Consider the following 72,089-nt stretch of genomic DNA (forward strand, 5'->3'; position numbering starts at 1 on the left):
AGTGGTAAGAATATTTTGAGGTTATTTTTTAGGTTAATTCGAAATTGACAGTTTTGTTTTGATTAGAATTGCAGAATATCATTTCTCAATAATGATATAAAGATGTTTATCACACTCATGAGAAATTCTTTGATTATTGGTAATATAATATTTTATACGGTTTAGATTTATTAGATACTATTATAAGCACGAGACAATAGTTTCTACAAAATAATTTGTACACATATAAATGTAGCTAACATCGCAATAAACAAATTAACTTAAATTTTCTAGTTATATTTGGTTTTGGATTTTTCTATTGTTAGGAAATGCAATACCAGAGAGATTATAATTTTGAAATCAAATCAATGTTATAAACCTATTAATTCTCTATTTATTTGATTTATTATAAATTCATAATCTACGCAAACAATTGTTTACTCTACAGAAACGAAAGTGTAATATCATCGGTTGTTGTAGCGACAACAATTTCTGATATATTATGTAATAGCTGTCATTTGCAAGAACTGTTACATAAATATAAGTTCAAATGGATAATTGTCGACAATATCTAACCCTAAGAATAGAATACCATAGCTGTTTTTGTCAACACCTTTCGGTATTTTGCCAATGGGTCCTCAATGCTCTTCAACTTTAAACTTTATTTGACTTTTTGAATTTTAGTTTATTCGAGCTTCACTGATGAGCCTTTTGTAGACGAAATGCTCGTCTGACGTTCAAAATGTAAAGCCTAGTATATAAAATGAGTTTATTTCTTCAAAAAATCTGTTTTTCATAGAAAAATAGAACCGGTTCAAAATAAAATAAGAAAACACAAGTTTAAAGTTCCTTTAAATTACTGTAACTTATGTTTTATTCCTATGTGTTGTTTATAACACTTTATATACGTTCTTATTATCTTGAATACTTTTTGCAAACATCCAGAGTGCATATTATGTTGCTAATTTACTAGTATGTGATGACTTTTTGTTAAAGGTTTTCAAAACCTATAATAAAAGAGAGAGAGAGAGAGATAGAGAGAGAGATGGGCATAGGTTTTACAATAAAGATTAATAATAAAAATTATGATGCGCATGAATCGTTTGAAGCAAACCGCAAATATTGTGTCGGTTTGTAAAACTAATTTGCAATAAACTGCATGTTTGTATGTGAGAAGTAGTAAATAAAAAAAGTAATTATTGCAAAATATTGGGGTTGATACATATATCGCTCACGCGAATTTGCAACAAAATTGGAAAGAAAGTAACGAAATAAATTGTTTATTACAACTTAAACACTGAACTGCTACAAACACAAACGCCAACATACATAGAAACGGACTATTTGATAACAACTGCCATATTCCTGACTTGGTACAGGACATTTTAAGAAAATATGGTGGGTTGAACCTGGTTTTATGGCTAGCCAAACCTCCTGCTTATATGGCAATGTTAAAAATACCGCTGAAATGACAACATTACGTGACAGGTATACATTACAACTAAACGCAAGAACACTCAGGACAGAGACAAACATAACACTAGGAGCGGTTAAAAAAATGTGAAAACACAATTATAAGTAAAAACATTAACGATACCATTTTTTATGCACCAGATGCGCATTTCGACAATATCCCTTCAGAGATGCTCGGGGCCGAAAAATATTTATTTTACAGGGAATTATTTTATATTCATTGGGTACCACTTTTTGTGGATTTCGTGGGTATAGGTAAACAACGAATCTAAAACTAATTTACAAAATTTAATGATTACTTTTATCATTGCCATCAAGTTTGATTTTTTTTTTAATTTGCAAGACATGATCTTTTAAATTTTGTGGCTATGCTTACTGAATCATTTTTGAACTCATATGATGCAGTATTCATTTAAATGTTTCTTAAAGACAAGAAAGAAAATCCCACAGTTTGATAAATTGACGACGACCCTTTTATTTTTTTGAATACTTCATTTTTATATCCCAAAGAACTTAAGATAAAGGATATAATGGAAACGAGTTCTTCCTTACTTATATACCATAACTTTTCTTGAAATATACTCTTATGGAAAACTTAAAATATTCTAAACTCTCCTTCCTTGATATGAGCAAATATACTTATATAATGTACAAATATCTTTATATGATGTGGAAATATACTTATATTATGTGCAAACATCTTTATATGATGTGGTTGTGGCATTATATAATGTGCTTGTAACAGTATATGATGTTGTTCGGATTACTTCATCATATGATGTCAAAACGTACTTATATGATGTGCTTTCATCGTTCTTATGGTCAAAAAACATAATCATGATTAGAACGATTACTCTCTACGTCATAAAAATTACATCTGATATTGTAGGAAAATTGTCAAAATATAAATTGCAAAGTTTATGTTTTATCGATGGGTTTATGAAATAATGAACCAACGGTCAAAGTGATTTTATCATGACAATCTAATTAAAATATAGACATTATTATTAGTTCTTTGATTACGTTATACACATATGTGTACGAGAACGTGAGTTAATATCTATACTACTAAAGGAAGAGATCGATTTCATTGAGCCGCAACTCTTCTGAAAGCATACAAAATCGGAAATATTTGTGATATGACGTATAAATATAGTGTTTTGTACTTCCTAAATTCGTCTTTGAAACAATATTTTTTCCACAGAAAACGTCAATTTTAGAGAAAATATCTAAACTCGGAGACCGTTATCGATCATGTCTTATACGCTTTCGCGCATGCTCAGTCAACGTACTGCCCGCGAAATTTAAAAACTCTTTATTTCAACACTTGCCTAATAGACCAGTTTCACATAAGCGACTTATCGACGCTAATCTCGAAATCTTATGCGCGTTTGAGTTTAAATCCCGCGATAATTAACGATATCATACGTGACAGGGGGCTACATCAAATTGACTCTGATAATTAGCAACACAATAATAAATCAACCGATAATACACATCTCTCTCTCGTGCTGTATGCTGGAGATTATTCAATTTTACGATTTATTAATAAATATTCAGAATAAATAGTTTGACCGTTTATACAGAGAATAACATAAATTTAAGATAAAAAAAAAATATCCACCAGAGCCAAATGACAGATGAAAGCAACCATATGTCAACATACAGCCCTCGACAATGAGAAACTCTTTACTGAATAGTAAGCTCAAAAAGGTCACGACACAATACAATTCAAACGAGAAAATAAGTCATCTTGTTGCTGTAAAGAGTTCCTAACAGTTGTGTTTATGGGTTTAAAAAGTATTAATCTTGTAATTGCTTTCTTTTGCTTACTGCGCTATGTACATTGCTGTATGTCAGTTTGATTTTGCGTGAAAAGAGAAAAATATTTTGATAAAAAGAAAACAACCTTAACATCAGAAATACATTTAATTTCAGTTCTGTTCCAGTATCAATTCCCAGTTTTTCTTAAATATGTTTTTACATCTTCTTGCGACATGCATGTAAAGGGTTGCGGCCTACATATAGGTTAAGTATCATAGACTCAAACTTTTAATTTTTTTTTAAACAAAAACAGGTTACTTTTATGGTGACTTTTGTGTGAATTTTTATGGGTACAAGGACATTGTCAAGTTACAAGCACTACTAAATAATCGAAATGTCCACTAATGGTAGTATGGAAGTATAAACGAAAATTGATAGAATTTGTCCTTATATCCTTTGTCGAAGATGTAGTATATATAGTGATATGTTAAAAATATGAAAAACACAATGATAGGTCACCGAGTTTGTTTCAAGCTACATGCTGTGAAAAAATGAAACATTTTGTATGGATTATACAGAGAAAATTTTTATGGTATCATTATATGAATATTTGAAGGAAAAATGAATGATAGAATTTCAAAATAAAATGTGAGAAGATAGCTCTTATTAAATGCTCTCAGAATACAAACAGAAAAAATTGAGTCACCATGCGTTTTATCCTGTTTAGCATACATGGCATATAACATAAAATAGAACACTTTTCTTTTAACTGTAATAGACATATAGTAGACAGGGCCCTGGCTCCGTGTTGAAGACCGTACTTTGACCTATAATTGTTAACTTTTTATACATTGTGACTTGGATTGAGAGTTTTCTCATTGGCACTCATACCACATCTTCTTATTTGTATGTACATTTGTTTCAAATATTTCTGCGTCAGTGATGTTAAAGACGGTCATGATAATAAAGTGAGATATAAGGCAGTTTTAAAATACGTATCAGAAATACAGGTTTATCTTCAATTTTCAAACATCACACTATAATACAATGCATTCAATACCATTTTAATTTCTAAGCTATTTTCATGATCGACCTCGTCTAAGCAGAGGTTCAGTGCCAGTGGCCAGAGTAATGTTCTACATATTTTCAACTTTATCAGTTTTCATGCCATTAAAAGTAATTGAATATCCTGTATTTACCACGCTTTACCATAAACTAATATCAAACTGCTGAATGACCCTCCTCCTAAATTATTAAAATATTCCCAGTGGCATTAACCGTACTGGCCATGATATCTCAGTGTAAATTAGGTACCAGAGTTAACATTTTAAACATCTGTATTCGGGGATGACCATTTGATTTTCAGGGGGGGTTAGAAAATTAATATTCTAGTAGGAGTTAAAAATAAATAATTATGACCCGAAGGCAGGATGGAAAAGAATAATCTACAACACAAAATGCAGGAAGTATTTGTGTACAAAAGTTGAATAATCAAATGGTCGCCCTTCTTCAGAAACTGTATATGTATAGAAAAGGATACGTTTTATCAATAGTCACCTGGTGAGATTGTACAAGGTAAAACGAGGATTCCACATGGCCAAGGTGTAAATTGACTTCTTAATTCATGACCTAATACTATGTATATGAAGTGAGCCCCGCTTATTTATCTAATTTATTCTTCCCGTTAAGTGAACGACCTCAGCGTGAATTCGTGACAATTAAAGGTACAATTAAACCAGGGGGCATATCAGATCGTATATTACAGCAACCAACAACACAGCAGTAGTCCGTTTTAAAATCTTTTAATGTGTCATTGTTAATACAGTTGTCTCGTCAATATATTTTTTTATATTTTGATTCAAATGATGCTCATGGACATGTAAACGCAAGCACTTAATAGTTTGATGTCTTTCGAGCCAAACTTTCTATTTTGTTTACTGTAGGGGAAAGTATATTATAAGTTTATTAATACATTTTTGAAAGTAGTATAATCATATCCCTGATATTGTCGTTCTTCGTGTCCAATAAACAAACTGAAGATGGTCATGACTTGCATGAAACAAATATGGAAATCAAGATTGGACCCAAAAATGATGACACAAGAGATACATGTATGACATATGAATCAAGTGTAAGATACTCCTGCTAAATAATCAGATACTGATTTAGTGTATTCATCACATAAGCTACGCTATTGGCATGTTTAATATACAGAGTTGCTTAAACTTTGTATACAAATTTCGATGCCCCCCCCCCCTTGAAGTATTAATAATATGCTCTGCGCAGGCGGGGCGCAGCTTGATACCACCGCAGAGGTCGAACCCTGAGCAGTATGGCCATAATATTCAAGCTTGATAAAGCTCTGAAATTTGGATTGTGATTAAATAAAGACACTTCATAGGTTTCTGACACAGAATGAATTTGGGCAAATATCTTAAAAATTTGAAATTGAACATTTACCTGTATTATGGTCCAATATCCAAAATCTAAATATACGGTTAGATTCAGCATATCCAAGTACACCAAGAATTCAATTTTTATTGAAATATAAAAAAAATATTTTGAACCCTTTGGACCTCAATGTGGACCAATTTGAAAACGGTGTCCAAATTCCAAAATCTAGATACACACGGTTAGATTTAACATATGTAAGAACCCTAAGAATCAAGACTGAATTAAACTCCATTGAAACCGGTCAAGAAATAAGCAAAGTATTGTTTTGGCCCCTTTTTGGTCCCTAATTCTTACACAGTTAGGTCGATAACCCCCAAAATCAATCCTTCCTTTTTTGGTATGGAACCGTGTGGTACAATTTCATAGAAATCTATATACTTATACACAAGTTATTGTCCTGAAACAAGAAAAATGCTTGCTTTTGCCCCTTATTCCTAAACAGTTAAGACAATAACCCCCAAAATCAATCCAAAACTTTATTTTATGGTATGGAACCTGGTGGAACGATTTTGATAAAGATCCATAACATTGAGACTTTACACCATTTTCTTTCCGACTGTTCTTTATAAACAGACCAGAGAGAAATTCTGATAAACAATCTAAGATGGCTTCCTGATGGCCTTATATTGAATTTTAAGTTACTAACATCTAGTAATCCGAACCTCTCGTATAAACAAAACGTCCATATATTTTAACATGTATTCGAGTTTATTAAAAGGTCTGAGAGATTTGTTGTCATATGATACTGAATAATGTATTTGCGGTACATTCAAGTCATCACCATCATTACCAATTTCCCGTCACCATTGTTTCATATTTTTTCTAAAGCTAGACTCGTAAAGGTTTTGTATATTTTGAAATATTGCATGCTCTTATTAATATTGTATTGTTATTTATTTTTATTCAGAGCGGACTTCATAAGTATGGTTTACTTGTGTCCAATCCTCAATGATAATGTGTCGTTCTCTAATTCTTTGGCAAGATAACCCTTTCTGCACCCATTCTTTAAAAAAAATAAATTTAATCAACGTGTGGTTGCCGATGATCTTAGTGGATGATTGGTTAAATTAAAAGGTCATAAACCCCATGGACAACTTTTCCGTTCGGATTTTTCGAAAATTGATTAATAACGACATAGCAACACAAAAAGCACAAAAGCTTAATAAATAGGTTTAAACAAATTAGGAAAATTCATGAAGAATATGGCAGTATTTGTAGATGAATTTTTCTTTCATACATGTATTAAACTGATGGATTTATACCATTATACTGAATTTACTTTTTGACTTATAAACATACGTTTATCGCTTCTTTTTATCTGTACATCTGAATATACAGATTCTACAACTGCATCGAGAGTGATACGATATTTCTCCACTCGAGAAAGTCAAATTTTCAAATTTTGAAATATACATAATTTAACAGTCAAGAGTGGAAAAATATAGTATTGCACGAAATTTGGTGGTAGAATCTGATTCTCTAATGATTCTTAGTCAATATGCAGACTAACTTAATCCTTCTTTTCCATTGATCTGCAAAACTATGTGTTCTTTCTATGTAATGTCATCAGACATGGACGCCTTTTTCGTGCTGTTACAATAGGAAATTCAGAGGAAAGCAAAAACATTTGACGTCATCATTGAATTTTGTCCAAGTAAGAACTGAGATAAAAAAAAACACACGTTGATTACATAAAAATAATAAACGGTTCAGAAAAAGTATAAATCGGCTAAGAATTAGAAAAAATACAGATTCTACCACTTTGTCAGTCTTGTATTATTTTTAATTTTAGTTTCTTGTGTACAATTTGGAGTTTAGTATGGCGTTCATTATCACTGAACTAGTATATATATTTGTTTAGGGGCCAGCTGAAGGACGCCTCCGGGTGCGGGAATTTCTCGCTGCATTGAAGACCTGTTGGTGACCTTCTGCTGTTGTCTGTTCTATGGTCGGGTTGTTGTCTCTTTGACACATTCCCCATTTCCATTCTCAATTTTGTCGATTCTACCACTGTATTCATTGTGATACGACATATCTCTACTCGAGGCAGTTAAATTTTCATATGTAAAACGCAAGCCATGGCGTTGTCAGTTTATTATCAACTTTTGAATGTCCCTTTGGTATCTTTCCTTTCTCTTTTAAGCTGTTTATCACACTCATGAGAAATCATTTGTTCATTTGTAAAATAAAATGAATACGCTATAGATTTATTAAATTCTATTATAACCATGTGATTGACAAAATAAATTGTACATATATAAATGCAGCTATAATCGCAGTAAACAAATTAACTTCTAGTAATATTTAGTTATCTTTTTTTATATTGTCAGGAAATGCAATACCAGAGAGGTAATAATTTTGGAATCCAACCAATGTTATAAATCTAGTATTTCTCCAGTTATTTGATTCATCATCAATTCGTATTATAAGCAAACCATTTCTAACACTTTAGAACATACTCACCCCTTCTCGTCCAATGAAAAGTCAGTTTTTTCCCTTCTAATTATCATAGTACATGACTTTCCATGCACTATAAAATGCTTTACATGAATGACTTTTCATTGTAGATTAATTATGAAAGTGAACTCTTAATAACTACACTAACGAAGTGTACAATCCCCTGAGGCATTTTCCTTTGGAAAATAGCCTACTGATTAAAGATGAAAGAGAATAGAATTATAAAAAAAAAAACATTTTAAATTTTGCAAATGTAAGTAAGTAAATTATTTATTATAGTGACATGTGTAAATATGTACAGATTATAAACATACAATATATGATAACTATTAATACACCCAGCCCAATGTACCTATAAGTCACCTCAAATGAAATTAAATAATTATAAAAACAATTATATCACGTTCTTGAAAATAACAAATTATTCATGAAATTATCTTTTTGTTGACGAATGTTAATTTAAAAAAATATAAAGAAATTAAGCTATTTGTAAACAGAATTGCCTCTTTTGAAATATGCCTGTACGATGTATTTGGCTAGTTTTCGAGTATGACTTATAATTTAAAAAATAAGCTTTTCATTATTGTCCATAGATATAAAGGAAGTAGTTGATAAAAGTTCACCAAACATATGTTCTCGTATATCAAAATAGAATGTACAGTCTAGTAAAAAATGAGTTTCAGTTTCGGTCACGTCTGCAGTGCAAAATTTGCAGAGTCTTTCTTCTGGTCTTTAACCTATATATCGTCCTGTTTCAATCCTCAGAGGTAATATTCCACATCTGAATTGTGCTAAATGCGAGCGTTCGACTTTGGTTAAATTGATTTTTACATACTGTTCTTGATTAAAGGCAGATTTGAAAGTTATATAAGTACGAAGTTTTGGCACTTGTTGTATATTATCATTCCATATGTTTGAATAAAGGCACTGAATGTTCATTTCTACAGTTTTCAAATTAATAGCGGTTTTTGAATCAAAATAATGTTCTAAATTAAGTTTACAGAGAATGTCTTTCAATTCGCTACACCAATTGTCGGTACAACGGTTATAGTCTGCATTAAAAGCGAGCTTCGTTATGCGATCATCTTCAAACTTGAGTAGTCCGTTCCAATACCTCACCATGTTTGTCCATCTTCGAAACTGGCTTGGCATCCATCCAACATCCCCATGTAGGGCGAGAGTAGGCGCAAAACGGTGAACACCAAGAAAATATCGTATTGTACGGTTTTGAATATTGTCTATTGTTTGAAATTTTCTGTATCCCCAAACACTTGAGGCATAATCTAAGATAGGAACTACACACGAGTAATACACTTTTTCGTAGGCATTAAATCTGAAGTCTTTATTGTTGTGAATTTTGGATATGATCGCCCCTAGTGCTCTCCCACCACCTTTCGACAAATTTTCCGCATTGGTTATGAAATTTCCGTTATGAAAATGTTTATCATGGTACATATATATAAAACAAAAAAAGAAATGGGGGCAAAGATGTAGGTAAAATAATCTTTTATTCAATTTTGATAGCAGACAATCGATTCAAATATTATTTTTTTTCTTTCAAGAAAACAATGTCAGACTGTTGATATATAAAGCAAAGGATTTTTTTCTAGAAAAAACCACAATACATGTACATCCATCATTAAAAGTAAGCATCTGATGTTGAATGGTTGTAATTCAAATATTTATAGAGTGAGTTTTATAATTATCAAAAAATATACAAATTTCAAAAAGCTGATTTATATAATAATGTGTGCTTTTTAAAATCAAGAAATTTAAGGTATATAAGTATTAAATTTTACCTGAACAATTTATCCATTTTGTCCTCACAAAACTATGTTAGTGCTATTTCATTCCATTCATTGAAATGATCATTACCTATGTTATACATTCCTTTTGTTAACCTAGTTAACACTTCATTATAAAAAGTGAATTATTATTAAGGTTTGAATATTACAATGGGAAAGGATAATTTTGTAAGGTCACTCGAAAGTGTGAATATGTTCTAAATTGGTCAGACAATACTTGGTCATGTTTTATGAACATTTAAAACCCTCGGCTACGCCTTGGGCTTTCAATCTTCATAAAACATGACCAAGTATTGTCTAACCTTTACATATAAACAAAAACGTATTAACATCAGTTGTTGTAGTGAGAATAATTTCTAACATATTAAGGAATATCTGTCATTTGCAATAATTTTAACATTATCAAGTTCAAATGGATAATTGTAGATAATTTATACCCTTAGGAATAGATTATCTAAGCTGTCTTTCTATATTCAAGCATCACTGATGAGTCTTTTGTTTACGAAACGCGCGTCTGGCGTACACAATGTAATAAGCCTGTTATGTTTGATGAGTTTATTCCTTCAAAGAATATGGTTTTCTTCATCATAGCATAGAAGCGGTACAAAAAAAAAAACGTGAAACACAAGTATAAAGTTTCTATGAAATACTGTCACTGTGTTTTCTTACGTGTTGTTAATTGTAAAATAAATTGGCAATACACTGTATGTTTATATGTAAGTAGTGGTAAATTAATAAGCAATGAGATAAATTGTTTCTTGCAACATGAATATCCATTTGGGGTACCAACTGTCTAGCACACACAAAACCAGATCTGCTATCAAAGACCCGATCTTTAAAAATAAAGAATAAATCTACTTTACAAAATGATTATTTGTATCATTGCGATGAAATTTGATTTTTTTAATTTGCAAAGCATGTTTTTTAGATTATGTATTTCTGCTTACTGGATGACTTTAGAGCTCATTATTAATTTATTTAAAAGTCTCTTAAAGTTAAGAAGGCAAACACCAGATCGACATCATTACATTTTAATACCCATTCTCTGTAACCACTTACACTTTTTTGGCACACATAGTCACCGATCTTTCTGAAAATGGGCTGAGATGTAGATCCTAGTAGCAAGATCAGAAAAATAATTCCAACCGGTATATATATTGGTTGATTACCATGGTAACAGGGGAGAAAATTGGGATTTTTTTTTAAAATACAATATTTGGTGTAGTGTTGTGAACTTCTGCGGCTACATCTATTAAAAAGAAACACAAAAACAATTAATTTCAGTCTTGTTTTTATAAAAAATCATAAAAAGTTACGGGGAATCTACCTAGAAGTGTGTGAAATCAATTTCTAAAAAAAATATCATTGTGCAATATTCCTCACTAAACGAATTATCTCCCTTAGAACTGTCTATTTAGAACTCTTCAGTGGAGAGGTACAAAAGTGTTCAGTGAAAATAATATGTGGTATGGAAGCCTCTGTAGAAAAAGATCTTGCTGAAAGGCACTCTGAATATCTGGATTTAACTCCAAAACTTGGTTTTCTAAAATACGTTGCTTACTGGCACAATACAACCTATCCTCAGCTCATGAACTTATACAGTCAGTAGATACCGATGGAAAGCAAATGTTAAGAAAGCAGTCGACAACGTCTGGCATGAACAACTAAGGACAAAAGTATCATTATAAAGTTCACAACAACAATCTTAGAACGTAAAACCACCGTTTGAAGCAGCAACAGGTCCAACATGTCTTCACGACAAGAAGCATTGCACTTTCCATTGACCCAGGTAAGTAATGCTCAAAATTACTATTTACATCATTTCTTTTCATTCTCACAAAAAATAACAAACTTTATATCTACATACTACATGTACTTCTTAAGTTCGATATGTTGAAGATTACAAAATAACAACATTATTTCTGAGGGGACAACCATTTGATATTTTGAGTTGAAAGGAAGGGAGCAGGAGGATTTTGAAAAGGAATAACTGCCTGGTAAGAACTGAAAATAAACATGACTTTGCAAAAGACAGGGTGACAATAAATATTCTTCAACATACATTTAAAGTGCAGGATAGTTCAGGATACATATGTGTACGAAAGTGAAAATTGATTTTCTCACGGCAAAGAAAAATAAGCATGCGTAGAAACACTAACAGATAAAAATAACTGATCAGTTCGGAAAGAAAAAAAATCAACCTGAAACCCACTCCCTCCTTCTGCAAATAAAACAAGAATATGTAGCAACCGATGAAAATAAATGATCAATTCGGTGTTATGTCTCGCCTGTCGGCATGAAATAAAATAAAAAAAAAACAATCTGATGGACACCAACATTGTTTATTAATTCAGCCGCTGAACCAGTGGGCAATTTGACGTGACTAGAAAAATAATTGTTTGGCGTAATTAGAATAATTGATTATACAATGGTGTTTGTTTCGTTTGTGTGTTGCGTTTTTGGTACATCCATTCCATCATAGATAAATAGCAGTGTTTTACAATCCAATAAACTTAGCCCAATTTCAGATGACAAAGGGTCCATACTGGAAAGTTGTTGTTAATCAATACACGAGACTGGATACATGAACGTTCACATTACTTTTTTTTTCCATCCAACATATATACAATCACAGTTCATGAAGTATATTTACAAAACAGTAATCATGGCAACATACATTAACCCGCCGCTACTCGCAGATCGAGAGCGGGGCGAACCGATGCGTCACATGGTTCTCTCTCTTTTCTTTCTCCACCTCATTGTTTTCGTTTCAAAATTAACCTTTATAAAACATCTGATCATAGAAACGTTTTGACCAATGAAAATAGAAAAAAGGTACTTATAAGCAAATAGTTTCCCAACAATGAAATATATCAAAAGCAGATTAAATTAAGACTTAGTGTTAATTGACATTATTCACTCTATATACAGTTTGGGTGTTGACAAATACATTACATTGATGACCATTGTTGTCAAAAAGTATTCTCACGACATAATCTTAATCTTAATCCATAAATATTTCCAAGTAACGCTAAAACGGCTTATAAATGTCTTTTATAAAATTATTTGAAAAAATAGTTCAAAATCTTTTTTCCCTAACAAAATGCACTTCTTCCGTAATAAAAATAATGAAACTTAACTACTCATAACACTACAAACCAGTAAAAGTCTGAAATGGCCTATATCTGTACTCGACTGTACTGATTTTCACTCGACCAGTCTGAATTGGTCTGAAATTTACTTGATAATACTCGACTGTAGTCTGAACCATACTTAACAGTCTGAACTTGTACTCGACCCTTACTCGACCAGTACTTAACCATTTTATACGCGTCTGAACCATGCTCGACCTAGTCTGAACCATGCTCGACCTAGTCTGAACCATACTCGACCTAGTCTGAACCATACTCGACCTAGTCTGAACCATACTCGACCAAGTCTTAACCAACCTAGACCTATTTTTTGTATCTATCTATTGTATTTCTTCAATTTAGGAACTGTTTTTAACAACAGCTATTTCCCCTGGCTAGAAATTTGAACAACAATTTGAAATTAAAAACGTATTCAATATACATGATATAGCATTGAAACCAAAATTTCACAATAAACATAATATAACTTCATCACCATATTCATCAACACTTATATACATACATATATATCACCTTTAAAATAAGAATAAAACAAGCTGATCAAATAATCTCAAAACTGAATTGTGACTAATATTTTCAATGTTATTCAAAATTTTTTGAATGTTTCAGATATATTTTATGGTTACTGGACAATTTTCACCATTAACTTAAGCCTCGTATAGATTTATGGTGTCAGTTGAGTTTAGTTAATAATGCAGTGAACATTTTTTTTATTAAAATATATATAAAATAGCATATAAAGCAACTTAATAAATTTAAAAAATGACACCTTTGTTTTGTTAAACCAAGAATTTAATATAATCATGATTATAGAATTTCTATAGTAATCCTGTGATAAACTTTTAAAAAAGGAAATGTGTTCCAAAGTTACAGTAAAAATTTATTTCAATTAGATTTAAATAATTTTTGTCAAAATTAAAGACATGGCATACAAGAAGCACTTTAATAAGGTTTAATTACCTCAGTACATGTGTGTTTTACAGGTAAAAAGAAAGCCCTATTTTTCCTTAAACTCGTGTATTACTTATCTAGTGAATTCAAAAGGCCTTGCGATTTAAGTTTCACAGGATGTTGCAATTTTGAATGAATGTTATTTAGAATTTAATACTCTCTGACCAGGTGTGATCTTTTTCATGAGTTTGCCCCAAGCAGGAGGTATTACTTTAATACTTCACCACTAATCAGAAGAACAATTTTATTAATTTCTTTAATTTTTATCCCTTTTTAATATATCCCAAATTATAATAATAGATATATTTCTAAAATAAGGTTAAACAATTTCAGTGATTTTGTTGGCTGTTGTTACCTCATTAAAAAGATAATTATTTAACTATTGTACATTTTTTGTATGTAACCATGAAACCTATGTAGTTTTTATTTAGGAATTTAGGAAAATTAATTTTAAAAAAAAACACATGCCAAACAAGAAGCACCTTAATAAGGTTTAATTACTCTCAGTATAGGTGTGGTTTTTAGGTAAAAGAAAATCTTTTTTTAACAAAACTCTAAAACTTTAAAATTAATATAATTAAATTATTATATAAGATAATTTGATTAAACCATCTCTATTTGATAAATCTGAGAATCATGTAAGAATGTAAAAATTTGTTTTTATAATATATCTTCATTTTATTGTGGCTGTTGTCATGTCAGTTAAAAAGAAATTTATTTTAACAGTTAAAATTTAGAAAAAGTAGAGGTTATTTGGTCAAGTATGGTTCAGACTGGTCGAGTTTTGTTCAGACCTTTGGTCGAGTATGGTTTAGACTGAAAAAAATAGGTCGAGTACAGGTCGAGAATGGGTTAAGACTGTTTCAGACTGGTCGAGTAATAGTTAAGACTATTTTCAATGGCAAAGATAAGGGTCAAGTACAAATCAGTACAGTCGAGTATGGTTAAGACTGGGGTCGAGTAATGTCGAGTAAAATTCAGACCAACTCAGACTGGTCGAGTAAAAATCAGTACAGTCGAGTACAGATATAGGCCATTTCAGACTTTTACTGGTTTTATAGTGTAAGAAATAATGACTTTTGATACCAAGCACGACATAAAAAGATGAAAATGCTAAAATTCACAATTTCACGCATTTTTACAACATGACAACTCTTCCAACATCCCTCTAGCTTCGGACCCCGAAGCTGTATAAATTTTGACATCAACATCTACATTTGACATAAACTTTTCTCAATTTTTATAATCTTGTATATTAATTTTGAAAAAAAAAATCTATCATGCGGACGAACCTCTTCTACGTAAACGTAATTGAGAACCATTTACATGAAAATAAAAACCAAGTAATATACAAAAATAAAACATCGTCTATTTAATGCTAGGTTTTGGTCCGTTGAGGTTCAAAATTCATCTAAGGCAGGCCCCCTATAACCTCCTTAAAATTTCAACCCGGACAAAATACCGTTCGCACTTTCAATAGAACAATATCTTGGTCAAAGTTATCAGAATGCCTTCCTTATAGCTTGGGATAACCTGTCAGTTGCCTTAATTAGCTTTGTGACAAATACCAACGATATCCAGTTTTCTGTTTTCGTAGATTACAAGGTGCGTGATCATGCGTTTTAAATCGCTCATCTTCATGAATTAAAATAAAAAATATGTTGCTTACACATTTATATTGATTTTGACTGAGCTTTAAAAAAATTTTGTAGTTGTACAGACTACGTTAAGCACTATAAATATCAAGAACCAACCCAGAACTTTTCTACCACAATTTGGATATTTTCGTTGAATCTATTCGAAGCACGGGGTCGTGCTTCAGTGGGAGAAGAGGCATGTTGTCGCAGTGGGAAAATGGACAAAAATTGATTTTGAGACTTTTCGGACATTTTGTAAAAGATCTTGTAAAATCCCTGTTATTGTTATATTTGCAATATTTCACTAAGGGATTTTGTTATTTTTATTGTGCAAGGTTTAAGTTAAGTTTAGAAGATTAAGCTAATCTTATTTCATGTTTTGATTTTCCATTAGCGACATTTTACTTCAATTGATCTATTATTCGTATATGCAAGCCAAGACTTTAATTCCATAAATAAGTCTGTATGTTCTATTGTTAATTATTATCTGTGTGCTAATTTTTCTGTAATCCCTTAATTGAAATTTCTCACTCATTTAGAGAAATATTTGTCAAGTCTATTCAAGTAGTTTTTGGTTTGTTATATAAACTATGTTATTATTTTGATGTGGCAGATTGGATTTAGTATTACACTGAGCAGTTCCAACTCTGTACAACTGTATTCCATGCTGAACTTATTAAATTATACATCGCGCTAACCAGATTCGTCTTTTGTTGCAAGAGTTAGTCCCAGAGTCAGAGTCCGTGCAGACTCGTCGTACTGTTTGTTGTGTGTGTGTGTGGTTCCAGGCCAACACATTACCCAGTCACAAGATACACCCAGTTTCTATTTGTGACATTTATATTAATAAAAAAACGTTACTTTTAAAATTTCTAATTAATGCAAAGGTACTGGACCATGACCTAGGGGGCAGGGTGTGGAAATAGTCATCAAACTGATATCTAATGATGTATGTTGTAATGTGACTTCATTTAAATATGATTGATCTATCACAAGTAGACCCTATCATAGTAACTTAAGCAGAAAACTTAACATTGAAAATTGCTAATCAGTTCAAAGTCACTAGACCATGCCATAGGGGCAGAGACTCGAAATAGTCGTCAAACGAATATGTACTGATAGTATAGCAACTTTCAAACTTTCAAAACATATCATTGGTCTATCACCATGATCATGATGATCACAAGTTGTTCTTATCAAACTGACTTAAGCAGAAAATTTTCATATTGAAAATAATCAAGAAAATTGCTAATTGATTCAAAGTCACTGGACCATGACCTAGGAATGTTTATACATGTAGGTGTAAATTAACTGTAAAAGGGCACTTACCAAGATATGTTTGTACACTGTCAAAATGTTTTAACTTGCTCTGGTTATACCAATTGATATATAACTAAGTGTACATTGTCCCCCCATCTTAATTGCTTGTAAATAGATTTTATGTATAAAATATGTTTAATATGATATATTTTAGTAAGGCCATTTTTCAGAGTTGATTGGTTGTTTCTTGAGCCATAATGTATGAACTGGTTAGATAGGTACGCAATTCTGTTTCTAAAATTTAAATTTCCTTAAAAGACACATTTTTACAACACTTTTACATCTAAAACACGAGGAAAGAGTAAAAAAAAAAATAAACCAATAACATATTCATATATTGTGTGGAAGTGCCAATTTTGTTTAGGTTGGTTAGGAAACTGTAAATAAACAATTTTGTATTTATTGCGTGGAATTTCTTAAAAAGGCATACATTCTTTATTTGAATTAATAAAATTGTCTTTTATACTTTTAGTAACAATTTATAACTGATACAAAAGCACCAGACCAATTAGATGATCCAAAAGATGATGTCATTCCAATGAAAAAGACTAGAAGATCAGCAAAAGAGGTAAAAAAAAATAATTTTTGTGAGTGCTCTACATTATAAGAGGTTGTTTATCTTTGAAAAAGATAATTCACTGATATTTATTTCATATACTAAGTACATGTAATAGTACATGTACATGAACATGTTGCATATCCACAAAATAAGGAGATGTGATATAATTGCAAATGAGACAACTATTTACCGGATTCCCTACGAAGTGGATATATATAACCAAAGGTCACCATTCTGCCTTCAACAATGAGCAAAACCCATACCATTTAGTTATCTATAAAATGCCCCGACATGACAATTGGAAACAATACACTGATTATATTTGTTGCTCACTGTTGAAATTTTAGACCAGAAGATAAAATAGATATATTTTTGGAATCCTTTGAAATGTTCATATTTTGTTCTTTTAAACAATATTATAGATGCTTGTTGCTTAACATCATGCAAATATCGCATGTCTGTGCAGGACAATTTTATGAATATAGAAACTATAGGAAAAAGGGTAGGCTCGGAAACAACTTTAAAAAATTGGAAACTTATGAAGAGTTGGGGAATAGATAGGCAGACTTAATTTCTCCTTTTTAAGTTTGTGACTAATTGGTAGTTTTTATTTGTTATAAGTTTCAAGTTTTCTGATTACATGTAATTCGATTATTAGCATTTTTTTTTTATTTGGATAAAAATCATATAGAATATTTAAATACAGCATAGAAATGAAAAATGCTATAAGCTTGTACTGTCAATTATATGTTATAAGTAAGGTCATGGAAAAATATGGTTTCTTTCAGAAAAAAATACTACTGTGGAATGCAAGATTCAATGTTTCAATTGAATTGAAATTTTTTCAGTTGTTTTGTAGGTAGCAACATATGCTTTGGATGTAGCAGGATGATATACAGGAAGTTAACATCATCTTAGTCACACATCAAAAGAATCTGTGTCGTAACAAGTTTATCATTCTTTCTGGTGTTAGTAGTACAGTGAAAGCATAGAACACATTAGCATTAATTAGCATTAGAGATTCAAGCAGTAGAACTGAACAACATTATATAAACATGGCTAAGCAATGCTTTTCAACAATTCTGGATTTTCATCTTACAGTTTACTTGAAATGGTCTCTCATGGCATTTGTGGACATTTCTGAACAAAACCTGCCAATGATTCTCATTTTTGTATATTATCAGTTCCAATGTAATACACTTTAGGATTTAGTCAAAATTTATCCAAATGTATGCAAACTATTATGTTGTTTTTATGGAATAATAATTTTGTTGCTGGCAAAAATCAGAACTTTTGAGAAATTTCTGTTTGTGATAGGATTTAGTGAAACTGCTACATATATCATGTATAATATGTTATCAAGATTGAGTCCTATATCTAAGTAAAATCTAAAGTTTTTTTATAAATCAATCCAATGTACTAATTTTGAGGAACATCTTTCTGTAATGGGCTTTCAGTGAAAATCAATTTATAGGTACATGTATATAATTCGTTTTAAAGTTACTCTGTGTAAAAATTTTCAGCCTGTTAACATTTTTTAATTGGCTGCTAAAAATCCATAAAAATAAATGTTATTCTCGAATTTCAATAATCCTATGCCTGAAGCTTATGTTAAGAAAGTGCTACGCCCTTTGTATGCAAAAGAACCCATGCAACAATTCTTTCAGGGGTCTCTAGTTGACCTGCTGAAATTTCTGTCCCTTTCCAATTGATCCTGTCATGATTTCCAGTGATGCTTCAAATTGTCTGCCTTCATCCCAGCCTACCCATATTACAGGACCTTTTTGAAATTGTCTATTTATTTTTCAACTTCACCTCAAAAATGATCTTTATGTACACACTCATCATCCAATAATACAATATTATTCAAAATTTATAGCTATACATGTTTTGCCAATTCAACATTCAGTTTAAGAATGCATAAGAAAATATAACAGCTCATAATATAGTATTATTTTTCCTTATAGAAAGAAAGGTTAGACGGTAGACTATTATTTATTTATAATCATTTAAAATAAATAGAGGATCAACGTCTGACTCGCTTTGTTCCATTTATTTATTTTGTTGAATTGCTTTAATTTTTTTTTGGTCAGTAGACTATCACAGGACCTACAAATGTACCTATTATATTAATCGATTTTGTTCTCTTCTGGAATATGTATGAGATGTTTGCCACTGGACATAAAGCAAACCACAACTAATCGACCATTTTTTTACAAAAACATACCCCCCCCCCCCCCCCTTTCCCCCACGTGATATTGATTGATTGCATTTGTAATAAGTATTTATTTCTGTGCCTCACACAAACAATTTTAAGCTTGGCCTTTCTTGACCTGTCAATTTTCTAATTGTGTATAAATAGTTTGGAGCTAGTGGCTATACTTCCAAACACCAAGTGGCACTTTGATCTTTAATCTTCACTACATCATTTTAATAATAGTTGATGGACCGACTGGTAAAAAATCATTATTCTTTGACACATGCATTAAATTGAAAACTTACAGAAGTGAGTTCTTTATGGGAGATTTAGTCTATGTTTTAGCCTTTTCCAAGTTTATGCATATTATTTGTTGTTTTTATGGCAACACTATCAGATAAATAATAAGACATAGTACCCCATTATATTTTCGCATCATTTATGAGATAAGAATATGGTATTTGTGAATTCATGGTTGACTTTAATTCAGGTGTCCGCAAAACATTATGGTGAGCGTTCAAAAATGTCCTCAAAAGGGTATTTTTACCTCATGCAAACCACATAAAAGGGGGGGGGAGGGGGGGGGGGGGGTATATGTGATTATGATTGAAAATTGATATAAAAAAATCAGTTGTTAAATTACATTATTAAAATGCATATATTTGTTAAAATCATAAAAATATTTCTTTCTCTGATTTATTTTATATGAAAAATTATATTGAAATTAGCATTTTTCAGCTAAAATTCATGGATATCCAGTAGGGGTAAAACTGGTCATCGGTTGCTATGGCAACGGATATGCATAGCAACCAAAATGTTGCCATTTTTTGTTTGTTTCATCATGTTTAGTAAGTGCGTGAGGTTTGAAGAAAATCCATGACCATGTGTGCCACACTCCCTATGTAAGAGTTTAAATAGTAACAGAGAACCAGTATTAATATGTTTGGACATATTAATGAAATCCTTTTTTCTATGAGTACTTTTTTTTCATATCCCAATGAACTAAATTTAAAAGATACCATGGACCATGGAGATAAGGTCTTCATATCTATTATACCATATATTTTATTGAAATTTGCTCTAATGGAAAACTCAAAATATTCTATGACACATTCAACAAATTTAGTTTTTAATAATTCAAACTTCCCTTATTTGATATGTCATATAAGTATTTCATTTAACATATTATACAAAATGTTCCGTCGATTTCACATCTTAACTCGCAAATTAAATTACTTCAGCAAATTAATGGTTAACAAAAACCCTAAACTGGCACGAGTTTGTTGGTCGTTAATATGTCTTAAACTATATTAGAGATATGTGAATATGTTATAGATCATACATTGCCAATAAGCTATAGTCTTGTATCATTTTTAATTTTAGTTTCTTGTGTATAATTTGGAGTTTAGTTTGACGTCCATTATCACTGAACTAGTATACATATTTGTTTAGGGGCCAGCTGAAGGACGCCTCCGGGTGCGGGAGTTTCTCGCTGCATTGAAGACCAATTAGTGGCCTTCGGCTGTTGTCTGCTCTATGGTCGAGTTGTTGTCTCTTTGACACATTCCCCATTTCCATTCTCAATTTTATAGACAACTAATCACTGAAGTTCAAATGACATGGAAGTAAGCAATTAAATATAGGTCAACTCAATGACTTCAACATTATGAAAGCTCATACCGTATAGTCAGTCAGCTACAAAGGCTCCAACAAGACAGATGTGAAACAATTCAAATGGGAAAACTAACGGCCTAGTTTATACTAATTCACTTTACGAAAAACAAATATGACAGACATAAACCAACGATATCAACCGAACGTTTATTCTTGCCTATCAGACAGTGTCGCTTATATCAATAATCTGGCTTTGAAATGTTTTATCCAATATCAAAAAAAGTCAGAAAGGAAGAATTAAAGGACCGATATAGGACTTTTTAATCTCGTCACGAGTGGTGCATCATACTGCATAGAATTAGATGCATTCTGTAGTTACACCTAGACTCCTTTTCGAATTCAACAGATTTTGATGTGAATTTGCATAGCGGGTGATGCATACATAGCTGAAAAACGCTTATCCTATCGACCCATCCGCTCTTGCACCTTTTTGAGTTCATGTGATTCCCTCGGTTTTTTTTTTACATTGATTTGGGTCTTCTAAAAGATTAATGAGATTTGAAAATTGACAAGACTTGGCTATAATCTGACTTAATGTTATGTTATTTATTTAGAAGGGAATCATTAGGAAAGTCTACACATATTACAATAAAAATCAATTACTGTTGAAAGATGAAAAATTACGTACATGGAAAACAGTTTTACGATGATGAAACAAAAATGAATGGCCATTTTAATCTCAAAAACTTTCTATATATGGATGTTTTAATATAAACATATGGCGATATGAACTTAAAAGACCTATAGCAGCTAAAAATACCTTTTATATAATGTAGTAATTACTAGCAATTTCTTCAATGTCAATAATTGAAGCTAACGATATCACTAGTTACACAACTGAACCTTCATAGCCAGTTGAAGGACACGGCATACATCAATACTTAGACGGCGGACCGCTTCCATCACACTTGAATGAAGTAGAATCGTCATTAAATAATAACAAATATAGCTGTTTATGTATTTAAGGTAACAGGTACGTAAATGCCTTGTGCAGCGATTTTTAAAAGAAATTGTATACACTTAGAACTTTAAAAAATACAATGTAAAGTTCAAATGACATGGAGTAAGGAATTAAATATAGGTCAACCCATGGACTTCAACAATGTGAAAGCCTCATACCGTATAGTCAGTCAGCTATAAAGGCTCCAACGAGACAAATGTGAAACAATTCAAAAAGGAAAACCAACGGCCTTAGGCTAGTTTATACTAATTCACTTTACGAAAAACAAATATGATAGACATCAACCAACGACATCAACCGAATTTATTTTTGCCTGTTAGACAGTATCGCTTGTATCAATTATATGGTTTTGAAATGTTTAATCTAATATTAGAAAAGTCAGTACATCTAATAAGAAAGAATTAAAGGACCGATATAGGACTTTTTAATCTCGTCACGAGTGGTGCATCATACTGCATAGAATTAGATGCATTCTGTCGTTACACCTAGACTCCTCTTCGAATTCACCAGATTTTGATGTGAATTTGCATAGCGGGTGATGCATACATAGCTGAAAAACGCTTATCCTATCGACCCATCCGCTCTTGCAACTTTTTGAATTCATGCGATTCCCTCGGATTTTGTTTTAACATTGATTAGGGTCTTCTAAAAGATTAATGTGATTTGAACATTAATAAGACTTGGTTATAATCTGACTTAATTTTATGTTATTTATTTAAAAAGGAATCATTAGGAAATTCTACTCATATAACAATAAATATGCCACAGCTATACGTTTGTAATTATCATATTACGATTTCATAATGGGGTTTGTGTTGCTCAATCTTTAGTATTCTATGGAATTCTTTTGATTTTTGTTTACGTTTTATTACATCCCTTTCTCGTTTCGACATGGTGTTGTCTAACTATACAGTGTGTATTTGTTAATGCATATTAGCTATTGAGACCAAAAGGAAAATCAATTACTATAGCCCTTATTTCAACTTGTTGAAAGATGAAAAATGACGTACATGGAAAACAGTTTTACGATGATGAAACAAAAATAAATGGCCATTTTAGTCTCAAAAACGTTATATGTATGGATGTTTTAATATTAACTTATGACGATATGATCTTAAAAGACCTATATCAGCTGAAATACATATTATATAATGTAGTAATTACTAGCAATTTCTTTCATGTCAATGATTGAAGATAACGACATCAATAGTTTCACAACTGAACCTTCATAGCCAGTTGAAGGTCACGGCATACATACATACTAAGACGGCGGACGGCTTCTATCAAACTTGAATGAAATTCAACTAGAATTGTCATTAAGTTATACAAAAATATAGCTGTTTTTGTACTTAAGGTAACAGGTACGTAACTGGCTTGTGCGGCGATTTTTAAAAGAAATTGTTTACACTTAGAACTTAAAACAATACAATAAAAAATCGAAAAATTTAAGTGAGTAACCGATCTACTGTTGGAGTTACAGCCATTTGAAAATTGGAGGAAACCACTATCAAGTACATAGACATAACGTCGAATGTATCTTAAAAATTTGAAATTTAATGGTTAATGTATTCTGCCGTAAAAACACCAATCCTACGGTTTTTCTATAAAAATTTAATATTGTTTTTATATCAAAATTCAAAAAGAAAGCATGAACAAGAAGACAAACATCAATATGCTCTGTAACATATTTAAAGAAAGCAGTACTAACCAGCATATACCTTCCAAAGTATGCAAGACTAAGGACAAAAACCCATGGATAACCCAGGAAATCAAAAAACTTATGAGGCGAAGAGACCGAGCCTATAAAAAGAAAAAGGTATCAAACTAAGCTACTGATGTTAAAAGATTTAAACAACTGAAACAAACCATCCAAAGAAAATCAAGACAAGCCTATTGGAAGTATATAGAAGACATAATAACTCCAGAAGATAACGAGGACAACCGTTCACCAACAAAAATATTCTGGACCTATATCAAACACAAGAAAAGTGATAAAAATGGAGAAGCACCACTTAGACAAAATGGGAAATTAGAAACTGACCCATTAATTTTGCAAATATTCTAAATGATCAATTTCCATCAGTCTTCTCTGCTGCATGTCTAATCAGTAAACGAGATTTTGAAAAGAAAGAACTCATGTCAGATCTACCAGAAAATTATCCAGACAACGAACAAATAATCATCACAAATAATGGAGTGGAAAAACAACTGAAAAATCTAAAACCACACACGGCTGCTGGACCAGACAACATCAAGCCAATGATTCTGAAAGAAGTAGCCAGTGAAATTGCTCCAATCTTAACCATCATATACAATTTTTCAATGGAGAAAGGAAAGATACCCGATGACTGGCGAACTGCAAATGTCACTCCGGCATATAAGAAAGGCCAGAAATACATAGCAGCTAACTATAGGCCAATATCCCTAACATGTATTTGCTGCAAAATAATAGAACACATAGTCACCAGTAACATCATGAAACATGCAGAGGTAAATAACATACTATACCCATTACAACACGGCTTCAGAAGTAAAAGATCATGCGAAACACAACTCCTTGAATGTATCGATGACATCACAAAAAACCTGGAAAACGGAAAACTATCAGATCTGCTAATACTTGACTTTTCAAAAGCTTTTGATAAGGTGTCCCACAGCTTACTCCTCCATAAATTACACCATTATGGCATCCGAAGTAAAACAAACAAATGGATAAAGGAATTTCTCACCAACAGAACCCAGGTAGTAGTTGTTGAAGGCGAAACATCTGACAAAGAAAAAGTAGAATCCGGAGAACCGCAAGGATCAGTATTAGGACCCAGTCTTTTTCTGTTTTACATCAACGACCTACCAGAAGGCTTACACTCCACAGTGAGACTGTTTGCGGACGATACTGTGGTCTCTTTGACAATTTCATCAGACAGCGACTGCCATACGCTCCAAGAAGGTCTGGACAAACTGGCAAAATGGGAAGAAATCTGGAAAATGAAGTTCCATCCTGAAAAATGCAGTGTCCTCACAGTCACAAAAAAGAAAAAGCCAATCAAGTGGGAGTATAAACTCCATGGCCATACTCTGGTGCATGAAACATCAACTTAATACTAAGCCTGCATCATTGCAAATGATCTATTTTGGGAAGAACATATAAACAACATCACAGGAAAAGCCAGCCGAAGCCTTGGTTTCCTACATCGAAACCTCTACATTAGCTCAAAATCCATCAAACAGCATGCCGATAAAATATTAGTAAGACCGCAAATGGAATACGCTACGACAGTATGGGACCCGTACCAGCAAAACCACATAGATAAAATTCAAAAGGTACAAAGACGAGCTGCACGATATGTAACCAGCAGACATAGAAATAAATCAAGTGTCAGCAACATGATAACTGAATTAGGATGGAAAAGCTTACAAACAAGACGAAAAGAAGCTCGACTCATCATGTGTTACAAAATAACAAACGACCTTGTAGCCATAGACAAGAATAAATATCTGCAAAAACCAACAAGAAGCTCAAACCGGGCAGGACAACATACCTACCTATTACAGCCAGCCACCAATGACTGTAGGAAATGGTCCTTCTTCATAAACACCGTCAATGATTGGAACACACTGCCACCAGACTGACCAGATACCGCAACAGCAAAGTTACTTGAGATATTCAAGTCTCAAGTGACCAAAACCACAAACTAAATCAACAGAACAATTTGTTTTTATCCTGTTTTCAACCTGTTTTTAATCATGCGCAACTTGCCAGAATATTCATCATGTTGAATGTAGGCAGTATTTTAAGAAGAAGAAAAAAAAGTTGTTAGGATGGAAATTTCCTTTCTATTGGTGTATTATTTCTATAGGGTTAGCGAACTCCTTTTTTATATACCAGCCGTCGAAAAAGTGTTGCTGACGTAAAAAATTATTGAAATTGCATGACTTCGCCACACATTTCAATTTATTGACAAATTTGTTATATAAATTTTACTTCAGAATTTTTTGCGATATTCTAATTACTGACAAAATTGCAAAGGAATAGATATTGCAAAAATAAAACCTCGAACATTTGATTTTGAAAGCAATATCTATTTACAGTTTTTACTGAAATCGCAATTGTTAATCACGAAATTTTGTCTTTATTGCAAAAATAAAACCTCGAATATTTGATTTTGATAGCAATATTTGTTAACAGGTTTTACTGAAATAGTAATAATTAGTCACGACATTTTGTCCATTCTTAAAACATACTATAATAAATGCAAGCAAAAATTTCTGAAGTTTACAGTACAATATATGAACTTTGCAATTTTTACTTCACATGTTTTCGTGCTTGATGTTTATTATTCACCATGTTTCGTATACATTGGTCAAAAGCAACTTGTAAGCTATTTTTTTTTCTAATTTTTCGTTCATCTTGAAAAAGTCGTTTTACTTCCCGTTAGACCATTTACAAGCCCCCTCTCCCCTTTTACGATTTGTATTCAAGTTTCCTTTCCTCTTCCCTCTCTTACACTAATCCAGTAATTTCCGACATTATATTAACAAAATACATGCCCAACCTGCAAAAACAATTTAATACTTTTGTTTCAATATTTACAATATAAATTAAATGTTACGTTTAAAACTTTCAACTTTTATTTATAGACCGCATTGCGGACGTGAAAGAAAACACTGTAAAACACGGTTTTGATAATCATGAACTTCCAAATGTTAGTTGAAAAGATGTTATCTAGCATGAATATCAAATCAAGAATATCAGTAATAAGCGTGACATAAAAATGTTTATCTCTTTAATGTCGAAAATTGAATAGTGTGTCAGTAGGTTTGCCAGACGAATTAATTTCTGTTTATGGAACTGTATGAATTTACTTTTGGAATTTCAATATTTGAAATGAAAAACAAATCCACCGTTACAGTATGAGCTTTAATTTATTATATTGCGTTTGTATGTGTTTATATGCGTGCGTTCAAATTTTACCTCATTTTGTGTTCAGGGCCCATATAAACATTGAATTTCCTTTTTTTTTTTTAAAGTCTCTGATCTGTGCTGTTTTTTAGTGATTATAAGTTAGTGTAGGGACAGTTCCAATAAGGTATATATAAGATACTTTCGAGACCGTATCTGTTTTCTGTTATAGAGTTGTGGAAAAACCAAAAATACTTAGTCGGCCAGTACACCAAGCTAAATTATTTATTTTCTTTGGAATGAAGATCTGTTTCATTCGGACAAAATATTACATTTACAATTACTACACTTTTTGATAAATGTTGATGAAGTGCATTGAATACAGTTCCACGTTATTTTTCCCGTTTTACGTTAAAAGCGCTGATTTACGTACCTCTCACCGTAAGAGTTATAAATATAATGTAATTTACCTTTCGATAATTGATTGTTATTATTATTGCAAAAGTTGCAACTGTATATTTACAGTAATTCAAGCTTTGGTTTTCATATATTTTGACCTCGAAATATTCTATGACACATGCAACGAATTCCGTTTTTAATAGTTCAAACTCCCCTTATTTGATATGTCATATAAGTATCTCATTTGACATATACAAAATATTCCGTCGATTTCACATCTGAATCGCAAATTAAATGACTTCAGCAAGGTAATGATGAATTGTTAAAATTATTACTATACACGTTAAACTGGCAAGAGTTCGTTAATCGTTACAATGTCTTAAACTATATCAGAGATATGTGAATATGTTATAGATCATACGTTGCCAACTAGCTATAGACAACTATTCACTGAAGTTAAAATGACATGGAAGTAAGAAATAAAATATAGGTCAACCCACGGACTTCAACAATGTGAAAGCCTCATACCGTATAGTCAGTCAGCTATAAAGGCTCCAACGAGACAAATGTGAAACAATTCAAATTGGAAAACTAACGGCCTAGTTTATACCAATTCACTTTACGAAAAACAAATATGACAGACATCAACCAACGACATCAACCGAATTTATTTTTGCCTGTTAGACAGTGTCGCTTGTTTCAATAATACGGTTTTGAAATGTTTAATCTAATATTAGAAAGATCAGTACATGTAATAAGAAAGAATTAAAGGGCCGATATAGGACTTTTTAATCTCGTCACGAGTGGTGCATCATACTGCATAGCAGTAGATGCGTTCTGTCGTTACACCTAGACTCCTTTTCGAATTCACCAGATTGTGATGTGAATTTGCATAGCGGGTGATGCATACATAGCTGACAACGCTTATTCTACCAATCCGCTTTTGCAACTTTACGACGATGAAACAAAAATAAATGGCCATTTTAATCTCATAAACTTTCTATATATGGATGTTTTAATATAAACATATGGCGATATGGTCTTAAAAGACCTCTAGCAGCTAAAAATACCTTTTATATAATGTAGTAATTACTAGCAATTTCTTCAATGTCAATAATTGAAGCTAACGATATCACTAGTTACACAACTGAACCTTCATAGCCAGTTGAAGGACACGGCATACATCAATACTTAGACGGCGGACCGCTTCAATCACACTCGAATGAAGTAGAATTGTCATTAAATAATAACAAATATAGCTGTTTATGTATTTAAGGTAACAGGTACGTAAATGCCTTGTGCAGCGATTTTTAAAAGAAACTGTATACACTTAGAACTTTAAAATATACAATGTAAAGTTCAAATGACATGGAAGTAAGGAATTAAATATAGGTCAACCCACGGACTTCAACAATGTGAAAGCCTCATACCGTATAGTCAGTCAGCTATAAAGGCTCCAACGAGACAAATGTGAAACAATTCAAATCGTAAAACTAACGGCCTAGTTTATACCAATTCACTTTACGAAAAACAAATATGACAGACATCAACCAACGACATCAACATAATTTATTCTTGCCTGTTAGACAGTATCGCTTGTATCAATAATCTGGCTTTGAAATGTTTAATCTGATATTAGAAAAAGTCAGTACATGTAAGAAAGAATTAAAGGACCGATATAGGACATTTTAATCTTGTCACGAGTGGTGCATCATACTGCATAGCAGAAGATGCATTCTGTCATTACTCCTAGACTCCTTTTCGAATTCACCAGATTTTGATGTGAATTTGCATAGCGGGTGATGCATACATAGCTGAAAACGCTTATCCTATCGACCCATTCGCTCTTGCACCTTTTTGAATTGATGCGATTCCCTCGGTTTTTGTTTTAACATTGATTTTGGTATTTTAAAAGATTAATGAGATTTGAACATTGATAAGACATGGTTATAATCTGACTTAATTTTATGTTATTTATTTAAAAAAGGAATCATTAGGAAAGTCTACTCATATAACAATAAATATGCCACAGCTATACGTTTATAATTATCATATTACGATTTCATGATGGGGTTTGTGTTGCTTAATCTTTAGTATTCTATGGAATTCTTTTGATTTTGGTTTACGTTTTATTACATCCCTTTCTCGTTTCGACATGGTGTTGTTTAACTATACAGTGTGTATTTCTTAATGCATATTAGCTATTGAGACCAAACGAAAAATCAATTACTGTAGCCCTTATTTCAACTTGTTGAAAGATGAAAAATGATGTACATGGAAAACAGTTTTACAATGATAGAACAAAAATAAATGGCCATTTTAATCTCAAAAACGTTCTATATATCGATGTTTTAATATTAACATATGACGATATGATCTTAAACGACCTATATCAGCTGAAATACCTATTGTATAATGTAGCAATTACTAGCAATTTCTTTCATGTCAATAATTGAAGATAACGACATCAATAGTTACACAACTGAACCTTCATAGCCAGTTGAAGGTCACGGCATATATCAATACTAAGACGGCGGACGGCTTCTATCAAACTTGAATGAAATTCAACTAGAATCGTCATTAAGTAATACAAAAATATAGCAATTTATGTACTTCAGAAAACAGGTACGTAAATAGCTTGTGGAGCAATTTTTAAAATAAATTGTATACACTTAGAACTTTAAAAAATACAATAAATAATAGAAAATTTAAGTGAGTAACCGATCTACTTTTGGAGTAACAGCCATTTGAAAATGAGAGGAAACCACTATCAAATATATAGACATAATCTCAAATGTATCTTAAAAATTAGAAATTTAATGGTTAATGTATTCTGCCGTGAAAACACTAATCCTACGGTTTTTCTATAACAAATAAATGTTGTTAGAATGGAAATTTCCTTTCTATTGGTGTATTATTTCTGTAGAGTTAGCAAACTCCATTTGTATATACCAGCCGTCGAAAAAGTGTTGCTGACGTAAAACAAATTTGAAATTGCATGTCGTCGCCACATGGACTTCGCGACGCCAATTAGTCTCCTTCAGCAGAATCGCCTACCAACTTACAATAATGTCAAATGCAAGAAACAATCAGAACGAATCAACGACCGCTTCAAAAAGTAGTCTCTTTGATTATAATTTATCTTTCTAAATCAATGTGCTAAAGAGCAATATGAAATCATTATCCCGTCTAAAAAGATTATTAACGGAATTTACCGATTATTATTTTCTACGGATTATATTTGAAATCCTTTGAATTTAGAACTTTTTTTTCAATCAGTGTGAGATGTACATCAATGAACAACTATTCAACGACAAAAGGGTTTTTATACAATATGTCAAGCTCTAAATAGTACAGAGTTTATAAAAGTTAGGAATAAATTTCTATTGTTTTGCAGATTTCTCTTTCTCTTTCTTTAAAATTCTTTACTCTACTGCAATTGGGGTAATTTCAAGCCAACAAGGAAATAAACTGTCTGATGTGGACCCATTCCTGCACCTAAATAGGCTAAACATATATTTTTTGAATCAATATAAGATTGTTGATGTACAATAATCGTATTTGTCAACATTTGTTTTATTCTTCCAATCCATTTATACGAAAAGCATGATCCTGTACTTGTGAAAAAGACGAGTGACATTAACCATAAACCATTAACCATAAACTCATATTTTTAATGCACCCACCTAACATACGGCTAAATGATATACCATTCGAAAGCATATCATCTGCCCTATCTTTTTTGCCCGGTTGTCAAATATTCGTACAGTGCAATTTCCGTGAAATCACGATGAAAGGTCGTGGTCGCATACTTTCTAATTATACAAGATGTCAGCATTTTTGCATACTTTGTCTTCTGAACAATAATATTTTGTATGGAAATATGAAAATCTGTTAGAACAGATGTTAACAGTCACGTATCAAACGCACTTTAAAATATTAGTGACGGATTTCTAATAAATAGCGCCGTTTTCCAGAAATTCGAGTAAAAATGATAAAATTGAATTGAAATCAAAACGTTTGTCGGTTATTCATTTTTAATTCACCATAGAACTAAATAACATATTCTATTAAGTGCTTAGGAAGTTTTTGACATCATCAAATTACTACAATTACCTTTCATGATAATTAAACAGCCAATTATAACAACTCGTGCAGTTGCCCAAAATACCACCATCTGCAAAAAGATAGCTTTTATATGTTAACAAAATTTGTATGTACCAATCTTTTAAAGCTAATTAATTTCTTGAAATACATGTAAATTGGCACATACTGCAAATCTTTTTTTTTTATTTGAAAATTCTAGCAGTTCATTATAAGTACACTTTCACTTCCTAAGTACTAGTAGTTAAAATATTACACTGTAGTGTAAAGATGAATGATTGATTGTTTAACTCCACTTTCGGCACAACTGGCTACTAAATCAAATTGAGAATAGAAATTAGGAATGTGTTAACGACAACAACCCGACAAAAAAGCAGAAAACAGACCAAGGCCACCAATGGGTCTCCAAAACAGCGAAAACATCATGTACCCGGAATTAGGCTTCAGCTGGCCCCTGAACAAAAATGTGTACTAGTTTAGTGAAAACGGACGCCACACTAAACTCCGAAACATATAAATGAACTAAAATTAAATATTAAGATTAACAAAGGACAGAGGCTCCTGACTTAGGACAGGCGCAAAAATGCGGAAGGGTTAAACATGTTTTGTGAGATCTTAACCATCCTCTTTACCTCTAGCAAATGAAGACTAAACAAACACACATCAATACGCACAGTAAAACTCAGTTAAAAAGAAATCCGAGTCCGATGTCAGAATAGGTAACTGATGAAATTAGCAAAATGACAGGGATACATAAATTAACAAAGGACTTCAGCAGTATTACTGACATGCAAGCTCCAGACCTCATATATCTTCATCATAATTACACAGTTTTTTGTGGCGATCAGTTTTTTTGGAGGCGGGAGCCGGAGTGCTCTGAGAGATCAACCGACCTTCAGCAGAAAGCTGACAATCCCCGTCAATTACACTTTAATTATATTTATTAGTATGAATGACGAAATGACAATGTAGGTGTCACACAAAAATTCAACCAATGATCATCAATGACCTTTTGTTAAAGTAGGCAACCTCTAATCAAACAAAGCAGTTTTGATGTAGATGTTGTAAATTACTACAACTACATGTTGCAAGTAAATTTTCTTAATAAAAACTGATATATAAATATGCATTTAAACAAATTTTATTCTAAATTCAATTGCCTATGGTTTTGCATTTAAATCTAATTGTAACTGTACCACATAATATTCTCATTTAAGACATCAGAAAACAAGAGCGCCGTTTCGTACAAGTGATAGGTTATGCTTGTTATAAAGCCAGGTTTAATGCACCATTTTATACGCAAGAAAATGTTGTATCAAGTCAGGAATATGGCGGTTGCTTTCCATTTTCGTTAAATGTGTTTGAGCTTTTAATTTTGCCATTTTATAAAGGACTTTTAGTTCTGAATTTCCCTTGAAGTACGGTATTTTTGTCATTTTACTTTTTAGTAGATCATCTGTCATGCATTGCTTATACATTGGCATATATAAGAATGAGGCAGTCTAAAACTATAGTCATAATTTTTCGTGCATAGGATTCATATCAATAATAAGTGATATTAGTTGACGTGAAAAAAAACATACCAACTGGTGTGCATAAGTGTAAATAACATAGGTTAAAACAATCTGTTTCAAATTCAGATCTGTTGCAACTCGCATGTTATCAAATGAGGATAACGAAATCAGAGATCCATATAGTAATTTGATTGTGTTAAGGTAAGATTATGAGATGTAATGGTACATTTGATTTGCTTACTATTTAACTATTTTTTTTTATCGTGATAAACATCCCTTCATGTACAATCTCCATATGTGCACTTTAAACGTCAAACCGACGTAGGGACGCAAGGTTTATGTCTTACATCAATATCTGATCTAGCTGGTTTTCAATTTAAAAAAACAGATAACACAGGAACAAAGCAAAAAAATCTCCGCACTTGCTCCTCGTTGTTTATATGTCGCGCGTGGGGGATCTAACAACAGCCGCTTGAGGGTCATGTCTAGGGTCAAATTTGGTGAACTTTGACCGACCAATCAGCGTGCAGAAAATCAATTTCGATTAACCAATCAGCGACGGGCTTGTATACCATTATCGGATCGTTAAAAAACATGGATACGCCCAGTTTGGACGACGTTTTGACAAAAGTTTTGCCAAAATTTGGTATAAATGATATAAAGAAGGAGCAAAAGGAAATTTTAGAGTGTTTAGTTAACAAGAAGAAGTGCGTGGCTGTACTCCCGACTGGTTTTGGCAAGTCACTGCCGTTTCAACTGTACCTTCCAGTTGTCCGGGAGATTATTGAAAACAGTTCTGACTGAAAAGTTTTAGTCTGTTGTCCCTTAGTAGCTCTGATGCAGGACCAGGTGGAAAAACTCGCGCACATTGGAAATATTACTGCTGCATACAAAGGTTAGTATAACTTTAAGCATGCAGTGGTAGTAAGGCTTCAATAAATGGAATAGTCTATACTATAGTATTTAATGCCATTAAACACCTAATTTATATTATAATTATTATGTTGGCAGTGTTGTATAATAAAGATGTGTATAACACATGAGAAATCAGTTAAGGGATGACATGTTATCCCCCTGTACAGTGGCGGATCTAGAACTTTTTGTAAGGGGGCCCACTGACTGACCTAAGAGGGGGCCCCGCTCCAGTCATGCTTCAGTGATTCCCTATATAATCAACTATTTTTCCCACAAAAGGGGGGCCCAGGCCCCCTGGATCCGCATATGCTGTTGGAGCTACTTATTTAATTAATGCAATGCCTCTATCTTACAAAAATGTATTAAGATGTTATTCCCACACCTTATGGTGTCTAGATGCAGGGCCCCCTTTTCCATAGTCCTGGATCCGCATCTGACCAGGCAAAGATGTACATGTATGCCTTATCAAATAAAATAAAATTTATTTGCAGGAACATACATTTAAACTTCAGTATATCAACACATACACATGACTAACAGTAACAAAGCAGTAATATGAAACTTAGATATACATGAGCAAAGTTAAAAAAACTGCAGAAGCAGTTGATCATAGCCATGGTAGCACATAAATTTGTCTCATTTCACTGAGATTGTATCGGTCATATTGCCAGTATTTTACAGTCGTTTTGGCCATAATGCTAGTTCTTCATACTTTGTATAAAGATATATACTACATGTTGTATTAATGAAGCACCAGAGTCCAAGGGAAATGTTGTTAATTACATGTACTAATAATCTATCTCAAAACAAATATACATGCATATAAGAATAAGAAGATGTCGTACATGTACAAGACTTGAAGTAAAATTGCCAACTCAACTCTCCACCAGACAACAAATGACAAAGTTTACAACTATAGGTCATCATCTGACCTTCAACAATGAGCAAAATGATACAGCATAATTAACTTTACATGGCTCAGAAACGTGCGGGAAACTTAATTTTTAAATTAGATTGTTATTTGTCATGTTTGTGTTCAGGTGTTAAACAATGAAAAATTAAAAAAAAAATATGAAAAAGTGCAGTCTAAAAGACCTTGTTGGATGGCCAAACAGATACATTGGCAGAAACATCTCAAAATCGAGAAAATATGCCATGCATTTATTGAAATCTCAGCTATATTCATTTCTGTATTGGACTTTACAACAATAAGAATTATTTCTTTATTCAAACGCAGTGAAATGGGGAAAGGGTATTTGTACAGTGTACATTTAAATTATAGAAGTTATCATAGAAATATGTCTTTTTGGAGACTGCACACCTACATTTTTTTTTTGCATTTTAGGATCATCTTCCCCAGAGTGACGATCAAATCAAAGAGGGGTGATAGATGTCATTTTTGAATCTCCAGAAACATTGGTTGGTGATCCCTATTGGAGAACTTGTTTAAAGAAGTTGAACATTAAGTTGGTTGTAATTGATGAGTTTCACACAATAGCAATTTGGTAAGTGGATACAATGTTTATTCCCCATGTTCATTTCTATTCGCACATTTACAGGACGTATTATGGTATACCGTTGTCTATATAAAAAAGAATAGTGGTAGGATTGCCAATGAGACAACTCTCCACAAGTGACCAAATGACACAGAAATAAACAACTATAAGTCACCGTACGGCCTTCAACAATGAGCAAAGCCCATACCGCATAGTCAGCTATCAAAGGCCCCGAAATGACAATGTAAAACAATGCAAACGAGAAAACAAACGGCCTAATTGATGCATAAAAAATGAACGAAAAACAAATACAAATGTATGTAACACATAAACAAATGACAACTACTGAATTACAGGCTCCTGACTTGGGACAGGCACTATACAGAATGTGGCAGGGTTAAACATGTAAGCGAGATCCCAACCCTCCCCTAACCTGTGACTGTCTGTCAATCGTCCACCTGTCAGACAGTAACTCAAAAACTATTCAACTAATTTGCATGAAACTTTGATGAATTGTTTCTATATATTGATGTGTACTCCCTTCCCATTTTTATGAATTTAGATTTTCAAAAATATAGAAGTAAAAAATTAAGACCACTGGTACAGAACTGTACAGCTTTCAAGAACGAGATAACCTAATACTAAAAAGTAAGCTCTTTTAAGACCACTACTTGCAAAATGATGAACCATTACAATGTAATTATAAGAATGTATGAAAAATAAAACCCTAAACAAATGTGATAGGCAGCAACCAACAACAACCACTGAATGATAGGCTGTTACATAACAATATGGACAAGCACATACATGTATTTAATTTTGTTTTGCCATAAGAATTAACAATCTAGGCAAGAGGTGCTGATATTTACCTTTTATAAAAGTTTTTATAGAAGTACTTATTTCTATTTTTCTTTCAGGGGCCAAGATGAAGGAGACAGAAAAAAAGGCTTTTCGAAAATGGTTTTCAAATGTAGGTGAACTAAGATCCCTCTTTTCCGATGCTACAGTATTGGCTTTAAGTGCAACTTGCACTGAAAGCTTTAGGAAAAAAGTCATGAAAATATTGCAGCTAGCGGAGGACACAACAGAAATTAATTTATCACCAAACAAGTCTAATATTAAACTAGTATCTTCCAAAATTAAAAATTAAATTGAAATGGGAATGACATGCTTAGTAGATGCATTAGAGGAAAAAAGTCAGGACTTCCCACGTACACTTTTGTATTGTTCATCGATAAATGACACTTCCAAACTTTATAAATACATTGTAACAGAATTGCCACATTGTGCCAAGTATATTGAGATGTTCCATTCTGAAACTCCAGATGTTAACAAAAACATCATTATTAATGCAATGAAGGAGGAAAGTAGTGTTTTGAGACTTATTTGGTCAACCAGTGCCCTGGGAATGGGTTAAGATGTAAAAAATGTAGTGGAGTGGTATTATTTGGACCTCCAAATAATCTGGTAGATTTAATGCAAGAAATAGGGCGAGTGGGGAGGGATGGAAATTCATCAGTTGCCATTATCCTATACAATGGATACCACTTGCAGAAGTTGAAACCGGAAGTTAAGGCAATTCTTAAAGCTAAAGATTGTAGGAGAAAGGATCTGATGTGTAATTTCCTCAGAAATTCAGACTTGGATGATTTGATGAAGAAAGAAAGCAGGAAACATTCATGCTGTGACTTGTGTACTAAGTCTTGTAATTGTGAATCCTGTGATATGTTACCTCTTGAGAAGTTATTTCTGTCAGAACAAGTTGTTGAGGAGTTAGAGGAGCAAGAAGATTTTGCTGTTTCAGATAGCGATACTGAAGACTACAATTTGTCGGCCTACAAATGTATGAATACTTCGAAGATCTTGATATGGCTTTATTAGAAATACAAGATGATTAAAACAGTTGATATTTATTTATTTAATTTTTCAGTATCTGGTTTCTGTAACTTATTCAACTTTAGACTCTTCAAATTTTTTTGACTTTTAACCCCCTTACAATTGCTGTATTGCCACTCTAGATCTGGGTTCATGTCATGCCTGCAGCTGTCAATGTGACTAAAAAGAGATGTAGCGTATAAAAACAAATGAGACAGTAACTGATTGACACACATCATAAGATATTTACTTGTTTTCATCTTAAAAATAAAGAGATTCGGTATGATTGCCAATCAGACAACTAGTACCCTCCATACTTTTCAATAACTTGATATAAGCAATTGTAGAACAACGAGAAAAACCCATGCCTTTAGTCGGCTACAAAAGGCCCCGACCAGAAAAATATGAAAAAATTCAAAAGAGAAAACCATGTCTGTCAGATATGGTTGCAGATTCGCCTAATCTTGACCTCATTTCATGAAACAAGCATATAATAATATTCGGGGTCAAGTCTGCATCTCGATTACTATAAACATGATAAACAAACAGAAAAATATATTTGGTGTGGAATTATTGTAAGATGTACATGTTATATAAAAAAGAAGATGTGGAATGATAGCCAATGAGCATGATTAGACAACTCTCCACAAGAGACCAAATGACACAGAAAGTAACAACTATAGGTCACTGTACGGCCTTCAACAATGAGCAAAGCCGATACCGCATAGTCAGCTATAAAAGGCCCTGAAATGACAAATGTAAAACAATTCAAACAAGAAAACTAACGGCCTAATTTATGTACAAAAAATGAACGAAAAACAAATATGTAACACACAAACAAACGACAACCACTGAATACCTAAGGCTCCTGATTTAGGACAGGCACATACATACAGAATGTGGCGGGGTTAAACATGTTAGCAGGATCCTAACCTGGGACAGTCGTGTAACAGTACAACACAGGAACGAACTATAAAAATCACTCTGGTTGGTTTCTGACCTTGACTTTTCATGGTTTATAGATCAACAAGTCAACTATCTCTGGTGTATAGAATTATTGCTATTGATGTATGTCCTTTTGTGCTAAGTTTTGGCATGGTTCATATGACATGTATGACTTTGACCTTTTTGTTCATTGTTCTTGATGATGTTATATTTGTTCTATATAGCAAACTCATTGTATTTAACTTGGTGTAGCCAACAGTATACATAGAGGATGATTATTTTTGCTCAAAATAAACATTCACAGGTTGATTGATTATTGATTTCTTCACTTGGGTTTCAGTGGCAAATATTTCATGCATATTCAAGACAATAACATGAAGTGGGACTATATCTTACTTACAACTTTGTTAAAGACCAATGTGTTCATCAAGAAAACAGTCAAATATAGACTTAATACCACATCTTCTTTTTTATACGACCACAAAATAATTTTGCGGTCGTATATTGGTATGACGTTGGCGTCGTCGTCCGAAGACACATTGGTTTTCGTACTCTTACTTTAGTTTAAGTGAATGGATCTCCATGAAATTTTACCATAAGGTTCAATACCACAAAAGTAAGGTGGGGATTGATTTTGGGGGCTATAGTACCAACAGTTCAGGAATTAGGGGCCAACAATAAGCATTTTTGTAACTTCCAGACATTACTTGTGTGTTAGTGTATGGATCTCTCTGACATTGTACCACAAGGTTCCATATCACAAAGGGAAGGCTGGGATTGATTATGGGGTAATTGCCTCAAAATTTTAGCAATTAAGGGCCAAAAAGTGGCAAAAAACAAGTATTTTTCTAGTTTCATGACAATAACTTATGTGTAAGTGTATGGATCTTTCTGAAATTGTACTACAAGGTTCCATATCACAAAGGGAAAGCTAGGTTTGAGTTTGGGGATAATTTCCCTAAATGTTTAGGAATTTTGAACCAAAAAGGGGCCAAAAAACAAGCATTTTTCTAGTTTTCAGTCAATAACTCGTGTTTGAATAAGTAAATTAAAAATTTATAAGTTCTTAGACCACATTTATTCTGTGTCAGAAACCTATGCTGTGTCATATATTTAATCACAATCCAAATTCAGTGCTGTATCAAGCTTGACTGTTGTGTCCATACTTGCCCCAACTGTTCAGGGTTCGACCTCTGCAGTCGTATCAAGCTGGGCCCAGCAGAGCATTTTATTATATTAAGTTACTCTGTTTATTTTGACTAAGATAGAAATTGAACCAAATAATGTGCACTAATAACTTCATCACTCAGGAAAGCACATTTAACCAACACCACCTTGTATAAGTTTTATCAACAGCTCTTTACCAGTACATATAGGGTAAATATCTGCATGCTGGTCGCCTTGTGAACAAATCTGTAAAACTTTGGTTTTTATCTCATTGTTGTTTTGTACAAACGTGCTTGATGTTTTCATAAAGTCATTTCGGGTCTTCGTACAGCTTGCTATAGGTTTTACTCAAAGTCAGAGGTGGAACTGTGAACTTTAATACAGAAAAATAAGTTGGTCCCTTTTGAATAGTTGTCTCATTAGAAATCAGGCCACATTTTTATAAACATGTTTTTGTAGGTAGTTATGCTGCCTCATCAAAATGACCATGATATTTTGCAACTAAACTGAAAGTATTTCATTACTTTGTTTGTTGGGTTGATGTATCATTGACTTATGACACTTTAATATCAGCAACAAACTACTAAAAAAGTACCAGCTAATTAAGGTTATGACTTAAGAGAAAATTAAACCTGCACACTTTATTCACAATAATTTAATTCCAAGCAATATTTTTCAAATATGTGGATTTGAAGGCGATGGAAGGGGACTGTTGGTTGATGTCACGGCGATGAATCAATGTACGAAGTCCTATAAATGCACTGTCAAATGGGTTTTTGTCTTTTTTTAGCTCCTTGCACTTAATTGTTATTATTCTTGAAGTTTTATATGTTACATGTAGTACATTTTCTTGTAGTAGGTCTTTTGCAATTTTCTGAACATCAGCTTGGTATGACCGTATATGGTGGAACCCCTTCTTTCCTGTTAAATTGGTAATGTTATCAAAATGGCTTGCAAAATTAACTAGGTGAGGATACTCTTTAGAGTGTTGAAGGATACTTTCCTTTGTCTGATGTCCTGAACATGTTACTTTTGTATCCTTGTTCAACATCTCTCAAGTATTCATCTAAGCTTATATTATTGTTTGTTCCACCTTGCAGATTAACAAATCGATTAGCAATTAATCTTTCTGATTGGTCAGGTGGTAAGACACCCGAAGTTAGTCACTTAGTTCTTCTTGAATTTTTAATGCATCTTTCTTTAATTTGATTGACTGTTGGACTTTTCTAAAACATTTAATACAGACGCCATTGTCATTGTCTACTTCGGCGTTTACTTCAAAACCAGTAACAACACTAGAAATTATTGCGATTCTCTCTGAGTTCTGCTGAAGTTTCAGTTTAAACAGTTTTTTTTTTCAACACGTTCTCCCGTTGAAGAGATTTCTATCTGGATGAAAGAAAAACCGCATAAAACACAAATGTTTGTTCATACTGATATTTTCCTTGGGGTGCATACTTCACTTGATGCCATTTTAACCTCGGAAGGCAATAATACAAACTATTATTACAGTTGTATGTTACGAAACGTTTTTCGCATGGGGGCTGCCATTTTTGTTTATATACATTCGGAAGACCTCTAGACGCTACTAAGACTCCTATGCCAGTCCAATACCCTAACACTTTGTAGCACCTTCGCTGATTGGCTACAGCAAATTTGACCCTAGACATGACCCTCAAGCGGCTGTTGTTAGATCTCCCACGCGCGACATATAAACAACGAGGAGCAAGTGCGGAGATTAAATTTTAATTAGATTGATTTGCTCAGTAAGAGAATATATTCAATCTTCCACAATATTAATTTTCTGTCATATTTAGTAAAACAACTAATAACATATGTAATATTGAGCTATCATTTGAAAGAATCACCCGGATTTGTGATTGAAAAGGCGCATTGTGTAAACAGTATTCGTTTGAATATTGATTGAGAATAAACTTCGTCTTTCGACATCGGAAACACATTTTAACTATAGATACCTTGTTTATTCATTAAAGCACTTTCATTACCCCTATTCAAATATGGTTAATCATTTTCTTCCGATATTTACTATATTATCTAGCCAAAGAAAAGCCAAATGATCCATATTTGAAGATGGTGTTTTTATAGGGCAACTGCAAATGTTTCATTAGAATCTGCATCTAGACCTATATCATATTTATTAAATTTACAATGATGCAAAAATTCTCTCGGGCTATAAGCGACAAATTAGTTATATTTTTGACATATAAATATTTTTACCTGAAGAAGTATTTAGCTTTTAGTGCAATTTTATCATTTTTGGAAGTTTTTTTAAGAAATGCAATTTTATGTAAAAATTGCGCAATTAACATTTTAGTTTGCATTTGATTTCGAATTATGGTATTTTGTTTTATAAGATTCAGACAATGTTTAGATGAAATATATCATACAGGTACCAGAAAAGGGCATTTTGTTTAATTCTAGCAAAATTTTAGAATATTCATATTTGACCTTTAACCTTGATTTAACGAAAATTGCACCGTACGAATTATTGACGACCGGGCAAAATAGAAAGTACAGGTAATAAGCTTTCGAATGGTATACAATATAGCCGTATGTTAGGTGGGTGCATTAAAGTCGTTAACTAAGCGTCTTTTTGAAAAATGTCACTCGCCTAAAACTGCTTACAAAATTTTAACGAAATATTTTCATTTTCAATTTATTGAAAAATTTGTAACATAAATTTGACTTCAGAAATTGTTGCGATATTCTAATTACTGACAAAATTGCAAAGGAATAGATATTGCAAAAATAAAACCTCGAATATTTGATTTTGATAGCAATATTTGTTTACAGTTTTAATGAAATAGTTATAATTAGTCACGAAATTTTGTCCATTCTTAAAAAATACAATAATAAATGCAAGCAAAAATTTCTGAAGTTTACAGTATAATATGTAAACTTTGATGTTTATTTTTCAAAATGACGGTAAATGGTAATTTTCGTGCAACGGTTTTGCAATTTTTACTTCACAAGTTTTCGTGCTTGATGTTTATTATTCACCATGTTTAGTATACATTGGTCAAAAGCAACTTGTAAGCTTTTTTTTTTTTTCGTTCATCTTGAAATAGTCGTTTTACTTCCCGTTAGACCATTTACAAGCCCCCTCTCCCCTTTTACGATTTGTGTTAAAGTTTCTTTTCCTCTTCCCTCTCTTACACTAATCCAGTAATTTCCGACATTATATAAACAAACTACCTGCCCAACCTGCAAAAACAATTTAATACTTTTGTTTCAATACTTACAATATTAATTAAATGTTACGCTTAGAACTTTCAACTTTTATTTATAGACCGCATTGCGGACGTGAAAGAAAACACTGTAAACAACGGTGTTGATAATCATGAACTTCCAAATGTTAGTTTAAAAGATGTGATCTAGCATGAATATCAAATCAAGAATATCAGTAATAAGCTTGCCTGACATAAAAATGTTTATCTCTTTAATGTCGAAAATTGAATAGAGTGTGAGTAGGTTTGCCAGACGAATTGGTTTCTTTTTATGGAACTGTATGAATTTATTTAGGAATTTCAATATTTGAAATGAAAATAAAAAAAATCCAACGTTACAGTATGAGCTTTAATTTATTATATTGCGTGTGTATTTGTGTATATGCGTGCGTTCAAATTTTACGTCATTTTGTGTTCAGGGCCCATATAAACATTGAATTTCCTGTTTTTAGTGTCTCTGATCTGTGCTGTTTTTTAGTGATAATAAGTTAGTGTAGGGACAGTTCCAATAAGGCATATATAAGATACTTTCGAGACCCTATCTGTTTTTAAGTTATAGTATTGGAGAAAAACATAAATACTTAATCGGCAAGTAAACCCAACTAAATCACTCTCCGACCATTACGCAAAGCTAAATTATTTATTTTCTTTGGAATGAAGATCTGTTTCACTCGGACAAAAACATTCATTTACAATTACTACACTTTTTGATAAATGTTGATGAAGTGCATTGAGTACAGTTCCATTGTAATTGTCAAATTTTCCGACAAGGCGGAATCTTCCAACATCTTGAAAATATTTTTTTCTGGTGTAAGGGAGACAACTCTCTTAATAACGAACGTAATTTTTTCCGTTTTACGTTAGAAGCGCTGATTTACGTACCTCTTACCGTAAGAGTTATAAATATAATGTAAATTACCTTTCGATAATTGATTGTTATTATTGTAAAAGTTGCAACTGTATATTTACAGTTATTCAAGCTTTGGATTTTCATATATTTTGGCCTCGAGCATCACTAAAGAGACATTTATTTTGGAAATGCGCATCTGCTGCAGAAAAATTGAAACCGTTAATGTTATTACAGAAAACTCTTTTGAATACTTGAAAAATTGATTAAATATACAAGTGAATAGCAAAAACCTTAACAATAACGGCATGTTTTATTACATGAAAAATTCGAATTTCATAAATTTCTATCAGAAACTAATGCATACTTATCAGTCAACAGTCATTAAGAAGCAACAGAAGTTTACCGATGTTCAACATACAATCCGATTAAAATTTTCACACAAGTAGAAAGCGCCATAACTCATGTGTCTATCCGTAATGCAACTTTTAAGATCATTTTTTTTTTTTTTTTTTTTTTTTGAAGACTAACAACCTAAGTTTTGTATTAAAAAATACAGTTTATGAAGTGTAAGGGCCAATTTTACCTGAAATTATTTCACACAACGACCATTTTCACAACGTATGTTAATCTTAACTACAATTTACAGTATAACCATTTTATTTTTAACAAAATATGCCGTTATCTGTGAACGAATAGCCAAATTTTAAAGGTATAAATACATCTACATTGTCAGTATTTATCAAAACAATGAACGAGAAGGATAGTCTTAGCCTAAACTAAAAGTTCTAAAAGTGAACCTATGTATCGTCAACAAGATATAAATAAACTCATCATAGATGCTAGGATAACAAATTATTCATTTCCTTCGATGGTTCATTTTATAAAAACAAATGTATGGAAAATTCATGCAGTTCCTTTAAATTGTGTAATAAAGCATATAAAAATATGAAATTCATAAGCTTTGTAGTGCAAAAAAACCCCAAATATTTTATTTTAGATAAAAACAAATGTCAATGGTTCTTTCAATTAAGTTGACAGCTATGACTTTAAGACGTTCTATATTATATTTCGGAATCCACACTATTATATCGAACAGAAATTTTTCTTGCAAGTATTTAAGGGAGTTCGCTTGTCATGTTTTGAAATTTTTGTCAGATTTTCGGAATCCTCTGGTTTTATCTATTTGAATGCCTTAAACAATTTTGCCCAGTGATCCCCATTTTTCTTTTTAAAAATCTTTAACATGCATAATAATAAGCCATCTGTAAAAGTCTTATAAAATCTTAATTATTCTTTAATAGTTTTGGAGAACTTTAACTTGTCAATGATAAAGCTATGAAAAATCAAGAGAGAATATTTTCCCGCAAAAATTTCAATGGCTAATATCTCGAAAAGCACATTGACCTATATTTTTTTTTTTTGCTCTTTTTGTTCATTTATTAATTCCCTATCAATATATACTAGTGTTATGAAAAGCTTGTTATTTTGAAACTGAGTAGCGAACATCCTTAATGAAATGGTTCTTAAAAAAATCTGTTTGCAGACATATAAGCTGCACCTGAAATAAAGCATTACTCTGTAATGAAACAGACGATGTTTTGTTCCCTATTGTAACTTTTCTTTTTTTACGTGGAATGTTCTTTTGTCCTTTCTAACGGGGACATTTTTGGATTTCAATAAACGTAATGTATAAATTATCGAGTCAGGTATTCCGTTACCAAAATTACTTAAAACCTTTAATAGGTTCTTACAAAAATGCAAAAGATTCAGTTAGAAAGGTCATGTGTAGTAAGCATATTACAAGCGGGATATACAATCCTTATTGTTTTGGTAATGTTTATATTGCCCGAAAGATCTTTGAAAAATGTCTTAAAGAACATTGATTATTTAACGCGTCCACATTATTTGCGTTCTAGTAGTAAACGTTTCTCTAACGAAAACGTAAAGTAGCCTCATCATAAAACAGTTTTATCATATTCACATAATTGAATTTATTGTGTGCTGGTTCATATTCTGGACGCCAGTCTTTGCTCCTTTCTAATAAAAACCACATAAAAAAAAACAAATATGAAGCTTAGAAATGGAAAAATATTAAATACTAAACTCGTTCAAAGGGTATCTACACGTCTCAATCTTCAAAATCGCTTATCTAAAAATACTACCATCGCAATATTTTTAACAATAAAAATCGTGGTTACCCTTCTATCGATAAGTGTCATGCCAAAAAATGACTTACATGTCCCCATCTTTCCACCAACAATACGGTAAGGTCTAAGTTTAATGGTCGCACATTTTCTTTAAATTTTGAAACTGATATTACTTGAAAAACAAACAGTATTATTTATTTACTCGCATGAAACACACCGGGATGCGGTATTCAGTACGTAGGTGAAACTGGACGATATTTATCTAAACGCACGCAAGAACACCTGTATCGTTTTAAAAGACCCAATAAATTCAAAAGTATCATTTATCAACATCTTAAAAAGCACAATCATCCTATTAAATATTTAACAGTTCAACCTTTAGAAGTAGTAAATAAGCAGCCTGGTGAATCTCATTCAAAATTTGTACGATCACGGAAAATAATTAAATTAAATTGGATTAAAACATTACAGACAGTCTACCCTCTCGGTCTTAATGATAATATCATGGGAATTGGTAATATATCAAGAACCTATTCTGTTAATAATTTGGATATAGCTTCTAAAACTGTTCGTAAAAACCGTTCTCATGGGCGTAGAAAAAATCGCAATCAAAGAAAATTTCGGACCAACCATACAAATATTTCGGACCTAATTTCTATTTCAAAAAACAACGGCAGACATTATCTATTAACCAAGCTCTGTTCTTTACCTATAAATAAATTAAATAACATTTTAGAGGATTGCAACACAATTTCATATTGCAGTCCTAAGTATGAAATCGTTCAAATTATAATGGCATATTGTTATTCTAAACTGTTTCCCAAAATTGATCGCCCTGAAGATCATAAAAAAACATTTTATTAAATTAAGTATGTCAATAAAGGTTTTGATTTTGTAAATATTGCCGGTATTTTTAACAACCATTCTGTTAAAGAACAAATTCCTGGATATTTTGATAATACTAAACTCCCTCTTATTTGTTATATTTACAAGAAATCTACCCGAAAAGAGGTAGGGCCAATTTCCCCTGAATTTTGTTCACAGAAGGGCCAATTTCAAAAAGTGCTGAAAGAATAAAATTTACGATAAAAACATGAAATAAAAATGTTTTTTGGTCAATATCTCGATTTTTATGTGTTATATTATATCTGGAAAATAGTTAATTTAACCTCCAAAAAAGGATGAAAGTCAAATATGCGGAATTTACTGTGTTTTTAGGTTGGAAAAACAGGGAATCCCCCTAGAAGGACACTTCAAACCAAAACAAAGTTATGTTTTTTGTTGTTGTTGTAATTTATACAACTTTTCCCCTCAAAAATGAAATTGGTTTAGTGTGTCCTTAATACCTAAAAAACAACTTTTTTAAAAAAAAGTGGAACATCACTTAATTTTACCTATATAGTTGCTTAATATCAAATTTGTTTTCAAGAGTCGCCGTGGCTCCATCGGTAGAGCTTCAAACTGTAAATAATTGATTGTTTTTAAGATGGGGTTCAAATCTCACGCTAATTTTTCTCATTTTTTATGTTGAAATATTAAATTGTTATGTTTCTATCACATTTTTTCGGATGTTTGTTTAATCCAAAGAGTCACACTGAAGTAGGTGCTTGTACATAACCAATAACACGAGAATTGATTATATAGCAATGAAGCCCAAATGTTGTGTGTGTTTTACACATAACAAAAAAAAAGGCCATAGCAGAAAAATTTCAAAACAACAAAAATATTTTTTCTAGATCTTGAACAAGAACGTTTTAGAAAATGATATGATATGTAACAAATGCAGACAGTAATTTTATCGCAAATCCACCAACTGTGTAGATACTAGTACTGGCATTGTTACATTGTACCACCATCCCTACACCGGAACCTAAGTCATCAGAAAACGAAACAACACCACAGAAAAAATCAATTACACTAGCAATCGTGACTGTAGGTAAAACATCAAGAAATCTGTATCACAACATAGGGTCGATCCATTTGGTACAATGCCATGCTGAAAAGACCAGATTACATGTGTTTGTTACGCAAGCCGTTCTAGTACCAACTGGTGTAAGCTGTTGTCTGGTTCATATAGACGGTAAACCTTAAAAGCTGGAACAGTTTATAGATATGGATACATCCAGATTGAGGAAAACAACATCCCAGTTAAATGCGTCCGATATGTTTGGCTTCTTGGCATTAAAACAGAGACCGATCTTGAATTAGATTAGCTGATTTGTATCAGATAGTTAGATTATTAAATGTTTCGTGTATTTATATTTAACCCCCTTTTTTAGGCACCACTTCGGGGAATTCAATTTTTCGGTCTGTGCGTCCGTTCGTTCGTTTGTCCGTCCGTCCGTCCCTTCGTTCGTCCGTCTGTCCCGTTTCAGGTTAAAGTTTTTGGTCAAGGAAATATTTGATGAATTGTAAGTCCAACCAACTTGAAACTTAGTACACATGATCCCTATGATATGATCTTTCTCGTTGAAATGCTAAATTACAGTTTATATCCCAATTTCATAGTTTTCTGAACATAGAAACTGATAGTACGAGCGGGGCATCCGTGTACTATGGACACATTCTTGTTTAATGTTTTGTTAGTTTTAAGTTAAACAAAGTTGTGAAATACATGTACGCTACAAATCACCTACCAACATTAACACGCTAACTGAAGCACCATGTTTTTTAAAACAAAACTAATTTTGAATATCTATTAGTTGATAATTCATATTTTAATGCTCCTCAGGGGCATTTAAAAACAAAATCAATATTGATTTTGATAACAAAAAACAAATAATTGTCTTGGCCTTGATTATTGTAGGATTACCTGTTCAAGGTATGAAAATAGATGATGTGACGTGTTTTCATATACTATAATTAGTATCTATCGGGCTATTTAAAAACATGATTTACCTAGCTAATCAAATGAAAAAAACTCACGGGAAAATGGCCCTACCTCTTTGTGTTTAATTATAGCCAAGTCTGTAAAGTTGTAAATATCAGTGAAAATACACCTCCGTCATGTAATTGTAGTAATTTCGAATACTCTTATGGCCCCATTTTTCATGTTATTACAGGAGACCTTAACATCGTTCGCGACCGAGAGTTAAAATCATTTCTCAGTAAAGGACCTAAATATCGTCCCCCGTTAATTATTAATTGGAATGAGTGTCGTAATATCATCCACGACTCACTTCGTGCTTACTGTTTGAAATGGATAAAACGGGAAAAAGCTGACAAAAAAACTTTAAACTCTTTTTTTAATTCAGTAATGAAGATAGTTGATATACGTACACAACATTTTAAAGAACATTTTACTCTTAACAACAACCATAAGAATCCTATTTCTTGTATCAAACATAAACTAAAAGAACTAGCCAAGGAATTTGTTTTTGTCCCGGCTGATAAAGCTGCTAATAATATCATTTTAGTTTGACGTAAATTTTACATTGAGGTTCTGCTAAAGGAAATCACGAATTCACCAACATTCCAACTGACTTCATTTTCAGAAAACGATATCTGTAACAAACATAAACTATTAGCTACTTCTTTACAAGCAGAACCAAATACAATGAAAGTCCCAACTATGTACTGGCTTCCGAAGCTACACAAATCACCTTACAAATATAGATTTATTTCGTCTTCAAGTCATTATTCCACTACTAAATTGTCTATTCTACTTACTAGTACACTTGGTACAATCAAAAACCTGATAATAAATTCTTCAAATAAGGCCTTTGAAAATAGTGGAATTGACTACTTTTGGAGTGTCAAAAACTCGTTCGAAGTACTTGATAAATTGCATGCATATATTGGTGATTTTGAATCTGTTCAAAGTTTTGATTTTTCTACCCTATATACCACTTTGCCTCATATTCTTATTCAGGAAAAATTCACACATCTAATTAAATGGGCATTTAAAAAGTCGGAATGCGAATACATATGTTCAAACTCTTTTAGGTCAGTTTTTAGTAGCAACAAACAAAAAAGCTATGTCAATTGGACATGCTTTGATACTATATCTGCCCTTGAATTTTTACTTGATAACATTTTTGTTCGCTTTGGAGATTCCGTATATCGTCAAGTTATCGGAATTCCAATGGGGACTAACTGTGCACCACTTATTGCGGACCTGTTTTTGTATTGTTATGAGTTACAATTTATGACTAAAATCAGCAAAGACCCATCGAAACAACATCTGATACAAAAATTTAACAATACTTTTAGATATTTGGATGATATACTGGCTCTCAATAATGACGACTTCAGTGTGTATACTAAAGAAATTTATCCTGTTGAACTTACTTTCAATAAAGCTAATACTAACAATGACCACTGTCCTTCTCGATCTTGATATCTATATCATAAACGGGAAACTTAATACAAAAACTTATGATAAAAGAGATGATCTTTCATTTCCTATCGTTAATTATCCATTTTTAGATGGTGACGTTCCCTTGTCACCATCTTATGGTGTTTATATATCTCAACTTGTACGATTCGCTCGTGTATGTAACAACGTATTACATTTTAGCGAGAGAAATTTATGTATTATTGAAAAATTATTACACCAGGGTTTTCGATATCATAAACTAGTCAAAACAGTTACTAAATTTTATCATCGGTATAGGGACATATTCGTAAATATAACTCAACATGCAGACATCTTATACGTTCGGGTATTTCACATCCAATCTTTTATGGTAATATTCTTTACAAAGCACAAAAATGTCAGTATTCACCTCAAAAGCTAACAAAACCTTTAAACAGACTTATTTAGAAGGGATATAGTTACGATACTGTTGTCAGGTCATTAAAGATTGCATATTTTGGCTGTAATATTGATTCACTTATAGGGTCTTTGCATCGGAATTGAACATATTTATTCTAAAACCAGTTGTTGGCATGACACGGGTTATGTTCTTCTCATATATTTTATGATGGTATAATACTAAACCCCTAACAGGAGGGATTGTGCCTGATATTCATATGATGAAGACATAATCTTTCAATCAGTTTAATTGAGGTCTGGAGCTGGCATGTCAGTAACTGCTAGTAGTCTGTTGTTATTTATGTATTATTGTCATTTTGTTTATTTTCTTTTGTTTCCTATTCTGACATCGGACTCGGACTTCTCTTAAACTGAGTTTTACTGTGCATACTGTTGTACGTTTGTTTGTTTTTCTACATTGGCTAGAGGTAAAGGGGAGGGTTGAGATCTCAAAAAACATGTATAATCCCGCCGCATTTTTGCGCCTGTTCCAAGTCAGGAGCCTCTGGCATTTGTTAGTCTTGTATCATTTTTAATTTTAGTTTCTTGTGTATAATTTAGAGTTTAGTATGACGTCCATTATCACTGAACTAGTTTAGGGGCCAGCTGAAGGACGCCTCCGGGTGCGGGAGTTTCTCGCAGCATTGAAGACCCATTGGTGGCCTCCGGCTGTTGTCTGCTCTATGGTCGGGTTGTTGTTTCTTTGACACATTCCCCGTTTCCATTTTCAATTTTATCTTTCATTTGAATTGTCAACAACGGCAGGTAAATTGTACTGGTGAAAACATTGAACAGACGAGTTCATCAGAAATGTTCTTGATAAATCGTTTATTCCTACAGAACAACGTAAACAGTTTCAAAAGTATGATATATGCAACACGCTGCTCGATCGAACACGAACCACACCATAAAACACCGCACAGAAAACTAAAGATTGAACAACCGAACCCAACCATAAAATACCACAAAAAACTAGGATTGAGCAACACAACTGTCTTCAACTTCCAGATATTCTTTAATATTCAACAACCAATTCAATACAAGTTCTTGAAATCAAATTTTGGACTAGTGTTGTATCTACATTCATAGTTGAACCACGCGACTCTACAAATATGCAAATATGAATAATGTTTAGAATGAGAAATTTACTCAAAACAATGATATAATTAGGCAAATTGCTAACAACTGAATGTTCAATCAAATATTCCTTACGAATCTGCTTATCTATCCGGAGCGTCTGAGATCACCCCTGGTTTTAGTTGGCATTAGTGTTGTTCAGTGCTTAGTTTCCTATGTTGTGTTCGTTTTTTGCTAAGGCGTTGTCAGTTTGTTTTCGACTTAATATGAATATGAATGTCCCTTTGGCATCTTCTGTGTCTCTTTTTTACGCTTAATGTATGAAATTTTCTAAGGATTTGATAGACATATCGAAATCATTTTTTATTTCCTCTTATGAATATATATATATGACGATGGATAAGATGATTAAAAGTACTAGTCAGTTTATGATCATTATCAACTTATTAGTAAAATTTTGGTTTGATCATCGAGTTAAGTCGTATAACAAAGAAACGACATTATATTATATGTTTGTGACTACATAAAAAAATATAACATTCAATTTGATAATATAATCATGGGTATGAATGCGGATCTTCGTACGTGTATTGTATCTGTTAAAGGAGGAGGTATGGTAATTGCAAACGTTTTATTTTGTCAATGTTTATGAACTTCTTCTTTTTGAATTTACCTTGGAGTGTTTGGTTATTTTGTGAATATTTCTTTTTTATATACTTCACAACAATAGCAATATCAGCACAGTGGTATTATTAGATGAACAAATTCACAATAAAAAACCAGTTATAGCAATATCTATTTTTAGAAAATGAAAGTAACACTTTATAGATTCAGGAGTTCAAAGCGATTTTCTGAATTACTTCTATCATGAGCGGTCAAGGCCAAACATTTGAATGTCAAGGATGTATAAGTATACACAAACCCGTGAGGTGCTGTATAACCAAAACAAATGTAATGATAAATTCATATAAGGTCAACTTAGACTAAGAAAGTCTTAATAATTGAAAGGATTGGTTGTGTAGCGATATCATTCACGTATACCCTACATCTATATTCATTAGCATCATTACATACCCGCCATCAAATGTCTTAAATCCGGTAATTACTTTGCCTTTGTCTACTCTGTAGATTCGTCCAACTGCAACATCTTTATTGAAATGGCTTCTGCAATCTTTGTGGCTGTATTTCATACCTGAAAAGGTTATTGGTTTCAGTGCATATAATATGTGTTTTTAGTGCATATAATATGTGTATCTGGGATCATTATTATTAGATACGCTATAGACAATATTAAACATATTAATTATGCCCGTACCAATCCTTGTGCACATTGCACATTTTTTGCATCACGCTATAAGATTTTTACAAGTTTTTAACTTCTCACAAGGATAATGATAAATTAAAAGATTAGTGTGTATCTCTCAATAGAAATATATATAAAATTGGTATAAATCGATAGTTTATATGTATTCTTTATTTGTTTTTAAGTTTAAACCCTTTTATTTTATTTATTTGAATAATATTAAACACCATGTCTAGGTTAGTCTATGGAAAGGTATATACTATGAAATTTCATAGTATATACCTTTTTATAGACTATCCAATTTAGCACATATTTACAACTCGAGTAATCTTTTAATTGCACTATTGATAGTTTATTTTGGGTGACTACTTGTATCACAGATGTTTGTAAAACAGAGCTCATTAACGAATTTTATGTTTTGTTAATCTACTCACTAGTATCATTGTAAAATATGTGATTTCAAAAGGCTCTAGATTGAAAAGATGATAGCTGCTGGTGTAAGTATGTATATTGATATAAAGCGGTGTTTTACTATACATGTACTTCTTAACATGGTAAGATGACAAAATGAATTGACCAAAAGCAGACAATAATTAAATTGCAGCGGAAGCTTTACATGTTTTGAAAATACTTTTCAATTTCACAGTAAAACTAAAGCTATAATAAATTGAAATTATTTGAAAGATATAGATAGTTTGTCCCCATAGATAGTCTAGCGGATAGCATTAAAAGCAACTACCAATAGATCTGAGATTATAGGTTTTGTGTTTTTTTGTTGTTTTTTTTTTCAAAGTAAAAACTAAAAGATTTATCAGAATATGTATATATCTATATATGTATATAGGTGGCACATTCTCTTCAGACATTATCATGGTTTTTCAATTCAAGACATGCATGAAATATTTGCCACTGGACATTAAGCAACCAATTATCAATCAATTCATGACGAAATAGCTCAATTTCCCCAAGAAAGTTAATAAAATCACCAAGTTGCCTTAATTTCCCTTCACAATAAATCATAGTACACACTTTTTTTGTGTGTGCAAAGTAATTGCATGGACGATAAATTATTACAATTTTAAGATAGCGCTGTACTCTAATCAAGGTATAAAGAACCATATTTGTTACTCTTTATTTAAAGGAAAAAAAACTTGCAATTGTCAAAAACATTTTTTAGATCCAAAGATTTTAATAGCAGAATATTTAAAAATCAATGTGAAAACTAATTACAAACTATTTAATTTAATTTGGATCACAGCATTTTATTTCAAAATAGCCAGAGGCAATTTTTGTTTTCATATCTTGATTACGATACAATGAAATCTTACCCTTGTGGTCATTCATGCGTAGTTACTTAGTACACGGAAAAGTATGTACTATGAAAATTAGAAGGCAAATTCAAGCAATATGATTGGACGAGAAGTTGTAAGTATGTGCTAACAATCAACACTTATCATTGTATTGAATTGCATGTAATCATTGTGCGCTGCGGGCGCCTTTAATTGACATATTGCATTATATTGTATTGTATTGTAATTGAATCAAAATAACAAAATAATGGAAAAAGCATGCCCAAGCTCACTCAGAGAGAGAGAGAGAGGACAATGAGAAATAAGTTCGACAAAATGGAACATGATATCCTTTCTACGATGGTTTGTCATTAGCGATCACCAATCTTTTTCGAGTTTCCTTTATTAACGGCGTTGAGAACCGAGACATAACACGGATGTTGAAGGCAAGTCAGGACATGTATAGTTTTTAGAAGCTTTTAATACCCTCGAGAAATTTATTGTCCAAAAAATGTTCGTTTTAAGTACTTTTTGGAATATAAGATTAATCACCTGGTTCCATACAGCATCGCACTTTGATCTTAAAACCAACCAGGTCCCAACCTGAGACATAGCCGTACCCAGGACATTGAAAAGGCTTTTTTATGGATGTATCTGGAAAAAAGTATTCACAAGATATCGTGACATAAAACATATGGTAAACTCTGATGACGGCATATGAAGTAACAAGCTATCAAAATATAAAATGCATAGCATTTTAGCTTAAATAATTGATTTGTTAAGGAGCTTTTATCTTTTAATTACATGAACAAACATTATTTTTGGTTTCGAAAAGCAATTGTAACAGCAAATATAATTTCCATTATAACACTTGAATTTGAAATTTTAATTAACCATGACCAGCATGAATGGTTCAATATATGGAGCAGAATCTGCGCACACCTGGGATCTCCCAAAATATTTGATGGGGTTCATGTTGCTCAGTCTAGTTTTTATGTAAATTGCTGTAGCCTTGTTTGACTTTTCATCGTTTATTACGTCTTTATACTATATCTGGTGGATGTGTACTGATTGCTACTTAAGTCTGGGAGAATATGATTTGTTTATTAGTTTTAATTGGCTTTAAAATAGCTTTCAGTAACTGCGTGTACTCTTATTATCAGTGATTTTTATCTATTGGATTTATGATCTATTGAGGTAAGCTTTTTGCAACTGATATTTGCAGTGTGTTCTTATGTGCTGTTACACCACTGTTGAAGGGTTAGATAGGGGGGGATATGACCATATTCTGTATGTGCCTATTCCAAGTCAGGAGCCTGTAACTCAGTGGAGGTCGTTGGTTCTTGTCCGTTATATTTGTTTTTTTGTAATTTGTATTATTATAAATTAGGCTGTTAGTTTTTTTTATTGGATTATGTACATTTTTCATGTCGGGGACTTTTTTGGCTGACTATACGGTGGGATATTTCTCATTGTTTAAGTTCGTACGGTGACTTGACTTATAATTGCTTATATTTTCGTCATTAGAACTCTGGTGGATATTTGCCACATCGGCAAATATACCCCTTTCCTTATATTTTTCAATAGTTACTTTGAACGTGATTCTTTTATCTAAGTGATGTTTAAAAAAGAGATTTAATGTAATAGTGAATCTAAAATAGTTGCAAAACATATGCTTTTCAATATTCAATACTGTTGTTCAGCAGTTTTCTCCTGAAAATGGTTTAAGTCAAGTTGAATGTGATAAAAATGATATCCCTCCTTTTATAAATATGATTCTATAAGAGTTTTATTCCATTGTGGGCCTGAGTGAATCTATGTTTTTTTAAGTAAACGCTTTAAGCTACTTTAGTTTGTTTTCAGTTTGCCCAAATAGGCAATCACATTCCAAAATGTGTAATGACATTTTCATTATATATCAATATTAGCAGTAAAAGAGACAAAACATTTCTTTACTTTACAAAATAGACCAAAACATTGCAATCATTATGATTATAGAAACAGAATACTTACAACAGTCTTTACAATGAACGAACTTGCCAGGTCCTGGTTTACATGTGAAATGAATCTCATCAGGCGAAAGTGTATCGTGAGCATTTCCATCTCCACACATCATCAATTTCTTATATGGCCTCGAAAAAACTTTAGTTGTTTTTGCAACAACTGGCATTAGTATCCAAAAGATGAGAAGGCTTATTCCTGCAAATATGAATAAAAAAATGAAGCATAATTAGAACTTGTGTGTAGGGTAATGTATCAAACTTATTTCTATCTTTAATATTACTTTATAAATAGTTGTTTGTAAATTTAAAACAATGTACAAAGCAAGGACCGCTATATTATATATTGGTTTTTCTGTTATATGTAAAGTTCGTTTCCTGACATTGAGTTTAAAACAAAATACGCTATTCGTTCTCCAGGAATGTAGTCTTGCAAATTTGTACTGAATCATTTATCTTTACCCATATTTTGAAGTCTTATGGTTACTAAATATATTCCCGCCTTATTAAAATAATAAGTGATCGTGCTCTGTTTTCTTTTATATTCACCAAAAGTTGAAAAAACGCAGCCAATCATGCGATCATAGAAGATCTCCAGTTGTTTAAAATTAGACTTTCATAAGAACTTAATATTCTTACAAAAAGCCTGACCAGTGCAAACAAGAATACGATTGGCTTATTTACTCAATAACTTGGAATAACCGAATTAAGTGCTCCGACAAAGATTGAATCTACGGTATGGATTTTAGAATGTATTCAATTGAGTATTAATTTAAAAAGTGTATGGAATATATAAAAAGATAAAATCGTTCATGTTTTCTTTATTGATTTTCGTTTTTTTCTTAAAAATCAACTTGACAAAACCGTAAAACATTGTAAACTAGACAAAATAAATGTACATTTTACACGTAAAATGCGGAGAAAGGAGTATTACGAGGAACCTTATTTAACACTCAACAGTATGAAAACAAGTTAAAAATTATACCATTCTCAAAATTAAGAGCATCGACCAAACAATTTTACTGGTACACAGAATTAAATAAAACCAACTGGTAAACATAATTAACCTTGGGCAACATTGAAAGGGGTATATACGAATAAGAACAAAAACGAACAAAATATTTCCCGACAATGTTAATAATTTTAATTTTCGAATATGATTTTTTAACCTCAATACCACGGGGAAACTTGTTTAATTTTAACCACATGACCGAATCTGTTTTCTTTACTTTACAATTTTTTCATATATCCTGACGCGTATTTGTGAATCAAAATAAAAGCGATTAAGACAGATTTCTAAGTTCCCTTAGGTATCTTTTGTCTCATTAAAAAAAAAGATATCTGTTTATAATCAATCCTGCGCATGCACTGGTACTATCTGGTACCATTTTTGTTTTAACTCAGATCACGACTGGTAGATATAGTGATTCAATTTGAAAAGCAAAAGTACATTATCAATATCAAATTCTTGTTGATAAATATGCGTCACGTGTGTAATTGTTATCTAAGATGAATAAAAAAAAACCTCAATGTATTTCAAATTCTAATTGTGCGTGGGATGATTATACAGAGAGAAGATAAAGCCCGCATTTGACAACACTATGAAGTGTTTCAAAATGGATTTATAATATTTTTTTCTTTTTAAAAAACTGGCAAGAAATTGCGTATATACGAGGTGGAGAACAGGTGTAGGGAGAAAAAAAGAAACGGATGATAGTAAGTAGAGAGGGATAGGAGAAAAGAGAGGCAAAGTAGGAGGAATGAGGAAATGGTTGGGAGAAAGGAGAACATTAGGAAACAGATAAAAATCGATTTTTCAAAACATGAAGACAGTTGAGATGCTTCGAGAAATGTTTTTGTCATAACAAATATCTAGTATAAACCCAAATTACTTGAAAAAAGAAAGATATTCCAACTTTAGTTCAAACTGTAGTGAATGCAGAATTATGTAGTGTGTTGAGATTACGAACGGAAACGCCAGTATTTTTTTTATTGTGATAGGGATGTCCTCATGGGTGTTAATGAGTGTGTAAGAGGGTTTCGATGTGTAATTTGCATTTTTTACATCAATGAAAACGTATGAATATCAAATACCATAGGGGTACTTGTTCAATGAACGATCTTCGATTATGAAACATGACTAATCATCTAATATTATAAGAGGGGACATGAAAACTATGTACGAGTACAGAGAGGAATTTGGCAAAGGTGTAAGACAACGAAGTACAAAACATGACACTACCATTCGACTTGTGTATCAAAAAAAATATTCCACCCAAATGTTCATCGGTTGATTTCATTATTACTGACAAACACAATGATGGCAAAATGTAGAAGTGCGAGCAGAAAATTTGTAACCTTCTGATAATTAGTTATAGCAACTGGAGATTGTATTCATGACAGCAAAGATGTGTTGGCAGTTACTATTGGTGATCATTTGTGTCTAGGTAAAGTAATAGTCCTAAAAATCTTGCAAAATACTGCTATATAAAGACAAATAACCTAATTTCATTTCTAAAACGAAAGAGCATAGCAGGGCAATTTTGTTTTGAACGATTTTATTAAAATCAAAGCATCGTCGGTGCTATAATCCAGCCAATGCTTTTGCCAGTCAGACATTATTCTTATCTCATTTAAAATATACAACTGCTTTAAGACATTTCATTGACAGACATCAAACTTATTTATTTTATTTAGGGGCCAGCTGAGGACCACCTCCGGGTGCGGGATTTTCTCGCTGCGTTGAAGACCCATTGGTGGCCTTCGGCTGTTGTCTGCTCTTTGGTCGGGTTGTTGTCGCTTTGACATATTCCCCATTTCCATTCTCAATTCTATTAAGACATAAGTCTAAACAAATAGACAACACGAGGATTGAAATGTAGAACTAATATAACGTCATTTTCATTGTTATTTCACTAAAGATGATGGAAAGCCCAGAAGAGTTGTATGTATAATTTCAAATCATATTCTCATGTATCGTGATGAACAATAAAACCTGATATATGAATATATCACTATTTCATAAGGTTCAGAAAGAAGGTTCCTTTTTTCTCAGTTGGTAAAGAAAGCTAGACTCCCTAAATTTACTTGGAAATTGTTACTACAAGTATACGTATGGAAGTGTTTTTATGTTCAAACAAACTTAACGTTTACTTTTTTTTTCTTTCTAACTGATATAAGGGTCATTCCTTGATGATCGATAAAAAATATATAATATAATACACTTAAGATGAATGGTTCATATGATTGTTTTCATATATTTGCATAATCTCGAGCTCAGTGCTGTAAAATTTGAATCCTATTGCAAAGAGATGGACAGTTACTCAAATTCTCTTGATATTTCAATTTTGGAAGGTGCACTGATTTTTTACGTCTTATTTTTTAATAAATAGTTTAATCAAATGATTTTGACATGAATTGACAAAGAAATTTTCAAAGAAAGGTGAAGTATATTTTTTTATTGAAATTTGACATTATAATTTCAAGAAAGAGGCATTGAAAATGCAATTTTGCAACAACAAAAGAATATTAGATAACATATTTTCAGAGTTTAAACAATCAACTAGCCCGGCGCCTTGGACTAGAACACTTACGCCTCGGCCATCAAAACATAACTCAATATGCCAGACGGTCAAGTTAAAAAAATTTCTTGTTGTTACCATAAATAGAAAGTGGAAAACCAAATCCTCACTTTTTTCATCTTAGCCAATCATATTCAATTACTTCATACAGGAATCCAGGAATTTGAACTGATAATGTACATGTTAACAGCCAGATGGAGCGGTTTTATGTATTGATCGCAATTCCCGTACTTTCAATATCGATTTCTCAGTAATGGGCCCGGGGGGTGGGGTGGGGGGATTATATATTGTACATTATTCATACCGAGAATTTCAATTAACGGTAATTGGGGTATGATGCATTTATCGATATGACCTGTCATGGCGAACAGCACGAAACTATGCAACAAAGTATAATAATTGCTAAATATTTTAGAATGGGCACCCAAGGAACAGTGTTAGTTTTGAAACGATGAACTGTAGATGCAGGAGGAAATGAGCCTGATACGTCATCAAAAAGTAAAAATGCTAACCGGAAGAGAATATTTATTTTATCGTGGACAGAAAGATTCCGATGGGCAACGTTGAGTGTTACTGATGATAAACCAGATACGATGTTTTGTGAATATTGCCGTTATTTTCCCGTTCACGCTAATAAAAAGTCTGCTTTGTATATGGGAACGACGAACATACATGTACGAAATGAACAACTAGTTTCATATGACAAGACTAATGAACATATTTTCTGTGCCCGAAGATATTTGACAACCGACAGTAGAACAGATAACCGCGGGAAAAAATAGTCATGCGTAGCAACAGATGAAAATAAGTGATCAATCCAAAGAAAAAAAACATCCTCTTTCCTTGTTACAATGAAACGTATTTATTCATTTGATTTATTTTATTAAATGTCATGGCCTTCAAAACAAGCCACTTTACATTATGCAGAAAACTCTGATCTTGTAAAGCACACTCGGGTTAGCAGGTCTGTTTTGCTGGGCTAGCTTGATGATGATTTTGTTCAACTTTTTTAATGAACTTTATCCATTTTATCATGAATTGAAAAACCGTGATAATGTCTGAAGAAAATATGCAACCGATATCTATATTCTGATAAAGCTTTTAGTTTTTACTTTGAAATAAAAACAAAATATAATCTTTGATTTAGTTTATATAACTGTGAAATTGAAAAATGTTTTCAAAGCATGTAAAGCTCCCACTGCTATTTAATTTTTATAATATATGCCTATTTTTTGGTAAATTTATTTTGTCATCTTGCCAGGTAAAGAAGTACATGTAGTAAGACACTGCTTTATATCAATATACTAGTACATACTTACACCAGCAGCTACCATTTTTTCATTCTGGAGTCAATGGCCTTTTAAAATGACACATTTTAATGTGAGATTGACTTATAAACCGCTATTTTTCCAATTCGTGTTTGCTGCATTTATAAACTCAAGATCTGGTAAATTACTGTCACAAATTGTCATACCAATTAAAAGATTACTTAAGTTGTTAATGTGTGTTTATTTGGATATTCTACGAAAAGGCATATATCATGAAATAAAGTGCTGGGGACAATCCCCCCGCCTCAAATTTCATAGCATATACCTTTCATAGACTAACCTTTACTGAGGTCACTAATAGACTGTGATTTGTATTCAACCAATCATCTCATATTTTTGGAAAAGATGATTATCAATAAGCGTCACTGATGAGTTTTCAATAGAGGAAACGCCCGTCTGGCTACAAAAGTGCAAGCCCCGTATCTATCTATCATGAGTTTATTTCTAACTTTGAATATTTTACAGATACTGTCTTGTATTGTCTACTTGTCTTAGCCACAATCCAGTCTTCTTTTTCTTGATTGTTAAATCACAGAACACACATTATCACCGTCATTAACTTGCAAAGAGTAAAACGACGAGTTTTGCTAATGGAGCAGAAAATACTTACATTTCTAGAGTTTGCAAACTTACAAAAATATAAAACAACATACATATAAAACGAAGGGATCAAGTGAAATGACACGATTTTTTTATCACATATTGAAACAGTGGGGTTGAATTTCAAATAATGCATGGGTATCTATCAACGAGTTGTATGCTTATGGTGTGGATTATTACCAATCAAAATATTGAAAATGCTGCAAGAGGGGCGAAAGATACCAGAGGGACATTCAAACTCATAAATCGAAAATAAACTGACAACGCCATGGCTAAAAAAAAAAGACAAAAAAAAGTACACAAAACACGACATAGAAAACTAAAGACTAAGCAACACGAACCCCACCAAACACTGGGGGTGATTTCAGGTGCTCCGGAAGGGTAGGCAGATCCTGCTCTACATGTTGCACCCGTCGTGTTGCTCATGTTAGTACAAACCCTGTAAATAGTCTAATTCGGTAGGTCAAATTCGTGAAAAGGGAACGGGATTGTAGTTGTTACGACATTAGGAACATATCCGCTATCATCTGTGAAACGGATATTTCATAACGGTCAACCAACTCGTGATGGCGTCCGTAAAATTTACGAAGGGATGATTTCAACTTCACCATTTGGAACTCTTGGTTTAATAGCTTCCTTGTGAGCAGCAACCCTCTATCAAGGAAATCATGATAGGAAATACAAGCCCGGGAATATCGTATCAATTGGGAAATATATACTCCGTATGCAGGCGCCACTGGAATGTTGCTACATAGAAATGGAAAGTTCACAATTGGAAGGCTGAAATCATCTCTTTTGTCGTAAAGTTTTGTTTCCAACCGACCCTCATTGTAAATTTGTAGATGTAAGTCAAGATATGAGGCAGACTTAACTGTATCTGTTGTATCCTTTATCTCTAGTTCGATGGGATAGATGCGTTCAACATAGTCACCAAATTTTGAATTATTTAGTGAGAGAACATCATCTATATAGCGGAAAGTAAAGTTAAAGAATACTGCTAACTTCTTTTCTTTCTTCCTAAGAAGTTCCTGTATGAAGTCAGCCTCATAAGAATAAAGGAATAAGGCCTGGTCGTTCATTATTGACATTTATTTGCTAAGTTGTCTGATTATTAGTATAGCGACAATTTTAAGCACTAAACAAAAGACTGTTATCTAGTATCTCAATTTCAAAAAGAGGGAGAAGAAATCGAGTAAACAGTCAATGTCAGTCCACAAAACACGACTAAGAAAAACGGGAAAGTTGAGCACCCCGAACCTCTTCAAAAATCGTTGGTGAACATATGTGTTAGCAGTAATATGTTCCTGCTCCACTTATGACATCTGTCCTGTTACTCATTGCAAGTAAAATAAATCAGTGATAAGTCGCATAAGGGAATATCACAATCGCTGAAATGAGGACGGACATATGGCTAAGACTATTGGAAGATACCCATGGTCATCTGTAGCACAGATATTAATAACCGTCAACTAAGTCATGATGACGTTCGTAAATCCTTCGAAGAGATGATTTTTATTTTACCATTTGGTTCATTTTGGTCAGTGGTTTCCTTGCAAGTCCGAAATTATATTAACTATCAAGAACAATGTGATACGAAACTAAAGCCCTGGAATATCAAATATTGAAACTTTTGGAACAATAGTCTTTGACAAGTTTGAAAGTTTGATTAGTTCCACACACAAACGTACGATTCTGCACAGTGTACAACAACTCGTAACGACAGATAAGAAATTTGAATACCATGTCTTTGCATTTCAGAACAAGACATGAATGGTGATTTGCCAGCAATAAGTGAACATCGACATAATGCTTCAAAAGCAAGAACACAAAAAAATATAAATCCCCTTAAGAGATGCCACTCAAAGTAGTAAACACAAACTTTAATGCAAAGAAGCAGAGCTCGACTCTTCAGTCCCTTACCAAACAGAACTACCACAACAATAAATTCTACATGATTTTAACGACAAGTCTGGTCTTCTGTTCGAAAATGCCATTTTTAACAGGGATATAAAAAACAAAATACTGTCTGAATTATGTATGTATTTCAAAGAAAATTTAAATATTGTAACGTTGATAAACATTCAGACGAAGCAATATTTCTCTTAGATGCAAACGATTCTGTAAAGTATAAGTACTGGATTTCGTTTAAATTGAAATACATGGAAAGATAAGTGTATTTGCTCTCTTCTCCAATTGTTTTATTTTTGGTCGGAATAATATGCAATACGTGCGTTCATAGAATATCCCCAAATTCTAAATTAGGACTCAAAAATAAGAACCTACTGTTCTTACAAATAGCATGGCATGTGTTAAATGAACAAGACTGGCATAATTACCACTTTCATTTTAGACGTTGTACGATTTCCCCTCAAAAAAAGGATATTCGCTTATGTACTTTTCGATTTTAAGTGGACACAATTGCAGACATGGATAAACATTGTATATCGCGTGAAAGGATAGAAAAGTGATGGAAAAAAATATGATACGAAAACCCTTAAAATCGTATTTTCGAAATTGCATATCAATATATGTAATTGAATATCATGTAAGTTAATACACTATCTTATTCTATAAATGACAGCTATACTTCCAGCTAAGTCATTATGATTATATACAAAGACATCTGACGATATTACCATAGAAAGTGCAGTTAGGCAAAAGGGAAAGAAATATTCGCCAAAAAATATATTGGATATGCATATTTTGCGCCTGTTCCAAGTCAGGAGCCTCTGGCCTTTGTTAGTCTAGTCTGTTTTTTTAATTTTAGTTAATTTATATGTTTTGGAGTTTAGTGTGACGTCCATTTTCACTGAACTAGCACACAATTTTATGTAGGGGCCAGCTGAGGACCACCTCCGGGTGCGGGATTTTCTCGCTGCATTGAAGACCCATTGGTGGCCTTCGGCTGTTATCTGTCTTTGGTCGGGTTGTTGTCTCTATGACATATTCCCCATTTCTATTCTCAATTTTATTTACATTAAAATGGATACATTCATTTGTTATTCTAAATAAAAGTCCGTTTTACGTAAGGGCTATTCCAGAAAAAAATGTAGGGGGGGGGGGGGGGGGGGTGGAAGGCACTTTTTTTTAATGCCCATGACCCATACAATTTGATGTTTTGGCGACCCATAACCCAAACAATTAAATAGAGGTTTGATACCACCACCCATCTAATTCAAAAAAAAAAAAAAGAAAGTCAATACAGCAGTGTAAGAAATTGATATGGTCTACTTAAAAACTAGTATATTTTTTAAGTATGTATGTCTTAATGACTTTCAACACAACCATTGTAGAATTAGGATACTAAGGCTGAAAAATTTCAATCTTCAGATCTCCTTTTGTACTTTTATATAATCTATATCAAAATATAAAGGGTAGATTCCAACTGTGGTATGGCTTTTTCAACTGTGAAAAGGGTTAGGAGTTTCTAAGTCAAAAATCCAGAAATCACCACTTTTGTGTTAAAATTCCCCTCCACCTAATTAACAAAAATTCCATGAAATAATTTACGAAGGCATTGTGGGAATAGTATGTGTAAAATTTTCAGAAAGTTGGTATATTTCTTATAATTACAATATTCAAATCTAAAATAATGGTCTATTAAGAAATTTTTTTTTTTCAATAAAATAAAGTTTTTTAAAACAAAAAATTCAAAGCTGGAATTCTTTTCATTAAAACATCATTCTCTTGCAGTTGAAAAGTAAAATAAATTTTTTGTATATTTCAATAATCAGTGAAACGGATTTTAAAGAACAAATTATTCTATTTTTATGTAAGCGCATATGGTACACCTCTTGTAAAGTTATTTTGTTGGAAATAAGTCGGAATTATAAGTTATGTTAATGTTGTGTGTAATAAGCTGGAATCAAATCATCATGTTATACAAGCGCATATGGTACACCCCTTGTAAAGTTATTTTGTTGGAAATAAGTCGGATTATTAGTTATGTTGTGTGTAATAAGCTGGAATCAAATCATCATGTGGAGTCAACTTATCGGAATGATGAAGAAAAACTTGCATTACAATGCCGACTTGCTAGAATGAATGTAATAAGTAATAAGAAGTCGACATGTTGAATTCAACTTTTTAACTGATTATGTCGACAGCTTGCTCATTTGATGATAAGGTAAAATCACGTGACCATTTTTGAAAAACATAGGTCTATTTTTAAATCGATGTCCATATCAGTCGTTTTTTTAATGTACTTCGGATGTTTGAAACACTCTATTGAGTTCAAGTTCAAATTAAAGTTCGAGATGATGTTCAGAGTTATTCGTTATAAAAAGGTGGAACGGCAGTCAAATAATAGAAAAAAAGTACTAAAAAAATAACAATATTTCGGACATAAGGGGGATATACCCACATCACTAAGTGGCTGTTTATTTTCCTTAGATCTTACGTACACTATAATAATAACAAACACAAAGCAATGCATTTAGCCGTGCAGACTATTTTAATTTTGTTCCCACTAATGTGTCATGTAAATTATTTGATACTCTCATAAGACCTATTTTGACATACAACTCTGAAATTTGGTTTACGGATAATTTTCAGTCAGCTTTTATGGCATCTAATAGAGCTGCAGTAAATAATCCGTTTTGTGATACTCTTGCATTAGCAGAAAAATATACCTTTGAGCAGGATCAGAATTAGGTAGATTTACTTTGGACTCTGATATAAAAACTCAAACACTCATGTATTTTTGATATTAATCCCCTGGTTAAAGAATCTCTGCAAACAAACATAAATTTACATTCCACAGGAATTTATTCTTGGTACTCATTTGCAGATAAAATTTTTAAAGATATGAAAATAAACCCAGAAAATTACTCTAATATTAATATACCTTTTAAACAACCAAAAAACGTGTTAAAATATAATATTTAAAAGTGTGTTTCAGAGGAATATGAAAAAAACTGCTTTTAATAAACTTTCAACAATGGATTCCTCATCTAAACTTTGTCTTTATGGAAAATTAAAAAAATTAATTGTCAGTTTGAGGAATGTTTAAATTACAATAATTTTATACATAGGCAGTTAACCTCAAAATTTAGACTTAGTGATCATTCCCTAGGCATTGAATTGGGAAGGTACAGAAACATTCCAAGAACACAAAGATTATGTAAAAAATGTGGAGTCCTAGATGACGAATTTTATTATTTTTTGTATTGTGACATAAACATATCATTGCGTTCTAATTTTTTTGCTTATCTAAAAGACTATGTACATAAATTAGGCCGTTAGTTTTCTCGTTTGAATAGTTTTACATTGTCATTTCGGGGCCTTTTATAGCTGACTGTGCGGTATGGGCTTTGCTTCATTGTTGAAGGCCGTACGGTGACCTATAGTTGTTAATTTCGGTGTCATTTGGACTCTTGCGGAGAGTTGTCTCATTGGCATTCATACCACATCTTCTTTTTATATGTACCATTATTTCAACATCTTGATGCATTTAATAAACTAAAACACATTATAAACCCCGTTCCTGAACTTGTTTGTCATATTGGAGTCTTCATTGAGCAGTCTTTAGAACTGAGGGGTCAGACCCCGTTTTTTTTACTTTTGTGCAGTACAATATCCTGTTGAATATTAATCTCCCAAAAATAAATATTTGAAGAAATTTTCTTTTTAATTTGTGAAATCTGAAATGAGAAAAAATACCCCCCCCCCCCCCCATTTCTCATTTTTGTCACCTCCCCCTTTCCCTTATTCCAAGAAAAAATCATTCCCTTAAGATATAGTCATAATCTTAATTCAAATTTTAATAAAGTTTGCGACCATAATTACCATTTTAAATACATCATACAAGTCTTAAAATATAAAATGACATACATAGTTATGGCTTAAATTGATATTAATAAATAGTACTAAACTTTTAAAAATAAATTGACAGCTAATCACCTCAAGACAGTCATCATTTCTTAATACATAATTTACAAACAGTGTAAGGGAGGTAAGCAAATATTGTTGTTTTAAATTGGGATTTGATTACCTCCCTCAGACTGCTTTTAGATTGTCTTAATTGTCCTTTAACCAGAAAAAAACTTGTTTTTCCCCCTTTTTTGTTTTCTATTCCTAAATGGTTTGAGCCATAACCCCCATAGTCAATCCTAACCATCCCTTTGTTGTATGGAAACTTGTGGTTTAATTTCAGAGAGATTCATACACTTTAACACAAGTTATTGTCTGGAAACTACCAAAATGCTTATTTGGGCCCCTAATTCCAAAACAGTTGAAAGAATAACCCCCAAAATCAATCCCAACTTTTCTTTAGTGGTTATAAACCTTGTGTTAAAATTTTATTGATTTCTATTTACTTATACTAAAGTAATTATACGGAAACCATCTGTCTTCGGACGACGCTGACGACGACGACGCAGACGACGACGACAACGTGATACCAATATACGACCAAAAGATTTTTAATTTTTGCGGTCGTATAAAAAAAAAAAACGCCAAAAACATACCGTTCCGAAAAAACGTTCCTTCTATACAACATTTTCCCGCTATACTCCGAAATGCGGAAAAATACATTTCTCCAATGGAATCAGTATTATAATAAATTCGTTAAGGATTCCACGGAACCCTCTGTCTCGCCTGAGAATGCTGATGTCTGTGTGAAATTGTAATGTTGACTGTAAAAAGTTTATATCTCTGTAACATACAAGATTTAAAAAATAGTTTTTTTTCTGTAAATTCTTTATCTTGATCTAAAAGATTAGCTTCTATAAAAGTTTTATAACAATTAAAAAAAAAAATAAATAAGAAGATGTGGTATTATAGCAAATATGACATCTCTCCACCACATACCAAGTGTAAAATCACGGAGAAGTTAACAACTATATGTCACTGTATCGTCTTCAACTACGAGCAAACCCCTCACCGCATGGTAAGCTATGAAAGATCCGGAAATGAAAAATGTAAAAAAAAAAACCCCGAGAAACGTAACGATCTAAATGACGAGGACGCCGACGCCATTACCGACGACGGAATAAAGTTTTGTTGTTTCTCATTTCCGCGAAATTTATCAAATGACTTGAACTTTATTGTCAACAAATGAAACACTTTTAATTAACTCACACTCAAGTTACAGGGAAACGACGGATAATATATGTTCCAATTTTCGTAACCACAATTCCGTCCTCTTATCTTCGAGGATGACCTAACTCATTAGACCAAATGACTGGGTTTGTAATTTCATGAATAACACGAGAGGTGACTCACGTTGTGCAGGATCAGCTTACTTTTATTATTTAAATTATGTTTGTTACAGTAAAATGAACTTTTTAAAGTCAACAATACAATTTTTCACTGACAGCAGCAATCTCGTTCGAGACATAGGGTTCCGTGGAATCCACGAATTTTTATCATTATGATACTGCTTTCGTTTGAAAACTAAGGAAAATAAACGGCCGGACTAAGTGGTGTGGGTATATCCCACTTATGACCGAAATATTGTTATTTTTTCAGAACTTTTTTTCTGATATTAGACTGCCGTATCCACTTTTCATTCCAAATAGCTCTGAACATCAACTCGAACTTTAATTAGAACTTGAACTCAATGGATAGCTTGAAACATCCGAAACACATTAGAAAAAAACGACTGATATGGACATCGATTTAAAAATAGACATATGTTTTTCCAAATATGGTCACATGGTTTTACCTCATCATCAAACAAGCAAGTTGTCGACTTAATCAGTTAAAAAGTTGAATTCAATATGTCGACTTCTTATTACTTTGTCATTACATTTATTCTTGCAAGTCGACATTGTAATGCAATTTTTTCTTCATCATTCCGACAAGTTGACTCCTCATGATGATTTGATTCCAGCTTATAACACACAACATAACTAATAATCCGACTTATTTGCAACAAAATAACTTTACAAGGGGTGTACCATATGCGCGTCCATATATTTGGGATATTTACACGTGTTTATTTAGATAAATTATGCTATGGGTCATGTTTACTTGCAATATATTGTAAAAAGAAGACGTTTTGATGAAAGAGAAGACGTTTTGATGGAGTATTTGGAATAAATCATGTTCCTTATTTATAACATAGAAAAAAATGTAGTTCGTATGACCTTTTAAGTAAACCAAGATATGAATGTCAAGTTCATTGAACTACCTTGTGGACACTTCAGACGATTATTTTTAAAAGACGTATGTTTTATCTGTCGACTTGAAAAAAATTACATAACCAGTTATAAACGGTTGATGCAATAAATCAAGATTCAAGAAATCATTTAACCAATACAACGGACCAACAAGACCTTTCTTTTTTTATCTGATTTAAGTTTCAAAGAATATAGTGAAATGTCGTCATAAAATTTACATTGAATCTCGGACACACAATGTCAATACATATTTCTATACCATAAAGATTTTAACACATGTTGCAAAACTAACCCGAACAAATCATTCAAAGTGATGTTGTTTTTTTTTTTATTTTATCGGAAAACAAAGCATTCATTTCATAGAAGTTATATGAGTTTGAATGTCCCTCTGGTATCTTTAGCCCCTCTTTTGTATCAGATCGTACTTACAAATCTATCAAGAAAGAAGATTTTTTTTTCTTTACTAGAAGATGTGCATTTGATGTCTGGCACTGTCAACTAAGTTTTATTTGAGGTTTTGTGCCTTGTTTAGTTAAAGTAGTCGTTGGTTGGCTGGTAGAAACAAAGGGCTGAAAAAATGACAACCTAGTAAAGTTCTAATATTCTGATCAATTGCAGATTTCTCATGAATTCATATATGTTAATATAACACTTTTAAAGACAAACATTTTAGCAACTATTTTGCCAGAAATGATTTTTTTTTTCATAACTTATATTATAGGTATGAATTTAGTATAACGATTTCAGCTCAAAATTAAAAGCCCGCATTTCAACAACAACAATACATTGGGTTAAAAAAATCAGATTCACATTCACTTCAAACAGTATAGGTTCGACAAACAAAGGCTTCCACCGCTTTTCGTGCCTTACTCGTCGCTCAATATTCCATAGTCATATTTGATGGAACGTTTCACTGTTTTAAAAGTACGTGACGAGAACCGGTAATAATGTAAGATAAAGTTGGATCTATGGAGAGTAATTATGTATCTAATAAGTTAAGACATCGTGATCTGGCAAACCATTATTTTTGTCCGGATATATGTTTTCAGTAATTGCAGAAATTTTGTTTGGTTTGTCGATAACAATGATAAACAATACATTCCGTGACTTATTCTTGAATCGTAGAACATCACTGTGTTTTTGCTCGAATAATGGATATAATTATACTGATTGTTATTGAATTATATATAAAAATTAGGATATGTGACATGACTGCAAATGGGACAATTTACCACCAGAGAACAATGAACGAGAATGTAAACAACTAAAATAGGAATCGTACGGCCGTAAACAATGAACAAACCCCATCTCGTATTGCATAAAAGAGACGGGACATTCTAAACACATCAGTTGAAAAAGAAACTGAACCGCCATAGCAATACAAAAAAAGAAAAAATAAACAAGTCCACAAAACACGCAAAAGAAAAACAATGAATGAGCAAAACAAACCCCACCAAAACACTGGTAGGTATAGTAGGTTACAAAAGGCCAATTCATGATACAAGATGAAACAATTAAACAAAGAGAAAACCATAAACCTCATTGATCAAATCACCTTTTAAAAAGTAAAATAACAAATAAATGTTTTCCGGTGAATTATAAGTTTATGTCAATGTTTTTTTTTTGTTTTTATAACCTAAAGATGGATTTTTTCTTCAAAGAAACTAGCATATGTAGTACAAAGTTTTAAGTATAATATTATTAATGAGGTTCCCCCCTATATATTCTATTGAACCAAATTTTTTCTTCAAAAACTGATCTTTTAGTTTACAAAATGTACATGTATATATATAAAATTATTTTTAGTTTAACTTTAGAAAAATTGATTTTGTTGCGAAATTAATACATATTACACATTTTATAAATGAACGAAAATGCCAGAGATGGTATTCGCGCGAAAAGTCGATCATAAAATAACATGTAAAAATTCCTGAATACGTGATGGCATTATATTTAGATATATCAAAATTGACATCCGTAATATATGAGGTATTGATATATTGCATTACACTTTTTCTCATTAGATTTACATGCATATTACAAAGTGTTAAACGATGTAGTCATCAATTGCAATATTTGCATGTTAAAT

General features: G+C 32.3%; 1 protein-coding gene and 1 long non-coding RNA gene across 2 annotated transcripts; one reads left to right on the forward strand and one right to left on the reverse strand.

Annotated features, from left to right (window-relative positions):
- The first annotated feature begins 33,922 nt into the window (after positions 1-33,922).
- Positions 33,923-36,739, forward strand: LOC127719863 (uncharacterized). Its single transcript, XR_007990511.1, has 3 exons — positions 33,923-34,195; positions 35,561-35,720; positions 36,629-36,739. It is a non-coding gene; the product is annotated as an uncharacterized LOC127719863 (long non-coding RNA).
- Positions 36,740-52,807: 16,068 nt separating this feature from the next.
- LOC127720859 (uncharacterized) lies at positions 52,808-56,563 on the reverse strand. Its single transcript, XM_052227606.1, has 3 exons — positions 56,382-56,563; positions 54,921-55,022; positions 52,808-52,968 (listed from the first exon to the last, which is right to left on the reverse strand). Exons 1-3 carry the CDS (start codon positions 56,536-56,538, stop codon positions 52,808-52,810), a joined length of 420 nt encoding a protein of 139 aa, XP_052083566.1. The 5' UTR covers positions 56,539-56,563.
- Positions 56,564-72,089: the final 15,526 nt, after the last annotated feature.

Source organism: Mytilus californianus, unplaced genomic scaffold (assembly GCF_021869535.1).
Source record: "Mytilus californianus isolate M0D057914Y unplaced genomic scaffold, xbMytCali1.0.p SCAF_11, whole genome shotgun sequence".
NCBI lineage: Eukaryota > Metazoa > Mollusca > Bivalvia > Mytilida > Mytilidae > Mytilus > Mytilus californianus.

Excerpts from the sequence above, each read along its gene's own strand:
- LOC127720859 (XM_052227606.1), bottom strand. The coding sequence starts at position 56,538 with ATGCCAGTTGTTGCAAAAACAACTAAAGTTTTTTCGAGGCCATATAAG. Across the intron at positions 55,023-56,381 it reads CGTTCATTGTAAAGACTGTT|ATACATCCATAAAAAAGCCT; the intron begins GTAAGTATTCTG and ends ACTTTTTTCCAG. Across the intron at positions 52,969-54,920 it reads GCGATGCTGTATGGAACCAG|GTATGAAATACAGCCACAAA; the intron begins GTGATTAATCTT and ends TAACCTTTTCAG.